The following is a 65,721-nucleotide window of genomic DNA, read 5'->3' on the forward strand; positions in this document are numbered from 1 at the left end:
CAGACAAGATATGAATGTTTTTTTGGGCTCAAATGAAAGAGCGGGTCGAGAAATGGCGTGCTAGGATCTCTAAAGATGGTTTTGAACCAGGGGAGACTCCTAGACCCCTGAAGTCTCAAAGCTTTTTCAGCGTAACAATATTCATCCTGATTCGACATACGAAATGCTCACTTGAATTATAATTTACTTGGAACAACGTGTGATCGTGTTGGATGAGATAACAACGTATTTAGTCATGAGAATAATTTTGATATTTGAGTAAACCAACGAATTTCTGGAGTTGGCGAACTTTTGGCTAAAAAGAAATCAAATACTCTCATTACTGCGACAAATAAAAGGAACTTCAATTCTAGAGAAGTTCGATTTCTCCCAATCAAATGTATCTCAAGAAGAGATAACTGGTATTCACTATGAAATCATGTTTAGTTGAAAATTAAAAACCGAATGATCGTTGGTTCAAATAAAATTCTCTCGATAAAATAATTTTTTTCTCTCAGTGTGGCTGATAAGTGCTAAAATCCTGTCGTAGTTTCCACTGTAACTGCGTGGACAAACATATGCACTGCGCATCTATATGCGTGACTAAATGGCTTTGAAAACAAGAGAGCAAGACGTCTCCCAATGCTGTTCCGCTATATTTTGTCTTCGTCACCATTTCAGAATTAGGGGAAAGCCCATTACGAATTAATTCATCTAAAAGCTTTTGAAAGATGCAGAGACAGTGCTGGCGGTGCTAAATGGTCTGTAGCTGTCGCGTGAAATTGTAATTGTTCAATCTCAGCTCATGCATTATTAACATTCTCCAATTATCTCGTGAGAATTCAGTGTAGTCTTCGCTTTTGAGGAGGGATGCTCCAGAAGGATATCGTTTATAATTGAATCAGCATAATTAAGGGGGGACTTCGGTGTAATTTGAAAATCTTCTGATATGTTGAAGTGGGAAAATGATGATCCCAATCGATTTTGCCCCATACATTAACTGAAAAGGGCGTATTCCACAGTTTTCATCCGATTGACATAATTTTTTTTAAATATTCGATAGAGTCTAAAACGGAAAATTAAGCATCCGTTTTACGATACGTCAAAGAGATCATGAAAAATTGAAAAAAATTGTCGATAATTTTTGTATTAAGCAGAAGATTTCTGTTTATTATTTCTCATTCTTCACGATTTTTTTCTCAATTTTAATATTCTTGACTTTAAACAGGTGATTTTATCATTAGACTCTAAAGGTCATTTTCTTAGGAGATTCTATTATCAATAATATTGAACTGTTGATTGAGCATAAATTTCACTTGAATGTTTTTATTCATAGTCACTATCCTGTTCAAAATTTTCGTCTGAATTTTCCGTGTCAATTTCCGGAAATTTTTATCGTGTTCAAGTTCCACTGAAATTTTAGGAAATCTTGTTATTGAAAAATCAAATATTCCATTGATTTTCTGTTTAAATGATCTTGAAATCAATACAATACTCGATTTTTCAATCAGGAAAATTCAATCAGGTTGTGAAATTTTCGTGAATGGTACTTAAAACTTGAAATTTCATAACCATTTTTCCCTAAATCCGATTCAATGTCGCTCTCATGAGATTTACCATATCTTCCATGAAATTTCAAAAAATTTCTAACAGTGTACCAATTAAAATTTATTTCAAATTCTATGCGCTCTGGAATCATGTATGAAAAATTTCAGTAGAAAAACCTAGCGAATTCACTAGACAATTAAAAACATCTATTGGATTTCTATTGAATTATTTAAAATATTCTACAGAAAAAGTCAACAGAATTCGATTTTTTGTACAACTTTCTCCATTGTGATAATTTCTCTAAAATTTCCTCGGTTCAAATTTTCCAAGTTTTTTCCTTGATTTTCTGGATCAAAAAAAAATAGAATGAAAAAACTTGGAAAATTTGGGCCGATGAAATTCTACCGGAAATATCGCAATAGAATAAGTTCAATAGAAATCCAATAGAATTGTCTAGCGAATTCGCCAAGTTTTTCTATTAAATTTTTCATCCGTAATTTCCCGCACGTGTACACGGAAAGAAAAATTCAATAAAAATTCCCAGAAAAAAAAAGAAAAATTACGAAACGTAATCCGCGAGCGATGTAAAATTCAATAAAAATTGTGAGTCGAAACTGAAAGTGTACGAATCGCCACGTAGATTCTACGATTTGTTCCGTAAAAATTAACCAACAAGTCGTTCTGTAATTTTTCCCCAACGATTGAGAAATTTTACGGAACGGAACGTAGAAATAACTCACGATCTTCATAAAAATTGTTGAACGTTCAAGAATTTTTGATTTTGGAGGAATAATAAGTCGGCAAGTTTCTGTAAGATTTTACTTCATTGAAAATTCACTGAACGTTTCAGATTTCTTCTCCTCCATTCCTATAAACATCGCCGGAAAACGATTCCTCATTGCAGATAACGTCAATTGTTCCGTAATTTTTACTGAATATTTTTCTTCGTGTAATCACATATTCCATGTAATATTTCATTCCAACAGGTTTCCGTCGAACTAACAATTGACATTCTCCACATCCGTGGACTTTACAATGCACAATACCTGTGGTCAGCGTCGGACGGTAATTTCACAGTGATCCTGAAGGACGTGGTCATCCAGGGCTTGGCAAAGCTACAAGTTGGAATTGACGGCAAACTATACGCTGAGGACATTGACATGGACCTGACGTTTGGAACTATTGACATGGACTTCACCAATCTCGATGGGATAGCATATCTCTTCCAAAGTTTCGTTAATTCTCTGGGCTCATTTTTGTTTGATAGCATCAAGCCCTTCATCCTCAAGGAGGTCAACACAAATGTGAAGTAAGCCTATTACAACCATTACCGATCACTCCCATCAGGCGAGTTCATTTGGTGGCTGATACATGTGCATCTATTTCAAGTTTCTATTGAGTTGTTTTGTAACCCAGAAGGGATCCATTAGAGACTTGCCCGAAGGGGTCATCCAACTTGTAACTGTTTGGATTAGAGTGAATCCGTTAGATTACCACCAGTAGTTTGGTCCGTGGGCGAACTTTCTGATGGTCATTATCTTTTGCAATGTAATCGATCAAGTTTGATGAACCGATGGTGTCAATTCATAGGTCATCAGTGTTACACGGAGAGAATATTAAATTAAAAGTTACTATGTGAACACGAACTGTTGAAAATTTTAGTCTAAATTTTGCGGTAATTTTTGGAAATTTTTATGGAATTTAAGAACCACGAAATTTCAAGGAATTTCGTCATTGAAAATTCAGAATTTTGTGGAATAATTAAAGGGAACTGTCAATTTCTGTTCCCCCGGTGGCCTGGCGTAGTGGTTAAGGCCGTTGCCTCACAACGGATAGGTTCCAGGTTCGATTCCTGGCCGGGTAGAATGGTGAGATCTAACCATTTTTAAAGTCTTGATCAATTGCCATATAGTCTCATCAGACTCGAAGCGATATGAAATAAGCATAAAAAAAAAAAAATAAAAAAAAAATTCTGTTCCATTTTTCCCTGAAAATGACACTGACTGCGATTTAGGGGAAAAAAATGATGAAATTTCAGATTTCACTGAAAATTCAATGTAATTTGGTACTGAATATTCATATTAGATTGGAAATTCAAATAAATTAAGGAATTCTCGTCTTTATGTTGCTCGAAATTCTGGAATTTTACTGAATTTTCAGTGAAACCTGAAGTTTCATGATTTTTTCCCCTAAGTGAAAATTCATTGTCACTTGTCCAGATTACGGCAATTCAACACAAACTTGGATATCACAAATTTCGTTCAATGTGATGTACGGAAAGCTCAATTTAAACATCGGCTTCATTCGAGAAAATAACCTTGAATTCATTCCTCAATGCAATCATCTCCTAGGTACGAATTTTTGATCAATTCATGAAAGTAGAAAATTTCTCGACTGGAGATTATATTAGGTTAAAAAAATTGAACTTTTCCATATTTGTGGTGAATACATGTGACTTGACACCAAGGACTGTTTGATTTGATTCAAGTAAATGTATCTCAAGAAGAAAGAATATGTATTCACACTAAGATCTTATTTATTTGAAATTGGTTCAAGCGTGTGATACTTGCTCCAAGAAAGGAACATCTCAATACAAATAATTTTTTCTATCAGTGGAGAAAATCGTGGCAAAGTTTACTGTACGAAACGTAATCGTAGAACGAAATGTAATTAAATGGAATGCAAAACCTGTTAACCCAGCAAATTTCGTAGCTTAATTTACAGACAGCCAAGTCTAATTGAGGGGAAATGAAAGAATTCTCTGCAAGTTCACTAATTTATTTAAATTTGTGAATCAATACGAAGGATTAACACTAATCCACATTAATCTCTGAAAATTTCCAGGGGAGAAGTAAACAAGCAAATATCCCAGTTACCTCAGTATTTTCCGAACTCAATTTCACCCTTCGATATGGCAGTTGCCGAAGCAAGGAAACAAGTATCCGATATGGGATACGATCCATACAGGATTAAGGATTATTCACAGAGCGGGGGAATTTTCACTGTCACGTCCACCCATACTTGGCTCACTGGACTTGCAAGTTTTTATCGCATGGGCAATATTACCCTCACAATGGAAAATGGCACGGTAAATGTTTTTTATCTCGAGAGGCGATTTTCTCGCTTGTTTTTTTTTTTTTCGTTTACAAGTCTTTTATTAACTCGGCATTTTTCCCCGAATCCTCTTATTTTCATGTCTTCCTACCAATTGAAAATTTATGACGAAATAAAAAATTGTGGGCGCATTAAGTTGATCTTAAGAACTTCAGAGGTGAATGGATTTGTAAATGCTAACCCTAAAAGAGGAGGATTATGGAGAATTTTATGTTTAACTGTAAGCGTGGAAAATTCATAGAATTTCAGCAATTTTTCTAGATTGTTTGCTCAATATGTTCTGAAGACAAGTAACAAAGTTCATGATACAAGAAACAGAACGTCGGATAAGCTACAATTTATTGGAAAAATCCGAGAAGCCAATTTAGTGGTACAGAATAATAGTCGTGAAATGAGTGGCTCAAATGATTTATTATTTTGAAAAATTGACATTTCTCTCAACCTCATCATCTGTCTTTACAGTAGTCCATTTCATAATGATTTGATTCTAGTAAATATAGTTTTTTCAGTTCCTGGATTTTTCTTTTTGAAGAAACGTTCTTTTTTCTTCTTTTACATAAAGAGAGAAAATTGGAAAATTATCTCTTTTTGAAAATTATATCTGAAAAAATGTCAGCGGCCTTTGCTGTCTGATAGGTAGTCGTGGAACGGGTCCATGTCTAAAAAACTTTCCGTTGAAAAAATTCGTCAATACAAGTTGGTAACAAAAAAAAATGGGAAAAAAAACAATTCGAACCTGAATACCATGTCAATGAAATAAATGAGGAATATCGATTATTCCTTTCCCAAGGAACTAAACAAAATGGACAACAACACTCTGAAATTCCATATACAAACCCAGATTTTACCTATATTCTTACCAAAAACAAGATAACCGAAAGGTTTTACTGACGGATGTTCAATTTGACAAAAGTTCAATTAACCAAAAGTTCACTTTCCCAAGTTGAATTTAACCAGGTTTTTTTGACAAAGTTTTCTAGACGTGTTCTGCGTAGGACAGTGAAATGTAATTCGATAAAAAACCCTTCAAGTGGAGCATATTGTCCGATTTGTTCAGTGAAAAAATGATACATGTGAAGCAAAAATTACAGTAACAACAAAATTCCTAGACGTGCAGTAATTTACTTTCACCGATGTAATTTTCGATGAAATTCCAGTTGAATTTTACCACTTCAGAATGAATTTCTTGACAATCTCTAAATTTTTTGGAACAAGCGATGAAAATTACTCGTTCGTCTCTCATTTTTTGTCTCCCCAATTACTTAATTTTCTGAATAATTTTTCCTCAACTTTTTTCCGTGCATTCATTCAAAGTAAAATAGTTTTATGGATGCACTGGGGGAATATACTATCGATTTTCATGGTATATCCACCTAGTTCGAAGTATGAAAATATTGTTATCCACTTTCCGAAATTATCGAATTAACTTCTCCCCGATATTCTCCGAACATTTTTGTTAATTTTTCCATTAACGATAACTGACGAGGTAACTCAATACTAATACAATTTTAATACCAAAAAATATGCAGGTTTACGCTGTAGTGGACGTTGGTACTCAAGAGATTGAGGGCAGGACCCACTGGGAAGTTAGTGTGATCGGTGGCTTTCTATCTAGAGCCGGAACCGTCTCGTTCACGGTTCAGTATTTTCGTGTTCAAGTGAAATTGAGTCAGCCGCTGGATACCAGGAAACGTGCTTCCCTCGAGGAGCTTAATCTTGAGCTTGGCAATATTCAAGCAAGGATACACGGTGCGGGAACGCTGGATTATCTTATGGAAGCCGGGATAAACGTACTACCAAATTTATTGAGGTAAACATTTTATGTATCCATTTTTTTGTCACATTATTCACAACATATTGAGTCACGTAAATCCGATTCTATTTTGGGGAATGTTTTGGGAGAGTTCCTCGGTGCAGTGTAGCGAACAAATTGGGGAATATTTAGGCCGAGGGGCCATTCATTTGGAAATCCGATGACACAGTGATTGCTGATTTCACATGATTTCATGGAGATTTCCATGATTTCATGCAATCTTTGATTTCATGCGATTGCCTGGGATTTTTTGTGATTTCGAGATTTCAGACGATTTCGAGTGATTTCAAATTTTCGATTTCATCTATTGCGCGGCGGAGGGGGAATGGAGTAGGAGGGAAGGGGGATTGAACCCGGAGGGAAGGAAATGCATCATATTAATTTAAGAAGGCTCAAGCATGAGAGTTACAAGGGGGGTAAAGGTAGGGATGAAACCATCAAGGTGATGCCATGAGAATCAAATGTATATTTTCATCACGCTGTGACGAAACGTGAACTTTTCGTCACAGAAAAGTCACACGTCACAGTGAATTAAATATCTATTTCTGCCACAGTCAAAACATCCAACATCGTATGGGAGATTCTCAGCAAATATCGATTGTTGATGTTGTATTTTTGTTTTGATTTTTTGTCTTCTCCCGCAGACAGTGTCTCTGTCGGTAGCACGATGTTTCGGTACTCTCTGAGGATTTTAGGAGGGTGTTCAAGAAAATACGTTTTTTTTTCACAGATTTGTTTTTTTTCTGTGTGAAAAATAATACACGTAATTGGGCATACGTAGTAGAATACACCACAAATAAGTCGAAAAAGTTTCTTTCTCTTTTATGTATTCGAAAGGGTCTCATGAGTTGCTAATTTCATGATTTCATGAGATTTCACCGATTGCAAGTGATTTCAATGGAAATCACCTGGAATTGATGAAATCCCAGGTTTTCACTGATTTCACTTGATTCCGACTGATTTCATACGATTTCAGTCCTGAGTGACACAATGATTTCCCCTGAAATGAATGGCCCCTCGATTTCGGCCAGGATTGATGTACTGAGTCGGGAATTTATGATTTTTTTTTTCAAATGCCGAAAGAACTCTATGTGTTATAAATTAGTGCTGACTAGTGCTGATATAAAAGGTAAATACTTGGCTGAAGGCCCCAGGCGATGGCCAGTTGCAAGTTCTTTGGAACTTGCAACAAATTTCCTTAAAAATAAATAAAAATATAATTCTGCACGAAGAGAATGCTCAGTAAAAGTTACGGTAAAAATTTGTAGGTAATTTTCTTCATTTTTATTTGAAGCATTCAAATCCTCCGGTTTATTCTCATAAAAATCAATAATCAAAAATAGAAATAGTCCAATTGAGTCAGACGTGCAACTGTCGGAAATCTGATTTGAGACAGGGTTTAATCTGGCTGATGTGAAGCTGACATAAGTTTCAACCTATTTTTACTCCATTTTTTTAAGGTATCAAATAATGGACGCCATTGAGGGGCCACTAAAGAAACGCCTTCAGGATGAGCTGGATAAAGTAGATGTAGAAAAGCTGATTCACGAAAAAATACCCGAGATCGAGGAGAAGGCGAGACATCTTCAAGGCATAGTACCACCCGAGGATATTATCCTTGAGGAATCCGTACCACCCCAAACCCTGGATCAAGAGCCGTTCTCCGAGAGCGAGGAGGAGCGCGGACCCTCATAAAATTCTTAAATTACATTCTCACATACACATTCCAACGTTCATGCCAAAATACTGTTAACAGCAGTGCACTCAGTTCTTTATCTCGAGACACTTGAGAATGTTCAATTTAGTTGTAGGAATAAATTCACTTAGGCTATATTTTTTCTATTATTTCGAAAAAATCACGGGGAAAGGAGAAAATTTTCTCCTGTTGTTCATTATGTAATAAGAAATGCCTGTATGCGGAATTTCAGAAATGTTGAATCAATTTTTAATTAAAATTGAATTGAAATTTTGTTGTCAATTTTCAGATTTTTTAGCTGTATAAACTGTTATGAAAATCGGAAATGTAGCTACTACATTTATTTTTTCTGCCCAACTGTAAAAAAGATTCCATCAAAATAAAAACCAAATTAAAGTAAATTGACCGCAAAATTCAGCTTCAGCCGTTGGAAACTCTCCCCTTCCCCTCTTCAAGCGTCATAACTTCAAGACCTCGTTCACCGAGTGAAGAAAAACGCTAATCCTCGTAAAACTCGGCAGCTTCCCCCTCATTTGCTAAACTATTGTATAAAAATACTACGCAAATATTCCCTAAAAAATGCGATAAATTTTCTGCTCACCTCCCTGGAAGTTTGAAGTTGACATTTTGAAGTTTGAAATCGTCCCGAGGAAAAACTCGTGAAATAATTCAACTTTTTGTCGCGCAAAAGTTTCCACCAATTAAATTACCCCCGCGAGAACATTCCGATTTTTTTTTCCAACTAAAAGTTGAAAGTAACAGAGAAAGAGGAGAAAAAAAGTAATTAAGGAATTTGTGTTTGTAGTGCCAAGAAGAAAAAAAAAGTATCCCAATTGGTACGCATTGAATTGGTTCATTTGAATTGCAGGTGGTGGAGGAGGAGACAAGGAGGGAAGGGGAAAAAAATTGAAATGGACGAGGGAAAGTAGCATTTAATTTCGTAGGCAACTGGAGTTGAGATAAAAGGAGGAAGAGAAACGAGTAGATTGGACGGACATATAATTATTTTCAAGCCGAATGAAACGAAGTGGTCTATTCAGTTTCTCAATTGAATTACCGTTGGGAAGAACTGCTGGCGACGCTGAAGCTTATTCGGATGCAAACGGAGTACCTATTGCGTTGGTTTGATTCGCTAGTTAGGTACAGTGGATTTGCAACGAAAAACTCGTCCACTGTTAAAAATATAGAGCGAATGAAATTTCCTTTCCTCCACATTTTTTCATCAAACTGATTGCCAATTTGTCCCGTTATTTATCTTTCATTTATTTTTTACTCCATCCTTTTTTGCCCGTCCAATTTAACTCATGGCAAGCATTTTACTCCTCGTCTTTCTTTACGATCTATTCTTTTTTTTTCACGATATATTCTGGATCAATCCGCATATATAAGGTTCAAGGAGATATCTTGGCGAATCCGATATTTTATTCAAATTAATGGCCGACGTTCTACCATCGATCCAATACCCGTTTCCATATCCCTGACGAATTCTAAAAAAGTTTTCGCTCAACCCTCGAAAAATCCCCCAATCGTATAAAACGTATAAAAGGATTTAGTGGAATGGTTTTTTTTTAGTTTTCTTCTATCTACATGGAATTTTCATTTTTTTTCGTGCTCTCTTGTTAGAGGTGAGCGAACTGTGAAGAGCTTCATTGTTGTTTCAGTCATTTATATTCCACGGATTCTCGGTATTTTTCGGAATGAATGATAAAAACAAAATTTTAATCTCGAGGTAAAACCTTGGGGTAGTCCAGGAGGAGTGAAACGTCCAATATTACTTTTAATTATAAAAATTGAATTTTTTATCGCGCTAATTGTTCTAACGGCATTTTCCTTAATTTTACCTTAACAGCACTAGAATTTTTCACAGCCGGTGGATAGTGATTTTTTCCAGTACTCGTACTAGAATTTTTCTAGAAAATTTCTCCCCGTGTACCAATTTTTATGAAATAACTGAACTAAAATTCACAGTTTCCACAGAATTTTTTCAAATTTTTAATTTTCAAAATTACAAAATTCCTTGGAATTTCAGGGGATCTACAATGAGACAAAAATTTCCAAGTATATCAACAAATTCTGCCAAAATTTTTTACCTGCAAATCTTGATTTCTCGCGAGGCTCACTACTAATATCGCATCGGACACAAAGCGGCGGCCTAATTCGGAAAATTGTGTAGTTTCTGTAATGTTCGTCTGCCATGCAGGTACACTTAGAAACTAATCCTAACACTCATTGCGGTGTCAGAGTGAATTTCATTCTGCAATATTGATTCACGATCTCATTAAATGCACTCATTCTCGCTATTGAATGTAATTCACTATCTCATTACCACTGAATATTCAGTACGTTTCTATGCATTATGTATACAATGACATAAACCTCCGATATTCTGAATAATCGTACGACCCCCACTAGCTGGAATATTCTATGCAATCCAGTGTATTCAGTATTGAAGTCTACAGACAGCAAATGTTTCCCCTAAATTCATCAATTATTGCCAACTGTTCCGAATTATAGAAATTTCACGAACGATTGTAATTTAGTAATAATTAATTCCATTTAATAATTAATTCGTAGACTACTATGACTTTTAAAAGTCGTGGGCGATTGGAGTGAGATTCCTCTTGCACTGAAGATCAATTATATATTAAATCGAAGAATTAGAGCAAAAAAATAATTGTTTATTGCTCGTTTGCCCCGCACGTGCTTAAAATATTAAAAATAGTCCAGGGCCTCCTATTTTTGAGCTACAGAAGTTTTTTTTCTTTCAAAATTTTTGAAAAATGTGTGCAATAACATTTACGAATTATTCTTTTGAAATTCGGCGACTACACCGCTAATTTCGTTTGGTTAATATAAAAATTGGGGCCATTCATGTGAAACAGGTAAAAAATCATCTTCAAAATATTTAAAATATATTCTCGATTCTTTTAGAAATATTTTTTGTGCTACTTTACATGAATGACGCAATTTTTTATTAAAAAAACAAAGTTAGCAGTGTGGGAGTCGAATTTCAAGTGGAACGTTTTGTGATCTTCTCTAATGATGAATATTTTCGCTTTGTGACGGTCGTCGCAGTTAACGGTCGAAATTCAATACGAAATGGAAATTTAAATAAGTCAGAAAAAGAAATAGAAATATTAAGCGACGGGCTATTCAGAACTCTGAAAAGTATATGAAAAAAGTGAAAACTGAAAAATTTTTTTTTTCAGATTTTCAAAGGGTCAGATTTTCCGTTTTTCCAGGGGAAAGTCGACTTTCGCCAAAATCGAATTTTTTAGCCGGGTGAACGTTAATTCCAACTATTTAAGCGACGGGATATTCAGAACTCTCAAAAGTATATGGAAAAAGTGAAAACTGAAAAAAATTTTTTTTTCAGATTTTCAAAGGGTCAGATTTTCCGTTTTTCCTGGGGGAAAGTCGACTTTCGCCAAAGTCGAATTTTTTAGCCGGGTGAACGTTGATTCCAACTATTTAAGCGACGGGCTATTCAGAACTGTCAAAATTATATGGAAAAAGTGAAAACTGAAAAAAAAATTTTTTTCAGATTTTCAAAAGGTCAGATTTTTTTCACCGATTTTTTTTTTCTATGTGAAAAATAATACACGTAAATGGGCATACGTAGTAGAATACACCACAAATAAGTCAAAAAAGTTTCTTTCTCTTTCATGTATTCGAAAGGGTCTCATGAGTTGCTGATTTCATGATTTCATGAGATTTCACCGATTCCAAGTGATTTCAATTGAAATTACCTGGAATTGATGAAATCCCAGGTTTTCACTGATTTCATTTGATTTCGACTGATTTCATACGATTTCAGTCCTGAGTCTTCAAAACTCCAAAAATCCTCAAATCATGTTTTTCGTGTTATTGAGTACCTGCCGTCTCCATGATTCATGCCCAACATCAGTAAAACACAATCATATTTCCGTTTTCCCATCTGGTTGTCATGTCACCGCTCAGAGTATCCGACCCGTGCACTGTAATCCCTCAACGTTTTTTTTTCCATTTTGTGTCCCTGGCAATGACGCAAAAGCTAAAAAAACGAGAAAAAAATTTAGTGATTTTGCTTTTATTTCCGCGAATGTTATGACAAACCACAGTACAGAATGAGAAAGAGAATCAAGAAGATTATATTTATATACGAGGTACAGAAGGACGAGGGTAATACGAAATAAACTGTTTTCTTGAGTATAAAAGGCGTGAGAGACGGTCCTCCAGCCGCAGGCGAATGTGTATAGCTGTCTTTAGTGTCTCCCATACAAACCCGAAGTCCTAGCTGGAGTTGTCTTTGAATTTTTTTTCTCCTCCCTTCCCTTCCTCCTTTCTTTAAAGCCCTCCCTACAGCCCTACCTCTTTTCCATCCCCAGCCAGACCCAATGTGTTTACCCATCATTGTATCTATGCACGCAAAGATAGGAGTGGAAATAACCCAAGAACCATTTCGCCGAGACTAAAGGGATCGAGGGGTAATTGAGTTTAGTCAGGATACATTTACGTAGTTTCTCTTTGTTTTGTTCCTTACCCCTCCCGTTGTAGTTGTTTTTCCTCTTTCCCTTGTGCAGTTCCATTAAATTATCCATTTTGTCTCTCCCAGTGCTGAGGTTGATGGAAATACATTCCCCCGGCTTATCTGGACAATCTGGCACAGCGAAAAATGTAAAGGAAAAAACAAAACGTAAAACTGACTCTAATGACGGAGAACAAACTCGCGTTTCCTTCCGCTGAAACGATGAGATTATTGCGCAATTTTTAGCTTCTCAATTTGCAGCAGAAGTTATTGCCACTAGTGTTCCAGCCTCGGAGTATTCAGCGTCTGACTTAAAATCCGGTGTTGCTACTTGCGGTGAGTTTACGGTCCGGGTTATTCTCCTTAGTCTTGTATTTCCAAGTGAACTTTCCGCGGTATTTTATTGCGCATTTTACCTCTTCCATGTTTCAACTATCAGACGATGCGCGGGGAGGGGAGAGGTCACGCGGGTGGCTCTTCACCAGGTCAGTCGCAAGAATTTTTTAATCGGTTGGAAGATGAAGCGCGAGTTCACTCTCTCGCCGGGGGTTCGTAATATTGAACAACCAATCGATTTATTCATTGGAGTTGTGCTAACGACCAAGGTCGTGGGAGTCACGTAGATTGAGAGTATTTGTGCTGCAAATAACGCGAAATGTTTTGGTTTGTAGATGTTTGGACATGATAATGTGGTGCCTTGTAGGGGGAGAATTTGAGACGGAAAATCAAGAGGGGAATGTGTAAAGTTTGGTGGTACACTCGGCGTGGAGCTCAGTCACGGGTGAATCAGATGTACAGAACCACCACAGGTTTATGGGTGACGCCGACTGAACAAGGGTCTCATCTATTCGTCAACACTGAAGAAGAATGTCATTGAAATATTGTGAGGAGATCATGACATGTAGCTGCACCGAGAGCTGCACACTGATAGACGGATTAATTTATTCCAAACGAGATTCGTTAACTATTAACAAATGGTAGAGTTGAATATGACCAAGTGAATATTCGTTGATAGTTCACGAATGGTTCACTTGAAGGTTTCCGGAAAAAATTTTCGCGAATAAAATTCCCCCACAAAATACCTCAAATACTAATCAATCTTTGTTGGGGGAAACATTTTCCGGGGAAATTTTTGTTCGGAAAATTTTTTTCGGGGAAAAAACTCCGGTCCCCACAAGTTGTGAATGTTTTTTTGGGCCCGAATGAAAGAGCGAGTTTCGAAATTGCGTGCCATAAACAATTAATTTTTTGCACTCATTATTCATTTTTAGACGTATAAAGTCGATCTTCAATGCATGAGAATTCCCACTTGAATAGCCCACGACTTTTAAAACTCATAAAGATATAGTCTCTCCTTAAATATATATTTTTCATCACACTGTGACGAAAAGTGAACTTTTCGGCACGCTCCGCGTGCCTAAAAGTCCAATTTCCGCCACATTGTGATGAAAAATATTGTTCGTAACTCGTGAAAAAATGTTTTTTGCACTCGTTACGAAATATACTATTTGACTTTTTAAAAAACATTCATAACTCAGAAACAGATTTATCAATTGAGCTCAGTCTAAGCTCATCACAAAGAGGAATCATTGTTCTTTCTATTGAAAAATAAAATTATTCCATCTCATGAACAATTCAACACGTCATGAACATTTCAAAAAAAGTCAAAATTGTCCATTTTACCCACCTTTTTACAATATGATTAGCAAAATTCTGTTACTCCTCAACATAAAATGAGATGGGAGGAATTCATAAAGCAAAAATCATAACAGATTTCAGTAGGGGAGGGTGGGGTAAAATGGACACTTTAGACTCTTAAAATTATTCATAACTCAGAAACAAATTGATCAATTGAGCTCAGTTTAGGCTCATCACAAAGGGAACGAATTGTTTTTTCTAATTGGAGAAAAAAATTATTAAATTTCATCAACATTTCAACCCCTCATTAACATTTAAAAAAAAGTCAAAAGTGTCCGTTTTACCCCAACTTCCCCTATAAATCCTTGTTAGAAATAATTTCAATTGGCGGAATTAAATTTTTGAACTTTGTGAACCCTCACGATTTGATGTTTTTCTCAGATTCCAATCGCCCCGCTGTGCTCTCCCACTTGTTGTGATAAAGTCGATCGTTCCCTCCCGACACAGAAAACTCAGGTGAAATAAAAGTTTAGCATAAAACTAATGGTTACTGGTCCCTGCAATCGCGCTCCACACCACTCCACACCGTCTCACTTTTTCCTGAACAATCCCCGTTCCATTGTTCCTACAAACCCGTTTTTTTTTCTCAAAATTCCCACATACACGCCGACGCAAAATTTTCCACCCTTTTGCTCGCACAGAGCCCCTCAATACCAAGTAAAAAGAGGCTTCGACAAACGCTCCAGTAATTCCCCGAGAGAAATTCAATTTATCCCCTCAAAAAACTTGTTTTTCAGAAATAAGTTTCAAGTGTTGTTTACCCTATCAGCATTAATGTATACGTCGTTCATAAAGCAAAAATCATAACAGATTTCAGTATAAATCCTTGTCTCTCTATATAAATAAAAAAATAAGGAAAAAAATTCAGGGGACACTCAAGTTCAGGGGACGCTTAAATTCAGGGGACGCTCAAATTCAGGGGACGCTGGGTGCCTATATGAGGAGGTGCGTGTATTTATAAGGGATGTCTATATGAGGGGGTGGTCATAAAGGAGATATCGATATTTATGGAGGATTACTATATTAGGAGGTGTTCATATGGAAGATGGTTATGGGTATGGTCACACTGCTGCGGTCACACGGACGGGGGGGGAACGAGCGAAGCGAGTGGGGGGGGCAAAGCCCCCCCCCGGGTTGGCGAGCGGAGCGAGCAGGGGGCGAAGCCCCCTAGTTAGAAATGAATTCAATTGGCGGAATTAAATTTTTTCTTAGTGAACCCTCACGATTTGATGTTTTTCTCAGATTCCAATCGCCCCGCTGTGCTCCCCCACTTGTTGTGATAAAGTCGATCGTTCCCTCCCGACACAGAAAACCCAGGTGAAATAAAAGTTTAGCATAAAACTAATGGTTACTGGTCCCTGCAATCGCGCTCCACACCACTCCACGCCGTCTCACTTTTTCCTGAACAATCCCCGTTCCATTGTTCCTACAAACCCGTTTTTTTTTCTCAAAATTCCCACATACACGCCGACGCAAAATTTTCCACCCTTTTGCTCGCACAGAGCCCCTCAATACCAAGTAAAAAGAGGCTTCGACAAACGCTCCAGTAATTCCCCGAGAGAAATTCAATTTATCCCCTCAAAAAACTTGTTTTTCAGAAATAAGTTTCAAGTGTTGTTTACCCTATCAGCATTACTGTATACGTCACCCGTGGAGAGGGAAAAAATAAACACGAGAAAAATAAGAGCCATAAGTCTTTTGAAAGTCAGTGACGAAGAAAATTGCCGGTGAGAATCCGTCGAATGTCTGCGTTGAAAAGTGTCGAAGGGCGCCGACGCGCCCCGAGGAGGAATGCACATATTCAACACACGGCTTCGAATGCCTAGTGGCGTCTCACGCGCTTCGCTCCGCTCAGTGCGCGTTCACCCTCCGTACCGACTAGTGCAAACGGAGCTCCCGGATCGTGAGTGATTTTCCGAGATTCTTTTCGCTCCGTAAACCGTCAAAAATGCCCTCCGAGTTAGTAGAAAAAAAAATGAAAACAATGACGCAAAACATCTGGAATAGTTGATTGAATTTCCATCACTTGTGTTTGGATTTTTTTTCTGTTGTTTAACCTAATTCTGTGCATTTTGTGGATGTATGGCGCAGTGTAATAGCGACACACGTGGATAGAACTTGCTGATAAATCTATCCTGTGGTAAATCTGCATATCGTGAACGTAGTGGTTATCGACCGATTCAGACTCCACGGAAACTCGGTGATTATCGTACGTCACAAGCTCGCGAATTTCTCTAGGGCAATTGGACGCAAACATGTTAAAATGAATAGATTCGACTCTACTCATGCGTAATTGGCGTTGCTTTCTTCATCGGTCTACCGTAAAGTGAAAGCGAAAACAAAAAACTCGACTTTTTGGTGTTCTCATTTTGATATTTTTGCAAGTAAAAAGGGCACGTGCGTGAGGGTGTGATTTCGTTGAAGCAAATGCGTCCACGCGATCCTGGGGAAACTGATAACATCGTTGGTGAAGTGAGACTGAAACCCGGGTGGTGTTGAAGGGCCACACTTTTTTCACCCGTTTTTCTTTTGTTCGGCGTTCTCAAATATGCGGGCATCGTTGATTTTAATCAGTGGCATTATCGTACTGTCACTGGCAGTTGCTAGGGCTCTCTCTTGTGTGTGTTCGCCGTTAGAATGTGATGTTTTGACCGAGGAGGATTGCCCTGGCGGTCTCACCTGGGATCCATGCAGGTAAAAATGGTTTTTGTTATGAATAATCAGTAAGTTGGGGGAATAAAATCCAGTGGAGACGTTGAGGAGAACGATGAAGAATAAATTCAGTAGTGCAGTGGGACACGGAGATGAGTCGACTCATCTCCCAGTTGAGTTTTTGAGGAATATTTCGAAATCTGAGGGAGATAGCGAAATTTTCGTTATTACATTTGTTGTAGCACTCAATCGGCTCCACAAAAAAGGTTATGACAACAATTTTGCTATCTCCTTTAGATTCCGAGATATTGATTGAAAACTGGTCAATGGTCAAACGGACACTTTTGACTTCTTTTGATTGAAATATTCATGACGTGTTGAATTGTTTATGAAATGGAATAATTTTATTTTTCAATTGAAATATAATGATTCCTCTTTGTGATGAGCTTAGACTGAGCTCAATTGATAAATCTGTTTCTGAGTTATGAATATTTTTATAAAAGTCAAAAGTGTCCACTTTACCCTACCCTCCCCTACTGAATTCAAAAGGACCAAAAAAGTATTCGTCGTTGATGATTTTTTGTCGTGAATTCTAACGGTGATAAGCGCCGACTGGATATTCGTTGGGGAGGTTGGGGTAACATGGACACTTTTGACTTTTTAAAAAATTTTAATGACGGGTTTAAATGTTGATAAAATGTTATAATTTTTTTGTCATTGCAAAGAACAATTCTTTCCCTTTGGGATGAGCCTAAACTGAGCTGAATTGATAAATTTGTTTCTGAGTAATGAGTAATTAAAACAAAAGTCTAAAGTATCCATTTTACCCCACTCTCCCCTATTCGGGAAAATTGTTTACTAGTCTACTATCTCCATATCACTTATCAATTGATTCGATGTGTCTAGTTTATTGTCTAGATTTAATTTGAGAAGTAAAAGTTGAGGGTCCACGATCTCCCATATATCCACGGTAGAAATTACCTTGAATCCGCGGGAAAACGTCCTGCATATCCACGGTCAAAGTTACCGTGGAGCGCTTGTTTATAAATGAATAATTGAAGTTGTTTAAACTTTGGAAAATCGAATTTTTTTAGGCATAAAAATTGCAATTTCTTAATTATTTCACCAATCTTCCTCCAAAAGTACTTTCAAATTTTTATAGATTTAAAAAATGTTTTATAACGGTTCAATATCGAGATTCTAATTCAGACCTGCAAAGTTTAAATAATAAAATAATAGTAAAATGTCCGAGAACTGACAAAAGTAGAGAATCATTTACTGGAGAAAAAATTGCCAAAATCCTCGGATATCCTTAAGTTATAAAATATGTTCATACTAATTTAATCTACTTGATTTTTTCCCCCTAAAACTTTCTGATTTCGTGAATAGACACTGTTAATTATATTTTACACAGAATTTTTATTTTTTTAACGTTCGTTGTTTATAAATGAATAATTGAAGTTGTTTAAACTTTCGAAAATCTAATTTTTTTAGGCATAAAAATTGCAATTTCTTAATTATTTCACCAATCTTCCTCCAAAAGTACTTTCAAGTTTTTTTAGATTTAAAAAATGTTTTATAACGGTTCAATATCGAGATTCTAATTCAGACCTGCAGAGTTTAAATAATCAAATAATAGTAGAATGTCCGAGAACTGACAAAAGTAGAAAATCATTTACTGGAGAAAAAATAGCCAAAATCCTCGGATATCCTTAAGTTATAAAATATGTTCATACCAATTTAATCTACTTGATTTTTTCCCCCTAAAACTTTCTGATTTTGCCACCATATTTTATACGGAACAATTCCCGTTATAATTTTAATTTTCAACTTTCAACTTTTTCTCTCACAATTTTTCCCCACCTTCAAGCTCTTTCTTTCAAGAATCTCCTTGATATTAATGGAAGATAAATGGAACAAAGTGCATTCGTTGATTCTTCCTCTTTCCATTTTCTTTTGACAACAGTTACTCTGAAGATTCTTCGCCACCATCTCGACAACAAAATCAAGTGAAAAAGAATAGAAGTGACAGAGCGAAAGAATAGGAGTGAAATAAAATGAAACAACATTTATTTCATTCTCATCGATATTGTTGTTCCGAGCCAGTCAAGTGGATCGTATACATTTGTCTGAAAATTCTCGTGATATTATTTTTCAAGGGTCTATATCCTCGCCCCCTCACTCTACTTTTTGTCCCTCTCGTCTCTCTGTATTCCGATTCTCTCATGAAAAAGTTTTATACCTAGCAACGTGGAAAATCCCCGACTTGCTTTGAGAAAAAAAAATAGTAACGTAAGAGATAAAAATTGAGCAAAATGTTCCCTCTATTGCTTTTTTATCTCTCATATCCAACCATGTTCCATTATTATTATTACTTCACGGTATCATTACAAGGGAGAAGAGAGGAGTGGCAAGAGGAGGAGGGGGAGAGGCGTTCGGCAGATGTGCAAAGATCAGTGGCAATAAAATTTTATTCTCTCTTAAATTATCTTGTGCTTCTTTGTCATTATTAGATGCTGCAAAGTTTGTGCGCGTGTCGAGGGTGAGCCCTGCGGCGGATTGTTTGGATTTTCTGGTAGTTGCGCGGTCGGCCTCCAGTGTGTCATTAAGAATCTTCGCCCACCGGAGGAATTGGACGAGGGAACATGCTCAAGTAAGATGAAATGAAACTCCCTTCTTTCTTTCCCTCCCTCATTACATTCCTCCTTGTAATAGTTTTTTTTTCGTCGCTGATGGAGAGGAGAAAAGAATGTGAATAACAATGGTCTGGTGCATCATTGTGAGCGGATCATTTTGAGAGGTAGATTAAAGTAGCTCTACCCTTCGGCGGAGCTACGCTGTAGTTTTGGATATTTTCAGTTTTTAAATTTTTCAACTAAATTGCATGGAAAAAATTTGAAAAAATTCATACCGAGTCAGTATTGTCTGTTTATTAAATTTCGGAAAATATTGATATTTTTTCAAAAGTTTCCCTCGTATAATTAAATAATAAAACTTGTTTGTAAAATGGGGGATTTTTTTTATGAGGTTTCAAAAAAATTCTTGATTTCTTCACATCTAATGAAAAAAAATCAGATTTTAATCTTTGATTACAATGGAAATGTTGATTTTCACATAAGACACTGGGTTAAATCCTGATTTTTAAATATTTCTTCTTTGAAAAACCAAAACGATAATTAAATTGAGAAAAAAATTAGAATTCCGAATCTAATCGAGTTTTCTGCAATTTTTTGCAATTTTCAATAATCTTTGAATTTACTGTAAGGGTAGAGCTACTTTAACAATGACGAGAGGTTTCAGTCTGGGAACAAATGTAAATGTCAATTACTTGTTTTGCTTAGGAACGCCGGGAGAAAAAAGTTGGGGAAATATTATCTAGAAAAACTCGGCAAATCTTGCTGTACTATTTACTACTTTTACTATACTAATCGCGAAAGTGAAAGGTTTTAGGTCCCATCTATAATTTTTAGGAATCTATTTTCTTGTGATCACTCTCAAAAAAATTATTTTTTGTTATGATAATCCGATCAAATTTTTTATTCTCCAATTCTCAATTTCTGTCATTAATTCCATTTATTCTATCAAAAGACAAGGATAGAAATCGAATTTATGGGTATTCTTCCATTATTGGAAAAATTATATCGATTTTAAAACTTTCCGGAAACATTGAAAAATTAATTTTTTTAGTTTTTCTCGCCTACGTTTTTTTACATTTTTTTTCATTTCCTCTCGTTAAAATTAGATCATAAAGTTCCAAAATAAGTAATTCTATCAAAGGGCACGGGTAGAAATCGAATTTATGAGTATTCTTTCATTATTGGAAAAAAAATCGATTTTAAAACTTTCCGGAGTCATTGAAAAATAATTTTTTTAGTTCTTCTCGCCCACGTTTCTTTGCATTTTTTGAATTTCTTGTCGCTGAAATGTTGATATCCCTCTAGTACTTGGAGAAAAAACTGATTCGAAGTTTCCGCCGACATAAAAGAAGAAAAAAATCCAATTCCTGGCCGATTTGCCCTTTCTGATTCTTTTTTCATTTTCTTTTCATAATAATAATTGGAATCCCACCATAGGAATGAGGAGTACCAATATCCTTTTACCATGAGGGGAAAAATAGATTTAAAAAATTTTCAAGAATACGCGGAGAGAGTTTTCTATTACCTGAATGAGATTTCGAATGACTTTGGTGTTGTGTATTTATTTTCCTCACAAAAAAACACGTTTTATTGATCTTCAACATAATTCTTCTTTATTCAATACTGTAACTTGTGAATTAAAGGAAAAAAATATAATACGAGTAACAATGCTTAAATTAAATTAATCTAATTATGAAGAGGAAAATGGAAATAAAAAAAATTAAATAAAAAAAGTATAGAGTAATCGCGCTAGTTATTCTTTATAGGAGAAACTTGAAGAAATTCCCAAGCCGATAAATATGGTTTTGAAAAGGAAATTAGATTTGTGAGTGGCTGCTTTCATTCGGTAATTAATGGAGGGAAGGCTATTAGAGGAGGAGATATCTGGCTGAATGGCGAATTAAATTAAGACGTGAGAGAAACTCGAGAAGTCGCGATTTTGCCCTCATCAAGATGCCAATTCCCCCCAGCGTTCAATCGGTGAAAATTGTGCATTTCACGAGCTTTTGAAGAATTAGATTACGAGTTTCCTGTATAATGAAAATGTGTGAGATATTCATCTGACGCTCGAAATAATTTGATTGAGGGATGGGAGAAAGTTAGTTCACAGAAGAAATTAAAATCAAATTGTTTGTTGCTACAAGTCCTTATAACTACATGAGGATTTTCATTGCCGATACTTATCATTATTGGCTCAACTCCTTTTTGATATTAAATTAATAGTGTTCTCATCATGATGCGAACAGCAGCCTTACAATTCTGCATATTCTTTTCGATGCTTCCTCCCCTCGAGGAGAGCATTGTGCTCACTGCTTTAATAAAGGAATGAATGAATAAACACTTTGTGAACTCGAAAAACTTGGCAGACAAACTGTAATTTCCACAGGGACAAAGACATACTTTCAAGTGAATAATTACAAAACTGGACAAGTTAATCAGTCCGACTGGAAATGTGAAAATTTTGTCATCAGGAAATCACTTCCTGTGAGTTTCATTCAGCTCATTTTCTTGCAATTTTCGTGGACAAATGAATGACCTATTCCGAAGTAATCGATGTGAAAAATTGTACCGGTCAATCGAAGGGACTCCATTTCACTCAGGAACTTTCAATTTGGTCTCTTATATATTCTACTCATAACTATTGGATTTCTATGTTGAAAAAGGTGAACCAATACGTTGATTTTTTCAATTTTATGTATTTCTGTTCGCAGCCGTTATCGGCGCACCAACTCCTAGGATTTTCAGCTCCAAATCCCGATTTTTTTCTTATTGTTAGTGTGCACAAACTATTACTTCTGCAGGTTACGATGGCGTGCACAGTTTCGGTGATCTACTTCAGTGGCGGGATTTTCGTAACACGTGAACCGTGGCGTGTTTTACTGTAATGTAACTAAAAGTTGAACTGTGAGTTTTCGTATTTCTGCGGTCACGTTATTTAATCAAATTGAATAATCCAGAAATAATTGAAAAACGCAGAATGATTTTACGGACATACAACTTTATTCATATGTCCAAAATTATGAGAATTCTTTCGACGAAATATTGATGAACTCGTGATGACTTAATTATCCAACGCAAATCATGTGAGATTCGATTATAAAGAATTTTCACTTAGTGCTGATATTAAATTTCTCAGCATTTCTAGGTAGTCCTCTTTCATGGTCATAATTTTTCTGGATGGCAGTTGCAGAAAGTACACATGATGTTTATTCTTGAATCATGAGATGTGAGAACCTCTCAGATAATCCATAATTTGGATATTTTCTTCATTCAGATTTTTTCAACCGACTTGTTCAAAGCATAAACGAACTTCTGACTTGAAATTATTGACTTTTTCCTTTCGTGTAAAAACAATTCGGCATTCATTTGGTCCGGTGGGTATCTAGGAAGCTATTAGCAACGGGAGAAAAAATTGATCGGTGCTTTTTGAAATGACGGCGATTGCCTCTGATAGAATAGATCAGTCATAATTTCGCTAGAAGTTGGATACGAACCCAAGCCACTCCAGGCTCCGTGAATTCAGCAACTTACTCCCCGGTTTCAGCACCTACTCAGGGTCAATCATCCTATTAGACTATACACCAACAAGATTATTTCTCCAAAAATCAGATGGAAACAGTCTTCAGCAATTTTATATGAGTAGAATTCAGTAGCGAATTGGCAACAGGAGATAAGTCAATTTTGACTCTTGACCAGTTTTCAATCAGTATCTCAGAATCTAAGGGAGATAGCGAAATGTTTGTTATAACCTTTTTTGTGGAGCTGATTGAGTGCTACAACAAATGTAATTACGAAAATTTCGCTATCTCCCTTATATTTGGAAATATTCCTCAAAAACTCAACTGGGAGATAAGTCGACTTATCTTCGTTTACCATTTTACTTCTCAAATGAAGTTGAAGAATTCTTTGCGATAGTCAAACGTTACGTCTTCCAGGGAAGACCTCATCAGGGGCTTCTTTATTATTCCGATGTTAAATTGATAATTCTTTAACAGTCTTCATGTTATTAATTGATTAATTCGTTTTTATTTTCACGTTAAATTGATAATAAAGAAGCCCCTGATGAGGTCTTCCCTGGAAGACGAAATGTTGGGCCATCGCAAAGAATTCTTCAACTTCATTTCTACTTATATAAAATTACTACTGAAGACCCCTTAGGCCAGCCTGTTATCATCTGATTTTTTACCTAATTCCAACGGTCAAAAAAACCTGTTCAACAAAAGATTTTTTTTTTGTCGTAAGGAATTCAAAGGCAGAAAGTTCCTGGCACTACCGAAATGCATACTCATGGTTGCAAATTGTCGCAATAAAACGTCAGATTTTCATGAAAACTTCGTAGAAGACTGAATTTACTAGAATAAAATTTTCATTCCTGCTTTTTTAGGGGGGTTGGCCTCTAGAACCGGGAAAACTTCCTGGATTACCCACATCAAACTCAAGTTGTGAGCTCACCAAAAAGCGAAAACTAAAGTTGTTCATGACACTATCAGAATTTCGTGAAATTCAACTGGTCCTTACCCGCGCTGTGGGCGTTGCGTCACACCCGTTAAATGTTAAACCGCGCTTTAGGTACCCGTTGAATTATAGTCAATAGACAAGTGAGTCATTGATTTTTGGTTAATTTCCGACGGAGAGAAAAATATTGGAATTTTTTAAGTGAAATTCTCAGATAATGTCTGGTGTTTCCCCCAATCGAGGCCCCCAATCGAGAAAAAAAAACTAAATGATTTGCCAATAGCAGTCGTATGGAAATGCCATCTCTGTTAGTCGTTTGTTAAAATTGGATATTCTTTGCTGAAAATTTGGAGAGTAATTTTTTAACAGTGCAGGCTTTATTGATCACTTTTTTACTCCAGTCGGATTTGAGTTTCCACTCAGGATGTTCAATCTGCAGAGTTCTTATCTCCCTTGTTGCAACATAGACAAAACATTGGGAGATGTCCATCAATTTTAAAGCACTCAGGAGATTACCGTCAACTATTTTTTTGTATCTGGACTGTAGACGGGCGAAGTGCAGGGTTTCAAGTATTATATTCGCCTCATGTTTCAATCAATTTCGGGAAATTGTTTCGACGAAATGGTTGGTGGTGCTTATGTTGCACCCTAAAATAGAGATTATGGCGATACGAATCAGCAAATACAAGTCGTCTTCGTAATGGGAACCAAAAAGGGTTTTTTAACACTCCGCTGGTCGTGCCATAATGATAAATTTGAAAGATCTAGGGAAAATCTGAAACAATCAAGAGTGATCTAGATCGTACACTTGAAGAAATCCCGTGAGATTTCTTATGTTCAATGTTACCCTCAATTACATTGATATGCCCTCATGATTTGTTGTTAACTTTTTAAATTACTTATTGATTAATTTATTGTAAATTTAATTTTTTCGAGGCTGGATTTTTTTCCCCGAAACTTACACCTGTTTTAAATAAAAAGGTTCTCTTGCACTTCTTTGATAAAATTCATATTTATCGAGTTACTATTTTTTTTTTAAATAACTCACCGGGCCCAACCTAAAATTTTGATTTCGCATACCTCGAAAAAATTTTTTTTATAACTATCCAAGGCGTGCATGGAATAAACCGACAATATATTGAGTTTTCCTTGAAGTTTAAAAAAACGGCTTTCGATTTGATCGAAGTAGTATGGGACGCCCCATATTCAAGCTCAAAGTTGCCATGTTTTTATGAAAATTCGCCTTATACACGGTACACAGCCCGGAGTTTCGGAGTAAAAATTCAAAAATCCAACTACTTATGATATTTCTGGCGGATCTTGTCATTGAAGGGGCTTCTAGACACTTCAAAATGAGATGCCAAATTTTTTCAAATTTTTCTGAGGCTTTACTGCAGTGTAATTTAAAAAATTGGAAAAAGCGCGGCGCTCATAGCGCGACCAACGGAGTTAATCTCTATAGTATAGAGTCTATTGGGATGTCTCATTACTGAACGTACATACTGTGAGCGTTGCTCGGGGATGAAAACTCGGATAAAATTTTTGTCTCCGACGCTTTAGTAATCACACTGATAGAAGGATAGAAGGATTTAGTTGCATTTTAACTATTACACAGAAAAAATCTTTACTTTGAGATTTCAAAGATCTTAAATTGAGATTTTCGGAAGTCATAATTGAGACTTGTTGAACTTCAGGCGTTTGAAAGTTTTAACTTGAGACTCTCGAAAGTTTCAACTTGAGATATTCAAAATTCTCAATTTCAGACCTTCGAAAATGTCAAGTTGAGGCCTTCGTAAATTTCAAGTTGAGAGTTTCAGAGCTCAATTTAAGATTTTGAAAAGTTTCAATTTGAGATTGTAATTCTCAAATTGAAATTTGTTTTTTTTTTGTGTACCACAAACAATCTTATCAAATAATGTGAAATGCGAGATTGTAGAACATTTATTCTTGTTTCGAATGAAACATTCGAGTTTGGCAGTTTGCGCCTCGTTTCTGATGTCGAGCACTAGAATTTTTCCCCGACTTTTATCTCTGTAGTTCTGGCGTGGGTATAAAATTACTGGAATACTTCTTCAATCCTATAAATCAATATTGATGAGAAGTTTTGACGCTTCAATATCCATGTCACTGGAATTTTTAATATCAGTTCGCATCACGTGTTGCTATAAAACTGACGTAGAAACTTTTAAAACTTTTCAACTCCAAGAAGCTCAACTTCAACTGAAATACGATATTTTGAATTTCTTCTGATGCGTCTTTAATCCTCACTTCCGAAGCGCGAGATTAAGTAGTAGTATCTTTGATAAAATCTTGTTAGTCGGAGAAACTAGGTGATGCTACGTTGGATAAGCAGAGGGATAGGTAACCACTTAGCGTAATAATTGGTGACATGGGAGAGGAGACATAAATGTAGTGCCGGGTCAGACACTAAGTGTGAGAATGTAAGGGTCAAAAAGTGGAGGTTAAAAAATGAGAGTCGGAATATTAGAGTCAAAAACTGAGGGCCTGAATGTAAAGGTGAAGGAATGAGGGTCAGAATGTTACGGTTAAAAAAAGAGAGTCAGAATATTAGGATAAAAAAATTAGGGCCGGAATATAAAAGTAAAAAAAGTGGGTGTCAGGCAATGAGGGTCATATAAGGGCTAAAAACGGTGATCAAGCATAATATATGACTTATATTTAGGCCCTCATTGCCAGACACCCACTTTTTTTACTTTTATATTCTGACCCTAATATTCTGACCCTCATTTTTTAACCCTTTTTGACCCTTATATTCTGACACTTAGTGCCTGACCCTTATATTACACTTAAAGTAACTCTACCCTTTGGCCGGGCTACGCTGTACTTTTGGATATTTCCAGTTTTTAAATTTTTCAACTAAATTGCATGGAAAAAATTTGAAAAAATTCTTACCCAGTCAGTATTATCTAAATTAAATTTTGAAAAATATTGATATTTTTTCAAACAGTTGCCTCTTATAAATAAATAATGAAACTTGTTCGCAAAACGGTGGATTATTTTTTATGAGGTGTCAAAAAAATTCTTGATTTTTTCACATCTGATGAAAAAAAATTCAGATTTTCAGATCTTTGATTACAATAGAAATGTTGATTTTCACATAAGACACTGGGTTAAATCCTGATTTATAAAAATTTCTCCTTTGAAAAACCAAAACGATAATTAAATTGAGAAAAAAATTAGAATTCAGTTTTCAATAATCTTTGAATTTACCGTAAGGGTGGAGCTACTTTAAGAGGGTTTGCTACAACCCGGGCTGACACAAAAGAATCATCTTCGAATTGAAATCCCCACCCCCCAGTTGAGTACAAAATATACTTGATTTAATTAGCTTTCGAAATCGTGTCAATTCCAGAAGAGACAGTTAAATGGCCCGAACGTGACAGGCGTGAATTTTTCATTACACGTCACACTGGAGAAATGAAAGTCTTATCTTATGAAAATTCTACAGATATTCACCACATGACAATTTAAATATATGGAAGTATCCGGTGACTGAACTAATTCCTTCACCTTAAGAAAATTCGCATGCTCCCCCTACTTCTCCTCTACAACTACCATTTCTGTCATCCCTCGTAGGTGAAGCCATAATATTCTATGAATACAGAGTAGTTGGATGCGCACTGGTGGCGTTATACACATGCACACGTCGCCTATTAATTCTGTATAAATTTAACGATACGGTATTGACGTTCCCTATTTCGACCCGGTTGTAACTGTTTTTGAATGAATTATTGCCTTCTTCTCGTCGTTTACGACCTTTTCCCATTGACGAATTTCAATTGCTCTTTACGCGAAATGGAAATCTAAAAGGGGATGACCTGAATGGAAAATCATATTAGGCTATAATAAGAGACTGCTCATTAGTAAAAATTGATTTTGACCAGTTTTGGATCAGAAATGTAACGTTTGTTTGGTTCAGGCAAACTGCACAGCAAAAACGAATGACTGAATTTCATACACCTTTTGTAAACATTTTTCAGACACTGAAAAACGTCTGAATAAAATGAAAATTTTTCTGATTTTATTGTTCAAATATCATTCATGTGTGCGCAGTTTTTACAGCTGAAATTGTCGCCTTGGTGATGGAGTATATCGACCACAACGAACGGAAGTGAACTATTTTATTAAAATCGTGCGAAATTCATTTTTGAGGGGGGAATGCCTCACTTTCTCTCAAAATAATATTCACCAACGGATGTTTTCCTTTAAAAATTCAGAGATTTCCACATCTGCTGTGAATTTTTCATAGGGATATCCGGTCCCCCGAGTGAAAATCATTAACAATGCTATAGAAATAGAATTACTTGCAGTTTGTAGAATTAATCTCTGTTTAATGCCACAAGAAGAGGCGTGTATTGGGAGACTTATTCATAAAGCTCTATCTCGGAATTCAAATTCAACAAGATTTAACGCAATTTTGTGGTTCAGAAACGCCTGATTCAATTTCACTCACTATCTCTCTATATTATAAAAATCCAAATCGACTTTTGATGATGAAAATTTGACCCTCGAAATTAAGACTCCAAAAATAAAGGTCACAAGGATTAAAATAAGGGTGTCGAGGGTCAAAATAAGGGTCACGAGGATCAGAATAAGGTCAAGAGGGTCAAATAAGGGTCATGAGGATTAGAATAAGGTCGAGAGGGTCAAATAAGGGTCATGAGGGTCAGAATAAGGATCACCGGGGCAGAGTAAGGGTCACGAGGGTCACATTAAGGGTCATGAGGGTCAGAATAAGGGCCGTGAATCAGATTAAGGATCAGAATAAGGGTCAAATGGGTCAGATTAAGTCATATGGAGCTGATCAAGGGTCACAAGTTTCGGGCTCACAAGGGTCAGAGTAAGGCTCCAAATAAGGGTCACGGGGCTTAAAACCAAGGGTTTCGAGTTTGCGAAAATGCAAAACAATGCAGCATCTAAGAAAACATTGAAGTGTTTACTTTCAAGAGTCGAGAGTGGAAGGAATAAGAGAAGCGCTCGAGCGAGGAAAAATCGTAATAAGGGGAAACGCGACAATAACAAGAGCGACTGTATCAAGAGTCTACTGTGCTGCACAGATTTTGAGAAATCATTGAAAATGTATCACCGAATCATGAATTTTCGTTGAAATAGTGGACCAGTCGTTGGAATAAGCGAGGTTGATCGATTGTGGGTGAAGGTAATCTTGACGATAGTATGAGGATAAAAAAATCCATTGGGAATAGCGCGCGCGTCCTTACGACAAACAGTTGAGAATTGAGGAGGGCTCTGGAAGAGAAAAAAAGGTAATGACTTGATCGAATGGTTGAGACGTTGGACTGTCCATAATAGGGTTTGCCCGGTGGATTCAAAGACTTCCGTATCCCCAAGGTACTTTATCGCTGCTGCGTCGTCCAATTCCGATAACGATCACTTATCGGCCAGTAGTTCTTTTTATTGACGGAAATTAATAAAGAGTGGAAATCTGAATAGAGAGAATTTTAATTAAGTTGAATAATTCTCTTCTCAATCTGCCTCGTTTCCTTCCAATTATTTGAGATCTGAATTTCCATAATTAATATTCTTTATTCTTCAAACTGGAATTTGAACGGTAATTCCTTCTGCTTTATGGAACGTTTACCGATTAATAAATCAGTGAATACTTGAAGTTCTGGGGTAGTTCCTAAAGTTCGAAGGAAATTTGAAGAAAAATCAGTTCTCAGGGGACAGTTAATAGTAAAGCTAATCTTATAGGAATAGACTGGGGTGGAGAATCGTGTGGATTATTTTCAGTTATCGTCGATAAAGGATCAGTCACATGCACACATACCTACATACATGCATATGGACATGGTCTAAAAATAAAAATTCCATATTCGAACTCGTGAGGCCAAAATTACCTGGGGTAGCTGGTGCCTGTACCGCCCACCCGTATTTCTCAGGATTGGCTGAGAATTTTTTTATTATTATGCAAATATTTGATATCAACAAGTAATTTCAACAGAAATTTCCAATTTTCTCCCGTGGAAACATCGTTAAAAAAATCTAAATAATTTCTTATCGAATTGTTAAAATTTTTCGACCCCAGAATTTGAGATTTTTCACATTTTGAGTTGGTCCGTAATTGAATGGAGTGCGAAATATATGTTCGTTATACATTTCCACATCCATTGCGACCTTTTCGATAGCAGAAAAATATCTTCATCAGTTATTATTGGCTATTTTATCAGCCTCCGCGTTTGTGGGTAATTCCGCCCAGGGTTTCTATAGGGCTGCTAGATTCTGCAGCTAGAGGGCGGTCGAGTGACAGCTCGATTGTTTGGGGTAGTCGGTGGCCACTGGAACATCGGGTAAATTCAGGATAATTTATTATTATTCACGTGAAATCTTTCTCAAACTGGAGCCAAAGAATGGAAGCGAAGGATGAAAATAGGAAAAATTATAACAGTTGGTCTGCATTGCTCAAAAAAGTCATCAAAACAAGGTGGGCGGTATGGGACGCATGCCGGGCGGTATTACCCTCAAAGTTCGATTCCATCGCTCACTGGCCGATGGCAATTGAATTACATAATTAAATATGTTTAATGTTAATAAAAAATCTGTCGTCTTCACATCTTCGAGTAAACACCTTGAAGAACCTATTTGGTGCATTTCCCTCAGGTGGGCGGTACATGCACCAGTCACCCTATCCTGATACAGAAAATTCGAGATTTTGAATTTGAGGAATACAATGCCTCCATTCGGAAGCAATTGCACTCATGTAAATGTCTGATGTAACGAAATGAGAATTAGCTTTCGAATGTCTTAAATGTTGTTGTATATTGTCATGCAAGACTATAGGGGAGAATCTAGAATGGTCCATTTTATTCCTCTCAAATGCTGAGATGACGACTCATCTTGTTGGGTTGTGTCTGTTGGAGTTTCTGTGTGTATGTGAATAATTGAACGTGCTCTTCAATAATTACAAGTGCTTTTTTTCCGCTCGCTGGAGAAGAGCCAGAATTGTTGACCTAGTAATTGATATCGCAATGCCAGAGCTGAAATAAAGTACGAGAAATTCAATATCTGTGAATAAGGAATGGACCCGCATTCCAAACGGAGACCGCATTGTTAATCAAGTTATTTATTTTTAGAGTTTCTTAATATGGATCCCCCCCTCCTTAATTATCTGTGATTAAACAATTAAGTATTATCGTTACCGTAATAGTCACGAATGAGCAATTATTTTATTTTAGATATTTTCAGGTTGTGTACTACGATTGTTCTGGGGGACAACATTACAACTCTAGTTTAATTCAATTGTCATTGGAATTGTAAACTTTACTTTTTAATATATTCAATTAGGACATCGGTACACTGACAGAAATATCGTCATAATATCACAAAACTAATTTATTTCGCCAAATATCTCATGTCTCTTGTGGATTAATTTCTTGGGATAAGAACTTCGGATAATGTGTCAAACACTGTCAGATTTCGGTGAAGTATTCACGGCTTGAACATGAACATTTCATGATAAAGTGAGAATTTCTTGCCGCAAGAAATTTTTTTTTTCGTGTCAGAAGATGAGAAAATGACTAAAAATATTATAAGCTTCGATTCAGTAAATCATGAATCAGAGACTTTCATATTGAATGAATAGAGTTTATGCAGAGGAAAACCGCCAGATATTAAAAAAATATAACCGCCACTTACGCTCAATCGCTTTGAGTTCGAAGGGAAGCAATCGCTTCTTTTCCTTCTGTCAAACTATTCTTGTATTTTAAGGAATATGACCTCATTTCGAAAAAAGACATCACCTTTTCATTCAGTAACTTCCTCCTTAGCCCGAAGAGCACCGATTTCTTATCTGAAACCTGCCATAAATTGATCAAATATCTACGTGATGTTTTTCGCTCAAGAAATAATTTTTGTGATATTATGTCGATAATGAGTAATGAGTGTTCTGTGGCGAAAAATCCGGAGCATTTTCCGGATCTTTCTCATGAGACTGGAAAATTCACATCAGTACTATCAAATTAGAAAAAAAAACGTAAGAAAATATTCTCTCACGGGAAATACGAGGCCCCAGACAGAGCAGTGCTGCCACCTGCAATTGTTCCCACGTGCACGTGGCTCTGCCTGCCCCAGCGGTGGGAAGACACAATTCTTCTTCTTCTTCTTCTATTCCTTATGACTGGACTCCCTGAGGTAGTAGTATGTGCCAAAGACGCAACTCTTGTCAGAAGGTTACATTCATTGTAGTGACGGTACATTTTTTTTACTGCAGATATTTATTGACCCCTCGACTGCCCCTTGATGGAATGGCAATGATATTCCGAATGTATTCAATTTCTCTTATTATTGAATTCTATGAGGATTCAGTCCCCTCAGGACTTCAATCGAATGCTCCCTCGATTGTAAGACTTCAAAATCACAACTCACCAAGAAAATTACTTCAAGCTAAGCATAGGGGAGACCCGGGAAAAATGAAACTGGGAAATACGCGTTCAACGGAGTTTCATTCTGCTCCGATCTCTCCTATTAAACCAGGGAGATTGGAGGGGAATCTGAAAAATTAAGCATGTTTTACCCATCAAGTCCTCCTTAATTGAGATTAAAAAAAGCTTTTAAAAACGTCTCAAATTTGCAGATTTGAATTTCAAGACATTGTGAGAATACCTCGTCTACTATTTTGTTTTTAGACGGAAAAAACGTCTTATTTTAAAACGTCGGACATGTCAGTTATCCCAAAGTTAACCGATAAGATACATCTTTGTGTCTTACATCTAAACGTAAGACATGTTCGAGACACTAGTTTTTACGGCGATAGCCACTGATTAAATTCAAACTTCAGTTCCCAGAATTCAGTCATGTGTAAAATTCTGAAATTGAATCACTACAATTCACGTTAAAAGTTAGAATATTGAATTCGCGTTACACTAAAGCTTCTTAGTTATCATATGCTTGAATGCAAGAAATAGAATACGAAATTCATTATATACTACCGAGTTTGTTCCCAACTTCAAGGCCGTCTCCTGAAGATTTGTCGGCAGACACTGTAAAAAGCGAGGCTTATGTCTCCCTTACTCCTCCCGTAACTCTCTCTCCCCCTCGTGGATTTTTCTCTTGCCATTCTATAAGCTATTCATCCCCTACCCCGCCTCAAGATCTAAGATGTGAAATCGTTTTTCTTAGATTGTCTCAATTCCCATTCCTCTTTCTCAACTCTTCTTACCCCGCAAATCCCTTCATTTCGCCGACGCTTTGCAACATCAATCACCACTTTAAGGAGCTCGGGTATTAATTTTCTGTTGCCCATGAACGAGAATTCTCGTTACAATCGGTTTTTAAAGACTGATTGAAACTGCGATATCCACCACACAATCAGCAACTTACAATGGTTATGAACATTCAAATCCATTTTTCATTCCGAGTTCTGCTTCGTCTACCTGTCAACCAATCTTAAGGATGCTTAGCCAAAACCCATATTAATCATCATAATTTTGATATTGTCTCATATGCCAGACACGTTAGCAATAATCTTAATTCTTCCATCGGGGCATTCTAGTGAGAAATTATTTTCTGAAAATCACTTTTTGTAACATTACGCTTAGGGAAGAAGCGTGACCGTGTGAACTTTGATCGAGATGTTGCATGGGTTAAACACTCAAGATATTGAAAAAAAAACCACAAGCCATTTACTTTAGACTATGAAGAATCTATCGCCGGCGAAAACAAGTGGGGGACCGGGTCATATAGGCGTGATATCTTCGATTGATTTTCGAATTCCTCTAAAAAAAATTTGACCGCCATTACGAGTCGAGCGACGCGACAACACCGCACAACAGCTGATCGAGGTCGGTAAAATCGGTGACGATAATTCAGTGCTGGAAGCATATGGAAACGTATAACATACAGAAACATTCATCTCACTGTTACAACACCACTACTAGCCGAAGCGTGCGATGTTGCAATCAAAATTCGACTGTTACCACCGCAGTCACAGGTCCTCCATTATTTACGAACATTTTCTGTAATTATTGCTTTTGAGAACGGAAAAGTACGCCATAACACATAATTTGATGAGACAAATTATTTGCAACATGAATTTTTTTTTTTTTATGCTTATTTTATATCGCTTCGAGTCTGATGAGACTATATGGCGATTGATCAAGACTTTAAAAATGGTTAGATCTCACCATTCTACCCGGCCAGGAATCGAACCTGGAACCTATCCGTTGTGAGGCAACGGCCTTAACCACTACGCCAGGCCACCAGGCTGCAACATGAATGATTTATTTAGTCAATTTTATTTATTTTTCCAACTGAGTTGTCCACTTGATAGGATAAACATCCTCAATCACAAACTGTGACTAAATTAATAACAAAAAAACCACGTGGCAGTCTACACAAAACCATAAACTGATTTGTAAAAAAAATAACACATTGCAACATAAATTCGCCTAATATTAGACGATTATTCTTTTTCCACCCATTGATGCATTTTATTGGAACAAAGAAAATTTCCGATCCCTCAACCAATGAACAATTATCTATCACCGTAATTGACGTTCATCATGAAAATTGATGAACTCCATCCATGAAAATTCAAACACTAAAATCAAATTGAAATGCATAAAGTGGAGGTTTACAACTCAATTTTTTTCATCAAAAAAGACATTGAAAATCCGAACATCGGCTTTGGGTAGGTAATCATACATTTCCATTTTTATCGGTTGATTACGAGTGGACACTGTTGGTGAACGGTAGCCAAACCTTCGTTTGCATAACGGTTACCCGAATTGAATTTCGTATGACAAGCGTTGGCGAGGTTTTAAATGCACTTTAAATCCTTCCACTGTTGTTCGGTGTGTACCTACGGGTATTTATAACCCTCTAACATTTCGGGATAAATTAAAAATTCCATTCTCTTGTCCTTGCATGTGGTACGAACGAAAAAAATATATGAGGATGAAAAACTTTGGATGCGGAATGGTTTAAAGTTTTCGTGGAAAAAATTAGGAATTGTTGAAATTAAGTTTTACAGTGAGGCTTTGCATTCTAAAAATGGAATTTAATACTGCATTTTTTTTCAAATTATGAACTTAGGGAATTTAACTTTTATTGAGTCAATTAGCGGAAATGTTGAAGAACAATTTGTGAATTCTATATGTATATTTGAACAGAAGTTTTTCTCATTTTCCGTTCTACATAATTCAAATGCAATGGAAATAAAATGAGAGGTACATGTGAACCCATCCATACGCAAACATCGCATTCTAACTTCGCTAGAATTGATGGTTGATCATTGGGGGNGGGGGGGGGGGGGGGGGGGTGAAGTGGAAGGTTTTGTGATCTCCTCTAAATCCCCACATCTTAATTCATAAACAAATATATGGGTAACAAGAGAAGACACAAAACGTTATAGTTTGTTTCAGGGAAATTTCATTATTTTCTTCAAAATAAGCAAGTAATCGTTTTTATATCCTGTAAATTTTTTCATTTTCAATCAATTTGGCTCATTTATTTTTCACACGCTAGATCACATTTCCAATTAACAATCGAAGCAAAACAAATGGTTCTACTTCACAGGCATTATTTTCACCGGCTTTTAATTATTTATTCAAGATTTTCCGACTTCATTTGCTTCTTCGAGACGGCGAGAAATATTCAGTAAAAATTATGGAGGAATTCACGTAATCCGCAATGGGGAATCGTTTTCCGGAAATTTTTGTAGGAATTGAAGAGAAGAAATCTGAAACGTTCAGTGAATTTTCAGGTTCATCACCGACTAAAGTACGAAGTTGTCACGTCATTTTTCCCGAAGAAGTAAAATCTTACAAAAATTCGCCGACTTATTATGCCTCCAAAATCAAAAATTCTTGAACGTTTAACAATTTTTATGAAGCTGGTAAGTTATTTCTACGTTCCGTTCCGTAAAATTTCTCAATCGTTGGGGAAAAATTACGGAACGACTTGTCCCCACAGCGGTGAGTCATCATACGGGTTGTTAATTTTTACGGAACAAATCGTAGAATTTACGTGGCGATTCGTAAAATTTCAGTTCCGACTCATACTTTTTATCGAATTTTACTTCGCTTGCGGATTACGTTTCGAAATGTAATTTTTACATTTTTTTTCTGATAATTTTTATTGAATTTTTTTCTCCGTTGAGAATTCATTTATGCAGAGAATTAAATTAAAAAATGTCTGTGCAATTAATCATTCAATTTATTATCAATTTATCATTCAAAATACTTCCATCCGTGTACGATTCGACTTTCGATTTGACCTTTTTTTAATGGGTTTCGTTCAATCCTTTCCGTTATTCCTTAAACTTACCGAAAACCTGGCTCAACTAGCCAATATTTTGACCCTAAGTCAACCTCATTTTATACCTGAGAAACGCGAAAATGGCTACCTCCATTTATCGATTTATTTACACAGAACGTCGCGTGATAGCAACTCGGAAAAAAATTAACAGCAAATATATGAGCTTTTTTTCGCAGCACGTGTCCTGTAATGGCTCTCGCCTAGCCTCAATCTCGTGCTCTATTTACACTGCAACCGTAAGGAGGAAAAAGAGTACCCGCTTCCGTCTGCATTTTTCGTATTTCTGAAAAATTTAATAAGATGCATAACTCGGTCTTTTCAAATTTTTTAGTTTCTTCCAAAGATAAATGAGATTTCTCTGTGTAAAAATGTACTATTTATCGAATAGAAACACTTTTCTCCGTGAATTTTCCAACAAATTACAACATTATTATCTGTTTTTCATGTTAGCAATGTCTGGGAAAAATTTATTTCGACTTTTGTCGCGCCTTCGGGGGTTTCATTAGCATCAGAATTGTTAGAAAATACAGAATCAACTTTCACTTGGCGAAAAAATTTAATTTTGGCGAAAATCGACTTTCACCCTTGACCCACGTGAAAATGAAAAATTTTTTTCCCCTTTTCTGTCACCTCCGAGGGTTTCATTGGCATCAGGGGGTCAATAAATACAGAATCAACGTTCACTATTTTTTATTTAAACACCCCCTGCAAACGGGGAGATGAGGGTGGCTAAAATATATTCTGCAACCCTGTCTCCTCGTTGGCTACAAATTTCAACCCTCCGCATACATGCCTTCCCCTTCACCCGCTCGTAAAATCACGCGTTCTCGGTAGCATCGAAGAGGACTTCTCAGGACCGAAAAGAACTGAGGATTCGAATGGTCTCTGGAAAAGTACGTCGCAGAACTGATTAGGACTTACCAGGTCCATCTAGGTCTGGAGAGATCTTGAAAGACCTGTGTACGTCCAATCAGAACCAAATCCTCGACTCGGGAAGACACAGTTCTTAAACTTTCCTCGTTGATGGACACTCACAACTGATTCTTGTGTAACTTCAGTTAATAATCGTGTTTAATTTTGGTCAGTTTTATATGACTGCAAGTTATTGAACTAATACTCAACTCGGAAACGGTCCGACTGAGTAGGTTCAGCAGAATTATATCCTCTAATGGCGGAAATGACCCCCGGATCTACCGCTGTGAAAACCTGCTTCAACGGAGACTGCACGACGATTATCCTCTACCTCATCAATGTAGAGTAATACTCTAGCGAAATGCTCTCGCTGAATTGATCTTCCCTCAAGTCTGCTGTAACAAAACTCCGTCGCTGAATGGATCGTGGATCTCTGAAGCGATCATCCTCAAAATCATCCTCCTATGTGCATCTCTATGCCTGCATCAACGATACTTATTATCCCTCGAATAAAAGCACTTTTCATCAGTGGAAAAAGTACTTGTACCCTGTACCAAAGAGTTTCTGGGGAAAAGGCAAATTTTGTACTTCCTCAAAGTCACGAAAGAACTGCCCTAGTGGAAAAACCTAAGGCAGAGGCGAAACACGCCTGATCAGAATTTCGGATCGGACTTGATCAGTTTCTGATCAAGACCTGAACAGAATTTCCACTCGGGTACTTGGGACAAGTATTTTACGAACTTTTCACAAGTGAAGTGCATTTTTCTTTTTGTGTCTGTAAACGAAAAGGGATTTTTCCACGCACATGTTTCAAAACTATATTTTCCTCGTAATCCTTCTACATTGACGTATAAAAATTGTGTAAAACGAATATGTTTTCCACATTGATGTTTTGTCCACGGTAGAATCTGGGTACTTCAGCTACGTAAGCGTGTACATACCCACTTAAATTACATTATTATTATCCGTGTAGAGTGAGAGCATTTTCAAATTGTGGGGTTAAAAAGGGAGCCGTAAATATCATTATTGGCAACGTAAAATTACCGAGCACGTCCACATAATTAACGATGGAAAATCGATAATGAAAAAATCATGCTGTACGGAAAAAAAGTTGGAAAAAAAACAGTTTTGAAACCCGCCCTCAATAGGGTCGAACTCTAAACGAGCGTAACGTTAACGAGGGCTATAAGAAAATGTACGAGAGAGTGGGTTGCAATCACTGGGCTCGATTGCCAGCTAGTGGAACCTATAGCATCCAATATGACTATCGATTTGCGATAATAACGAAAAATATGGTCTAATATTTTTGAAGACTCTTTCAGTGCCCATATTCGTGCACTTACAGTTCAGAAAATTGTTATTGATATGAAGTTTATGGTGGCAGTCAGTATTCTGCGTGAAAAATTTACTAGTGTCATGAAGAGAGAGAAATGGGTAAAAGCTTATTTATAAATTATGGATAAGGCCTATTTTTAATAATTAATGAAGATTCAAGTGGTTTTTTCACTGTATAGAGCAATTAGAGAGAAACTATACAAAATATTCATTATTCTGTGTCTGATCGTTCCCGACTTCACTTTCGCGTTTTACTTTCCTGGCTTTTTAAAGTATTAAAGTAATTGTTAAAGTATTGATACACTATTAGAATTTTTCATCCGAATTTTCTGTGTCAATTGCCGGAAATTTTTATCGTGTCTAATTTTCACTGGAATTTCAGGAAATCTTGTAATTGAAAAATGAAATATTTTATTGATTTTCTGTTCGAATGATCTGAAGATCATTAAAATATTTGATTTTTCAGTTCAATTATTCTGTGAAAATGCGGAGAAATCAGAAAAATTCAGGGAAAAATTGAAAATTCATATCATTTGTTTCTGAATATTCATGTTCGCTATTGAAAATTCAATCAAGTTGTGAAATTTTGAAAAATTTCGAACAGCATACCTCAACATTATTGATATTGCTTAAAGTAGCTCTGCCCTTTGGATATTTTAATTTTTCAACTAAATTGCATGGAAAAAATTTGAAAAAATTCATACCCAGTCAGTATTATCTAAATTAAATTTCGCAAAATATTGATATTTTTCAAACATTTCTCTCTTATAAATAAATAATAAAACTCATTTGCAAAACGGTGGATTATTTTTTATGAGGTGTCCAACAAATTCTTGATTTTTTCACATCTCATGAAAAAAAATTCAGATTTTAATCTTTGATTACAATGGAAATGTTGATTTTCACATAAGACACTGGGTTAAATCCTGATTTTTAAACATTCCTTCTTTGAACAACCAAAACGATAATTAAATTGAGAAAAAAATTAGAATTCCGAATCTAATCGAGTTTTCTGCAATTTTTTTGCAGTCTTCAATAATTTTTCAATTTACCGTAAGGGTAGAGCTACTTTGATGGCAATTCCTCTTAACTTGACCCAAAAAAAGTGAATCGTCCTTTAATCCATGCGTCCTGGGAAAGTATGAAATGTTAATGCAGAAGGACTCGACATGCTGTAAGATGGCACTTATACCGAGTGATGTGGGAATGCAAAAAATCATTCTGGTTCCCTTTCCACGTTAATCTTCAATGCATGCTAAAGCCAGATTTTCCGCCGTATTCACTCGGCAACGAAATCCGTTTCCGCATTAAGTTTCACGCAGAAGAGCTACCCCCCCCCCTTCCCTCGCCCTAGTACCAGTGGCTCGTTGAAATCGGATCATTTTATACGCTCGTGGAAAGTGGAACATGGAAGTACATATCAGGAGTATATTTCCTCTCAATAATGCATTTTATATTATTTTTTACCTGCTGCATATGCTGTTCTAGTTTTGAGGATTAAATGTCACAAACAGTGAGGCTCAATGTCACATTCAATGTTTTCTGGTGGATTTTTGCAGAGATACCCGGCAGATGGCGACGACACTGTCCACATGGGCCGAAAATGTCAGGAGCCGGGTGCAATTTAATTGGCGAGGGAACGTCCAGTGAAAGTGGAAAGAGGGAGAACAATGGAAGATGTCTGTGCGGCCCTTCAGTACCATGGTGTCCTGACGAAGCGCATCCTTATACATTTACAACGAGGCACGAGTGCAAGCTCAATCTTGCGGCCAAGACTGCATACGGTATGTAATGATTATAATGATTATATCGAGGGGCCGTTCATTTGGAAATCCGATGACACAGTGATTGCTGATTTCACACACGGAGAGAAATATTCAATAATAATTACCAGAAAAAAGACGTAAAAATTACCTCTCGAAACGTAATCTGGGAGCGAAGTAAAATTCAATAAAAAGTGTCAATCGTCACGTAAATTCTACGATCTGTTCCGTAAAAATTACTCATCCGTCCGACGCCTCACGGCTAGCCATGAGTCACCGTCTTGAAGTTTCTGTTAGATTTTACAACTTCCAGAAAAATTACGTGACTTTTTCGTATTTTTTCGGTGACAGACCCGAAAATTTACTGAACGTTTCAGATTTATTCTCTTATATTCCTATAGAAATTCACTGAAAACGATTCTCGCTTACGGATTACGTGAAATGTTCCGTAATTGTTCTTGAATATTTCTCTCCGTGCATGATTTCATGGAGATTTCCATGATTTCATGCGATTGCCTGGGATTTGTTTTGTGATTACGCGATTTCAGGCGATTTCAAGTGATTTCAAATTTTCGATTTCATCTATTTCGTGGCGGAGGGGGAATGGGGATAGAACCCGGAGGGAAGGAAATGCATCACATTAATACAAGAAGGCTCAAGCATGAGAGTTACAAGGCAGGGGTAAAAGTAGGGATGAAACCATCAAGGTGATGCCATGAGAATCACATGTATATTTTTTTCATTCATTCGATTAAATATCTATCTCTACCGCAGTCAAAACATCCAACGTCGTATGGGAGATTCTCGGAAAATATCGATTGTTGATGTATTTTTGTTTTGTTTTTTTTTTTGAACCACGCGTTACCCCATCCCCGAACGATTATGAATTCCAAGAAACGTGCCTTCTCGCATCACATAAATATGCATACATATGCAAAGGTCTATGCGTTCCCCTTATGTGTGTTCGTGTGTGCGGTACGTGAACCACTGGTTGTAAAGGCGTTCTCGTGTTCAGGGTTTAACAAGGTTATCCCACCGGCGCAACAACGCAACAAGAGTAGTTTATCCCATTTGCGGAAAAGTTAAATTCGATTCACCTGGAAAAGTTTAATCGACCAAGAATCCTGTACCGTGTAGACAGCTTACGCCCTCTTTCAACATTCCACCTCTACACAGATTTCAGAGCTCTGTGGAATATTACACATACAATTGTATTTTCACTTATTCATGCTGATTCGAAAACTCAAAGTTCGTACTTCTGATTCAGAATATAGGACGTGCCCCTCCGCTTTCGTATCATGATGTTTTGCTTCATTGGCGCATGGAGATAGTTCCGCCATATTGTGAAGGAAAAATTGAATGTTCGCAGCCATTAAGTCGGAATGCGTTGGGTTTCAACATTTTTCTTTCTTCATTTTCATTTTTTCTTTGCTTGAGGATGTCTAATCTATCAAGTGGGAAATCCAGTTGAAAACAAAAAAAAATGAGCAAATAAATCATTCATGTTACAAATTATTCGTTGCATTAAATTAGAAGTGTTTTCTGGTCTCAAAAACAATAATTAAAGAAAATGTCCACCAATTTTTAATTTCATAAAGAATTTGATTAAAATCCTCATTCGATTTGTAATTATTTTCCTGATGGAAATGTGATTGTGCACTATATGCTCGTTCATTCGACATTGCTGACTTGGCTTTCTTTTTCATTTCTTAGTATTTTTCAAAAATTTCTCCTTCGCAGTAAGAACCAAACAAAACTTACTCTTCGTGCATAAAATTATCTCCATCAGAACCTGAGACTGACCGCGTAGTAGAGAATCCCGTCCTCGAACAACTTCCAGCTTCCAGTAGAAATCTACCGCGATAGTGCGCCAGGCGTCGGGTCTACGATGCATAAAACGAATCGATTCTTCGTGAACTCCACTGACAATTATTATACAGTCAATTATCATTTGTAAAAGTAATAACAAGAAGTGGAGACACGATCAGACCTGAAAACGGTTTGTACGTTAACCGTTTTCGGGAGTCATCCTCAACAATCCAGTGAAATGTTTGAAACACATGGCAACATCTATGGCAGTATCTATGCACGCCGCTCACGTTTCAAATCCAATCATTTTTTACTTTTACGTCACCACGGGACAGGAAACCTATTTCAGCATTTTTGATACGTCGATGTTCGGAGCTTGTGTGCGTGGTGCATCTTATATCTTTCGGCGGTGAGCTCTCGCTCCATACTTTCCACTATACTTTATTCTTTGCTACTGTGGTTACTTGAACCTCTGTTCACAGGGTTTTGCTATAATCTTAGTCTGATGCTGGTTGAGGTAACTGAGTTTTTTCCGAGCGGCTATTCACAGGCGAATTGGGTGACACCGCGATTACAAAATGTAATCGATTACCCAGGATTACGGGACTGATTACACTGATTACCATTGCCTATGTGATAACCGTGATTAGCAAGAGCACAGAATGTGATTACATGATTACAAATAATGTCGTCGATTACATTCTGTGATTACCAAACATCGGTAATCATTGAAATCACAAAAATGGCCTCTTATTAAATATGAATTGATGGAATAATTAATTATTAGAACCTGCAAAGAAATGAGGAAGGAGGGGCGGGGATTAGAACAGAGGAATGCAGTCTCCATCACTGTATCCAAAAATTCGGGCATTTATAAGTTCTATCAGCAAAATAAATTTACTGAATATCTACCATTGATGGAGAATGGAACTTACCAGCAGATAATTCAGAGATAATTCAGTCGTTGGTTCTCCAGAATAACAAGAAATTTTAACTCTGTTGAATCAATTTTCTGCGGACAAATGCTCGGTGCAAAACGCATTGGCTATGCAAGGTTCTGAACCATAAAGATCTGGGATTCCCAGAAAAATTGATCCAGGGATCTCTGAGACTTAATGTTGGTAGAAATGACGCGCTCGAAAATTCAAAAACAAAATTCACGGTCTCACTAGGAGCAACTGCGAAAGATTACACTGATTACAAATGATTACAGTGATTACAAATGATTACCACTTGATTACAAATATGGTAATCATGTGATTACAATGATTACATTGATTTTTCTGGGATTACAATTGACTACATCAGCGAGTGACACCCCGATTACGCCTGTAAATAGCCCCTCGCGGGTAATAGTTACAAAATTATCCGTAAATAAATAATCCTGTTCTTACGAATATTTGTGAAGACATTTCACACTGAAAAGTGGCGATAATTAATCGCATGGGCTATGAAACTATTGAATATATTCAATAGTTTCATAGTCCAGAATTTCTGTCTTGGAAAATGTCCTGGAAGAGCATCATCCAGATGCAGAAGAATGAGGGAAACAACTGAAAGTAGAAAAAATCTCAGTTTGACGATACTTCATTAGTAATACCAGATTTTGTTTTTGTTTTCCAGATAACCTCGTCAGTGCGTCCGACTCATACTCCGCGGACGGTAAGTTTTTAACAGTTTCTGATCTGTTCATCAACAACTTATAATTACAGTGTTTAATTAAATGAGTCTTCATGAATTTTTTGGATGACCAACTTCGTGAATTGTTTAATTGAATTGAATTTCAACAGAAGTACTGAAAGACAGAGTACAGAGATAGGTGTTGAAAATCTTTCGCTAGCTATCTAATTTTACCTCGTTTTTTTAAAAATTATTTTCCATAGCTTGTCAACGCGAAAATAGTATTGAAATGCCGTCGTTTAATCAGATGAGTGAAGAGCCGAGTGATGTCAACGCTTTGCAATGTTAAACACTTCAATGCCATTAAACCCCAAAATAATTGACATGATTCCAGAGATGTCATGGCTTCTTCGATTTTCAGAGAAAAACTTGAACGTAAATTACGTTATAAAAGTCGGCTTTTACACTTTCTGAAGCATATTTTACACTTGAAGTTGAATGGTGAATTACACTGAAAATCGTTGTGAATTACGATTACATAAACGTAATTTACAATTTTGCAATCGTGGAATCACCTGGAATTAATGAAATCCCAGGTTTTCACTGATTTTGACTCATTTCATACGATTTCAGTCCTGAATGACATAATGATTTCACTAATGAATGGCCCCTCATTCTTTTTAAGATAGAATAATAAGTCATCACTCCATGAAAGATATTTTCATTCTGAAATGTCACGGTTTCCGTTCAGCTGATGAGATTGTTCTCAACTTTTTTCTCAAATCACGCGTAAAAAATCGTAAAATACGTTCATTACGATCGTAATTTATGATTTGTTAAACACAAATTCCGTTTTGATAAACGTAAAAGACGCTTTGTTTAGGCGTAAATTGCATTTATCAGAATGTCATTTACGCTCAAGTTTTTCTGTATGTTCCATACTTGTAGACAACTCTCTTATTCTATCAAATGGAGTTCATTATCCGTTTCCTTTGTAATACAATGCTTATATTTTTTGTATCGGGGTTTCACTTTTGCTTTGTGCAAACTTACGGAAGAATTTAACGAACGGAAGTCGATACAAAGCGGAATTAACAAGACTGCCTAATGTCTCAAACGTTGAAAATAGAAGCGGCATTTATTGCCCGATCGATTATTACAGAGACAAATTTCATAGAATCTATTATGCATGAACACTGGTCCGACGTCTGATAAGCTTTCGAGACACTCGCAATATATTCGATATTCACCTCGATATTTGTGTGACACAATTTTCGACAAACGACGCCATTACGTTCATACATTCTACTCAGTGGAATGTGATGTGTTTTTATTTCATATGCTAGTTGCAGGCCATCGTTATTATTTCCCACACAATATTAATTTTTTTTATCTTCCGTAGCCATGTCATGCTATGTTTTTACTTTATCGCATAAGATTTGGGAGGAAATGAGAACAAAGATCGATTTTTGATCGAGTCTGATTGAGTCTTTTTTTTTTTAAGTAGCTCTACCCTTCGGCCCTTTTTCAGTTTTTACATTTTTCAACTAAACTGCATGGAAAAAATTTGAAAAAATTCATACCCAGTCAGTATTATCTAAATTAAATTTCGCAAAATATTGATATTTTTTCAACCATTTCCCTCTTATGAATGAATAATAAAACTTGTTTGCATAACGGTGGATTATTTTTTATGAGGTGTCAAAAAAATTCTTGATTTTTTCACCTCTAATGAAAAAAAATTCAGATTTTAATCTTTGACTACAATGGAAATGTTGATTTTCACATAAGACACTGGGTTAAATCCTGATTTTTCAACATTTCTTCTTTGAAAAACCAAAACGATAATTGAGAAAAAAATTAGAATTCCGAATCTAATCGAGTTTTCTGCAATTTTTTTGCAGTTTTCAATAATCTTTGAATTTACCGTAAGGGTAGAGTTACTTTAATGCATTCAAATCTTGACGGCTTATTCTGCAGCAAAAATACAATTATATTGTATGAAATTGTATATAAGATGATTACTTATGAACATCAAGTTTTCCTTACGATTTAATTACAAAGTCTGATTGAATCTTGAATTAAACTTGTTAATTTTCTATTGTTTTTTCCAATACCCCGAAAGAAATGTTTTCTTACATTATTTCTTTTGGAATAAATTCTTTTAAACTGCATTGATAGCTGATATAGTCGGCAGGAGTCCAAGGGAAGAAAATAAAACACAGTTGAACTCATTAAGAAGCGGAAAAAAGGATTCACAATCTAGAAGTTATTTGCTGGAACCGTAATGAGTCGCACTCGTTTCAACCATCCCCTGACAAACACACTCTAAGCCGCAGCCAGCAACTAATAACTTGTCCATTGATTCAGGAATCGGGTCAACGTGAAACTAATTCTTTGCGTTGGTTTTCATACAATTTTCCCATCATTAATCTTTCTCACTTCTTATAAATTAAGGATCGAATTCACTGTTGGAAACATCAGCTATTATTTTTTCTTATCATCATGACGGGGAAATGATCCAGTTCTGCATCATTTTTTTCACTCCATACGATAGAGGTCGAAAGAATATCCACTGTGAGAACCATGAGTTGACTGAGACTTTGTTTTGTGTTGGGTGAACATGAATCTCAAGAAGAAATAATTGATATTCACCGTAAATTCTTATTTATTTGAAATTGGTTGAAGTCATAACACTTGTTCCAAGAAAGAAACATCTCAGTAGAAATAATTTTTTCCATCAGTGTATTATATTACGTTGAAAAATTTTAACCGACTCTTTCGGATTTTATCCTTTAAATATCAAACAAGTGACAGTTTCACTGAAATTTTAGGAGGAGTTTTCCCAATGACCCTGACATGACATTTCTTGTGGAAAATTTTTAGAAAATTTCGAACAAAAATTGTCAAATTCTGTCAGTTTATGTACAAATTTGTAATATTTGTCATTTTTGGACATTTTTTAAAATGTTATGTGATTGTTTAACCGAATCTGTCCACCCGGTTTCCACGAGTTTTTTAGGTTGTCCTTTTATTTCGAGCTCTAGGCGTTCATCCTTTGAGGCGAGAGCCGGAAAAGTATTTCTTTAGGACATACATTCAATTCAGAAGAAAACCCAACTACCCTGATGCATGCACGATGAAAGTCTGGTGGTATAACTGAGAGTGGATAAAAAAAAAGATGTTGATTAATGACAGAATCCACAGCGGGTGGAATAGAAGGCATTAAAAAAGCCTGTGTGAGGAAAAAACTACCCGACACACATTGAAAAAAAAACGCAAGAGATCCTGCACGTCTTTCACTCCGGCCTCGTTTGCCTTCCTCCAATGCATTTATATATTTTACCCTTTCGGGGTATTCCTCTTTCAACGCGACTACGAAAAAGGAGATTCACATTTCATATTGGAGTGGTTGAATGCATCCGTCATTTTTTCCTTTCTCCGTTTTTCGTTACTGCGTTTTGGAACGGTTTTTTTCCGTTCTCATTCCCTTCTACCTATTTACATTTAGTAAAAAATGCTCTCTCTCTCTCTCTCTTGTTCATTGCTTTCTCTTGGAACTATTCAATGTATTATACCGAAGAAAAGTCGAAACTGCACTCGTCGGAATAGAACATTTTGCGGTTGTGTATCATGGTTTCCTCCAATTGAAGTTTTCTTTCCGTGGAAAACTCTACCCTCTCAGAAAATTTCCGTGAAGAATTTCACGAAGAAAAAACTTGATTGAAGTATCTTTTACTATTCAGTTCCTTCCATTTTCGCAGTTCTCTGCATTTTCAGAAAATGACCCGTGAAATTTGAAATGAAAAATCTAGAAGTTTTTGGAAACAACTAATTGAATGGGTCCAAAGGGTGTCAAAGTGTCAGATCTTGGATACTGAAGTCAATTTTACAATTTTACTTAGTCAATTTTATTTCTCATTTCAGCTGAGTTGTCCACTTGATAGGATAAACATCCTTGAATGTGACGAGGGTAAAAGCCTCGTCAACTTAATAAAATATACTATTCTATCAGTGTCAAGTTTACACATAGTTTCCTGAAAATTTCAACATTCTTGCTCTGCGCTCCAAGTTCGATTGGTAACTCTGCGCCGTTACGTCACTCAACTACTCATAATTAATCCGTCTACCTTCAAAGAGATATTTAGTAGCAGCCCTATAAATGTCCCTTTGAATGCAGGATCTTCTAACCAGGGCGAACCGTGGCCAATTTCGGAATCAAACTCTCTCTGCCCATTGCTCTGCGAGATCAATCATTGGAAAGTCATTAGCGAATGTAGTTGAACTGGAATAAGAGCCAGTACACATCGTGCGGAAATTTCATACCTCATTCCATCTGACTCATTCACTGATTCCGATGAGATATTGATCCGTATTATAATTATTAATCGATGTAAATCGAAACTGATTGGATACTCGTATTTCTATTCAATAATTCAGCAATATTTAATTATTATAAAATCGGCCGTGCGGATCAATTATGACGCTATCAACTCTGCGGGGAAAATTTGTTCCTCTGCGTGAGCCGAAATTCTGTTCTCTCGCATCAGTTAAACGAAATATTTTCAGAAAATTAAATTATTTCAGCAATAATAGATTATTGGTCTCATCTTCGTAAAACGATCTCACACGAATCTTCCAGACCTCAAATTAAAGGAGTGCTCAGGATAATTGAATCTCGTCATTGAAGAATTAATTATGCCGTGGGGATTACAGGCGATAATTCACCAGTAGGGATTAATTGTAACGGATTATATTATGTTATTAAATTTTCTTTAGGTAACGGTTTTCGCTCTCTCGCAAACAACGTGGAGAGAAAAATTCAATAAACATTACCAGAAAAAAAAAGTAAAAATTACGTTTTGTACGAATCGCCACGTAAATTCTACGATTTGTTCCGTAAAAATTAACCACTCGTCTGATGACTCACCGCTGTGGGGACAACAAGTCGTTCCGTAATTTTTCCCCAACGATTGAGAAATTTTACGGAACTGAACGTAGAAATAATTCACCAGCTTCATAAAAATTGTTGAACGTTCAAGAATTTTTTATTTTGGGGCATCATAAGTCGGCAAGTTTCTGTAAGATTTTAATTCTTCGGGAAAAATTACGCAACAATTTCGCACTTTGTTGGGTGATGAACCTGAAAATTGACTGAACGTTTCAGATTTCTTCTCTTCCATTCCCATAAAAATTGCCGGAAAACGATTCCCCGTTGCGGATTACGAGAATTGTTCCGTAATTTTTACTGAATATTTCTCTCCGCGAACTCCAAGATAAATTACTTGGTCCAAATGAATCCTTTTTCTACTGATGAGAAGTAATTTTTTTGGGTTGGAATCTCGCTAGTTTCATTCTGTCAAATTCATTCTATCATTCTCGTTTTGTAACTACTCTTAATCGGCTCAACTAACCAACATTGAGCCATTTTGAGGGAAGTAATTATTCGAGCCGCGTCTTGGGAAATGTAATATAAATCTTCAAGGTCTAACATTGCTGATGGGTAATCGATAATTTCGTTGTTAATAATACAGTGGAGCTCACCCCCTCATTCGCTTCAAGGAGCTCTTCGTAATCCGACTCATTACCCACTATTGACGATGGAAGAAAACTTATCTACCAAGTTTCTGAAGAATATTCGGCACGATCAGCTCCAGAACGGATGAGTTTATTTCTCTCGTCCTTTTTTTCGCTTCTAATTTCACCAATACTATTATCTGCTTGTGAAATCTATGATGAAAAGTTTTGGAGTACCCTCAGTGAGTGGCGCTACTTTTATAACGAGTTTCTGGTTTTAATGATGAATAGCTGTTTTACGATGCGAAGTGCAACAATTGGACAATTTATGAAGTTATGGATTAATCGAGGGACTAACACAGGTCAGGCAACCATGACTAACAATAACAATACGTGGGTATCGAACGATTCAAATACTTCGTCATGTGCTCGATATTACATTACCTTTGATGTATTATAATTTTTCAATACGTACTGCACGGAGAGAAATATTCAGTAAAAATTGCGGAACTCACAATTCACTTACAGAATTCAATGACAGAATCGACTCAGAAAATTTAAGTGATGTTATCGTCATTTTTCACAGGAGATTCAGATAAATATTACGGAACGCTCTGGAAAAATTGCGTGACAGTTCCGTGAAATTTCCTACAACCACATTTCGCTCCGGAATTACGGAAAAGATACGTAATTTTTGTTGAATATTTCTCTCCGTGTGTGAATTCACAAGACGGTACGGTAGGAAAGGTCTACACGGAGAGAAATTCTTTAGATTATTTTTCCCAATCGGATTTCGACCAATCAGAGCGCAGTATTTGAGGCTACCCGACAGTTTTATTTCGGATATTTCCTCCTAGCTTTTGAATATTAGTAAAACATGTCAAATAGCGTTATCGCGTTAAATCACACTCCCCTATCATTGCTGAAGATTTCTATGTGACCTGGAAGAAAAAATAATACTGCACTGAGAGAAAAATATAATTCTTCTGACTATATTCCATCACCATCGAATTATAGTCAAAAAGTCCTCAACAATTTTTCATGGGTTACGGTAACTATGGCCGGAGAAGTAATTACTACAATGGAATGTAGTCATTGCAACTATTTTATAGTTCTCCTCACGATAGATTTGTCGTGGTTACTTTTGAACTTTGGTTAGTTTAACTGCANATAATGTTATGTGCCGCATACAAAAAAAAATTCGTATCGTTCACCAAAATGCCTCAACTATTTTCTTATTGTAAATCGCGAACTTCAGATTTTTCTCTCAGTGTACATGGAGAGAAATTCTTTAGATTATTTTTCCCAACCAGATTTCGACCAATCAGAGGCTACCCGACAGTTTTATTTCGTATATTTCCTCCTAGCTTTTGAATACTATTAAAACATCAAATAGCGGTTATCGCGTTAAATCACACTCCCCTATCATTGCTGAAGATTTCTATGTGACCTGGAAGAAAAAATAATACTGCGGTTCATGCTGAGAGCGCAAGCGAAAAAAAAAACAATGAAGAAAATATTCATGTGCCATTGCATTTTTACTGAGGTGACGCACAAACGCTCACGGTGTGCGCGTTACACTCATTATACAGAGGGAAAAAAGGAAAAAATAATGAAATTAGTGGAGAAAAAAAAATTCCCTCTGCAGTTGAAATTTTCAGATTTTTTCATGACGTAGTTTTTAATGTTGTTTGCAGTTTTTGATTTTTTTTTGCTCTTTTCTCTTCAATGTACGGGGAAAGGTAGTAAATTTGCTCTCTGGTCTTAGCGTCTTAAATTCTTCGAAACGCTGCAATTCATGGGTGGAATGCTGAGCTCCAGTGAGCAGAAGCATCGTAGTCGCATGTACATACTCTGTGTATTGTCTCCGTCAGTGGTATAACGACTTGACATGGGAAAATCAGACCGAGTTTCAAAGACCTCAGCTCTCGGGCTCTCATTCTTTAACGATGTGCGCGCAAATGGAGGAGACGGCGACGGGTTTTTTTTTATGTGCGCATATGTTTGTCATTTATTTTTCGTCATTTCACGGTGATAGTGGGAGGTCAGAATTCCAATAACATATGGGATTTGTTCTCGCATGTTTTATGAAGCGGAGGATATTTTTTTTTTCTACGGGCGAGGAGAAATATGGCAGAGATTGCGGAAAAATGGACAATATCTATTGAACTGCTGGAAAATATTTATGGATCTACAATACTTGGTAGGACACTGTAATATGTTTTTGGCTGGAATTTTCACTGCGAAGTTTTATTGCATTGTAGTTCCACTGAAGTTTCAAGGAATTTCGCCATTGAAAATTCAAAATTTAGTGACAAATTCAATGGAAACTGTGAGTTTCAGATCGATTATTCCGTGAAGACTAATAAGAATTAGGAAAATTCGATAGCGAAGTGGTAAAACTATTTAAATTGACTTTAGCCATTAGCTGAGTTTTCGAGGGATATCTCCAAATCTAAGGGAGATAGCGGAATTTTCGTAATTTGATTTTTTGTAGATCTTAATTGGCTCTACAGAAAAGGTTATAGCAAAAATTTTTCTATCTGCCTTAGATCTGGAGATATTGAGTGAAAACTGACAAATTGTCAAAATCGATTTCAACCGTTTCAATTGAAGGGAATAGATTCTTAAATTCTGAATTCATTGAAAATTCAATATTTAATGGCAAAATCAATGGAAACTGTGAGTTCCAGATCGATTATTCCGTGAAGACTAATAGAAATTAGGAAAATTCGATAGCGAAGTGGTAAAACGATTCAAGTTGACTTTAGCCATTAGCTGAGTTTTCGAGGGATATCTCCAAATCTAAGGGAGATAGCGGAATTTTCGTAATTTGATTTTTTGTAGATCTTAATTTGCTCTACAGAAAAGATTATAGCAGAAATTTTTCTATCTGCCTTAGATCCGGAGATATTGAGTGAAAACTGACAAATAGTCAAGATCGACTCGAACCGTTTCAATTGAAGGGAATAGATTCTCAAATTCTGAATTCATTGAAAATTCAAAATTTAATGGCAAAATCAATGGAAACTGTGAGTTCCAGATCGATTATTCCGTGAAGACTAATAGAAATTAGGAAAATTCGATAGCGAAGTGGTAAAACGATTCAAGTTGACTTTTGCTATTAGCTGAGTTTTCGAGGGATATCTCCAAATCTAAGGGAGATAGCGGAATTTTCGTAATTTGATTTTTTGTAGATCTTAATTTGCTCTACAGAAAAGATTATAGCAGAAATTTTTCTATCTGCCTTAGATCCGGAGATATTGAGTGAAAACTGACAAATAGTCAAGATCGACTCGAACCGTTTCAATTGAAGGGAATAGATTCTCAAATTCTTAATTCATTGAAAATTCGGGGTAATTTGACACTGAATATTCATGTTTTGATTAGAAATTCCACTAAGGTACGGAATTTTCGTAATTTACTCAATTGGAGGTCTCAGTTTTTATTTTTCTCCCCTTGAATCAGTCAAGTTACAACTTCTTCTGCCATTTTCCGTCGTGTTGACGCTTGGTGTGGATAACATTAACACTTTACGGCTGTACCTGCTGGGCGCCCGTTCTACGAATACATTGATGTGGTTTATCGCCTTACCCCCTTGCGACATTCACTTGCCATTAGAAACACAACGGCGAAGGGTTACATCTTTTTGATATCCTCTCCTGGTGGATTATACCCGTAGATTATATCCTCTCTCAGCGGATTATACTGAAGGATTGGAATTTGGAATTTGATTCAATGCAACCAAGAATTTATGCACACTTAAGAAAACGTAAAAATTCCGAAATAAATCTATTTTTAACTGATTGAGCAGCGCAAGTCACGAAACGTCGATGTGAGAAGAATAGGGAAACCTCCACTTTTTGATTCTTATATTCTGACACTTAAACGGAGAGCAAAAATTATTTTTGCCAAATACCCATTTACTTGAGAGAAGTATTGGTTTTTTCAATACTGTATTTCTTCAGTCGAGTCAGTCCTAAAAATCATGAAATTTCAGATTTCACTGAAAACTCAATATAATTTAGCACTGAAAATTGATATTAAATTGGAAAATTAAATAAATTAAGAAATTCTCGTCTTTATGCTGCTTAAAGTAGCTCTACCCTTCGGCCGGATTACACTTTTGAATATTTTCAGTTTTTAAATTTTGCTAAATTGCATGGAAAAAATTTGAAAAAATTTATACCCAGTCACTATTATCTAAAATAAATTTTGCAAAATACTGATATTTTTTCAAACATTTCCCTCCTATAAATAAATAATAAAACTTGTTTGCAAAACGGTGGATTATTTTTTATGAGGTGTCAAAAAAATTCTTGATTTTTTCACATCTAATGAAAAAAAAAACAGATTTTAATCTTTGATTACAATGGAAATGTTTAGTTTAAATTAAGAAAAAAATTAGAATTCCGAATCTAATCGAGTTTTTTGCAATTTTTTTGCAGTTTTCAATAATCTTTCAATTTCCGTAAGTGTAGCACCACTTTAAAGTTCTGGAATTTGACTGAACTCTCAGTGAAACCTGAAATTTCATGGTTTTTCTTGAAGGATTCGAACATGCGTGTTCTCATCGTCAGTCTTGTTAATTCTTATCCAGTCATAAGAATTCTGTACCGGCGAAAAATTCTCAAAGAATCATTGAAACCCGAAAAAATTGCTTGATAACTCATCCTCAGTGAATTGACCTATAAAAGACTCCTGAAACAAATTCCCCCACCCGGAAACTTCTGTAATATTGCTTCTCAATTTCTCCACAAATTTCATTAAAATTTTTGCTGAATGGGGGCGAAGTCATCGAGAAGTTTTCGTTTCGTAATTATATTTTAAGGATTTCAAACTATTGAACTACTCAGCCAAGTGAAACACCTGAAGACATCCAACGATCTCAAGTGCAGGAAAGATCAAACACACGGCTATATGAAAGAAGAAGTAACGACTAAGGGTAAAACGCTGACCCATCTCAGAAGAGGCAGCACGCTGTCTGTACATCGTAGTTGCAAAAGAGGATACTAAAACGGAAGCAAAGCTGAGTGGAGGGATGAGAGGGTCCTGGCAAGTAGTGTATGAGTGGCCCTACACCCGCAGTGGCACCAGACCGCGCGCCCGCGGTACAAGGCGAAACCGTAGAACTTTCCCTGCGCCTTGGCCGTCTCTCACTCTCAGCAAAACTTGCACAATTTCGAAGTAATGAGGCAACCCCGGCCGTCTTCAATTAATAACACGCTGAGGCTCCTCTGCGTCGCGTGACTTACTGCCTTCTCGCCCAGTTTACCCGCATGCAGCATCTGCTACCATTCAAGATTGGTGTGGGTACACACTTGAGCTGAAAAAAAGGGGGAAAAAACACGACTCGCTCAAGAGATATCAGACAGGAGGAGGAAAAAATCGTGAGAAGTTTGTGATGAACTATTGATGGTGCCTTTATGTACTGAGAGAGTTGCCAACACTTCCGAAAATCTCTAAATTAATTTCTCCCTCATAAATTTCAATATATAAAATTTTATAAAAAACTTACTAGTCGCAAATTATCCTGAGTGATCTTAATTGTTAGCTCAGAGCATCGCTGAGTCGATACAGTGAGTGAAGCCTTCAGAATAGCCTTCAGCACACAGTGATTTCAATCAAGATAGCTGAGTTCAATCGTTGTTCACAGCTCACGTTTAAGAATGAAGATAAAGCCCCGAAAAGATAGGGAAGAGGATGGGTTTCATTACTTGATAAAATTCCAAAAACGCTCCTGATGTGGAAGGGCAATTTTCCAGGTACACAACCCTCCATTACTGAAAATATTCCCCTGAGACTTGCAGAGTTTACGGTGTTAGGCCAGAGGGGAGATGAAAAAAAGAGAAACATCTTCGGCAAATTTACTGCGGGACTTATTCGACTGATCGAAACTGCTGGAAATAGTCACATAAAACAGACAGACATGAGCGTTTCCTTTTCGACTCTCGAGGATCTTTTTCATTTAAAAAATTTTTTTTCCTTTTATAACCAAGAGGTGCACGAGGGTGACGTGAGATTTTCACGAGACTGCTCGAAGAGAGACACGTGAAAATTATCGCCAGTTGTATGGAGGTAAACCGAGGGCGACGCTTTTCATGGAGACGGTGGAGACGACCTCGAGAATACCAATGACTCAGAGACGTCGACCTTTTTCATTTTCGCAAGCTTCCGCATTATGAAAATTGAATTTCCAAATTTCCATTATTTATTGTTGAGTCTGGAGAATAGCCAAAGTTTTCTTGACGGAAATTGGAAGTGCTACGGTATAGAATGAAAACTGGGAGAATACGGTATCAGTTTTTATGAGATTTTTCAAAGACTCAACTTAACGTCAACATTTGAGTAATTTTATTTCTCAAGTGATTTTCAAACTCATATAAATATTATACTGTAAATTAAGGATGTTTAGCCAAAACCCACATTGTTCACCATATTTTGATATTGTCTCATAAGGCAGGTTCGTGGAGCCACACATCAGTAAAAATATTGATCCTTCCATCGGGGCATCCTAGGGAGAAATTAATTTCTGAAAATCACTTCTTGTAACATTACGCTTAGAAGAAACGTGAGCGTGTGAAGTTTGATTGAGATGTTGCATGTGTTAGACACTCAAGATATTGAAAAAAAACCACAAGCTATTTACTGTAGACTATGCACTGAGAGAAAAATATAATTCTTCTGACTATATTCCATCGCCATCGAATTATAGTCAAAAAGTCTTCAACAATTTTTCATGGGTTACGGTAACTATGGCCGGAGAAGTAATTACTACAATGGAATGCAGTCATTGCAACTATTTTATAGTTCTCCTCACGATAGATTTGTCGTGGTTACTTTTGAACTTTGGTTTGTTTAACTGCATTTTGATTTGCAAAAATTACGCTTGTGAAGTTACTATAACGTTATGTGCCTCAACTATTTTCTTATTGTAAATCGAACTTCAGATTTTTCTCTCAGTGTGGAAAATCTATCGCCGGCGAGAACAACTAATAATTAAAACAATTGGTGCATTTCACGTTGAGGCTTGAGATGTAAAATTGGCATTACTCCTCAGGTGAGCGGCACAGGCACACCCTCCCCTACTAGATGTTACAATCACTGTGTGTGTAGGTGTGTACGTGAAAGAGAAGAAAGTATATAGAGGAATGGGGTTGAAATTCAGAAAGTATATGCGTAGAGATAGAGAAGAGAGAATGGCCCCTGGTTCGCCTACGCAGTGGAAAATTAAATATGAGCGCGATTTTAGTCGAGCAATTTATATGTTAATTCTCGTGGGTATGGTAAATCTTCCATTCTCAGGTTAAAATGCCATATATCTATTTCTCTCTTCTTCATTCGTATCCCCTCCGGCTGTGCTTCTGCCCGAATATTTAACGATCCTCCTATTGTTTCCATTTCGATGTTCCTGGGAGTCACCTCACCATAAGTAGAATTTCCCGAATACATTTGCCGGGATGAGTATATATGTGCAGACCGTCTTTTCAAAGGGGAAATTCCACTTCTGGTGAATTACAAATGGGGGTAAAATGTTGAGCTCGGAGGGTGATTGCGTTTTCTCTATTCATTGTGAATTCGGGGTATTAAGTTCTTTTAATATGAGGCGTTCATTATTTTTAGAGGGGGAAATGCCGGCGTTAAGGATTCATTGGGGCCTTTTCGCAAAAATTCACGTTTTTTCCATTTTTCTGACAAATTGTTGATCGGATTGACGTGAAAAAATGTACCATTTCTGCGTTTTATCAGTACTTAATGACTCACGAAATTTCATGATCGTGCAATCATTTTCCTGCGTTTTTTCTAACAAGATCTATGCGCGCGTTAATCTATTCATTTGTTGAAATGAAGAAATGGAATTCATTAAATTTAATTTTCTCATGAATACCTTATAAATATTGATAATGAATCAAAGAGAATTCGACTAATGATTGAAGTGAATAGCGAAGTAGAGTAAAAGAATCAATAAAGAATTTTTCATTTTCAATTAATTATCTTCAATTTTTTTAAATAATCGGTGTCCATAAAAGGACAGAATTTATTAATTTCACCGATGATATATATACATGTGAAATATATATATTATTATATTATATTAAAAAAAAATTTACCACTGAAGAATTTGAAATTATGTCACTGAAGAATTTGAAAATGCCGCGTGGTTTTTTGTGAATAACTGCGTGTCACATGTTAACCAATCAGAATTAAGGATTAGCGGTCAGGCAGTTTCGAGATATTTCGATATAAAACAACTGCACGTTTCTTTCATCTTTAGTAAATAGGAGGAAACTTTTCGGAAATTCATAAAACTTTAGAAAAAATGTAGGAAAATGATTGCACTATCATGAGAAATCTCACTCCAATAGCCCGCGACTTTGAAAACTCACAGTAGTCCCCTTAAAAGCGGATCAAAATAATTCTTTCTGACAGTGCACTTCTACGATATTTTAACATTTAATTCTGACTTTTCTGCTGACACCAGACTCTACTGATATAAGAGCATACTACGTCAATCCGCCACTGGTGTCTTCATCTGTTTGGTTTATTTTTCCCCTTCCTTTGCTTTATTTTCCTCTGCTTTTCCTCCCCAGTTAACTATTTCAGTGTTCCACGAAGGCCACCCAAAAAGAGCTTGCGAGTAAAGCAGCTCACAGTAAATCCCTCCGTAATTAAATTGTCCTTTGTATTCAGAGGTCTTGAAAAGGAATTAAATTTTCATTTTTTTCACTCGCCAACATAATATAAATGATCAATCCCGTCATTTCCATATTTTTCGTTGTTTCTGTGTGCCTACCATTGCGCTGTTACATGCAGGAAACGTTAAAAATAATTTGGTCTGTTTGCAAACGAAAATCGTCAATATTGGTTTTATTTTTCATATGAAAATTGTTTTTAGAGCCCGAACGTGATATTTCATACTTCAATATGTTTCAATTCGTGAGGTTCAATGTTTACTTCTGTTCCGCGGAAGCCTGTTCCGACAAATATGCACTCCGCGTCGATCTCTCGCCAAACCGCCTCGAAAAAGGGGACATGAATAATAGAGAATTATAGACATGAGCACATTGTGTAACATCCCGTATCGTCGAGAACATGCACTGATAGAAAGGATTAGTTATTGTTAACGAATGGATTTGATATTCATTCGTTGATAATTAACAAATGCACATTTGTTAGCTATGAACCATTCGTTAACTATTAACGAATATTCATTTGGAAATTCAATAAAAATTACCAGAAAAAAACGTAAAAATTACGTCGCAACGTAATCCGCGAGCGAAGTAAAATTCAATAAAAAGCGGAAGTCGGAACTGAAATTGTATGAATCGCCACATGAATTCTACGATTTGTTCCGTAAAAATTAACCACTCGTCTGATGACTCACCGCTGTGGGGACAACAATTTGTTCCGTAATTTTTCCCCAATAAAATTGTTGAACGTTCAAGAATTTTTGATTTTGGAGGCATATCAAGTCGGCAAGTTTCTGTAAGATTTTACTTCTTCGGGAAAAATTGCGTGACAATTTCGTACTTTGTTCGGTGATGAACCTGAGAATTCACTGAACGTTTCAGATTTCTTCTCTTCCATTCCTATAAAAATTGCCGGAAAACGATTCCCCATTGCGGATTACGTGAATTGTTCCGCAAATTTTTACTGAATATTTCTCTCCGTGTATCCTCTAGCTATTATAGCTAGAATTCTTTCCCATGAATGTAATTAGCTGATGAAATAATTTTCCCTACATTATATGAAAATGAAACTGCACATTTCTTCGGATCCCCCGCGGATTATTTTGTCGAGTCAACCGCAGCAATACAGCAGTAATACCCTGTGGTACGATATACCTAGAATTTAATTAAGAAACCGTCAGGAATTGTGAAATGTTCAATTTTAATTTCTGTCAAACACTGGAACTGTCCTTCCACGTAAATTCTCGGAAAAGCACAGGTCCAGAATGACGTGTGGTTGAGTGCCTCTTGACGTTACCCACCACAGAAAGTGCAACAAAGAGGAACTGACAAGCAGTGTCGGCATAACAACATCATGCAGCTATTGTGTAGGCGTGCTATTAGTTTGGGGGAAAATCGTGTGTATCTTGGGAAGTTCCTGACTGCAGTGTCAAACTATAAACACCTACTTCACTATCATTTTTCCTCCATGGTTTTTCGTTCCTTCGGACAACAATCGTATCCTGAAATTGCAGGATTGGTCACGTAGTGCTTCGAAAAATCAATTTCATACAACGTTTGTTTTGCCGAGACCGAGAGGGGCCATTTATTTGGAAATCCGATGACACAGTGATTGCTGATCTCACATGATTTCATGCAATCTTTGATTTCATGCGATTGAAAGAATTATATTTTTCAAAAGAATTATTAGAAATTCTTATTGTCAAAAGAATTATTAGAAATTCTTATTGTCAAAAGAATTATTAAAAATTTTTATTGTCAAAAGAATTATTAGAAATTTTTATTGTCAATAGAATTATTAGAAATTTTTATTGTCAAAAGAATTATATTTTTCTCTCAGTGCATTATCGAAACATAAGCGAAGACCGGAAATTGTCCATTTTAGTTATCGAATGTTGACTTCCGTCCATGCTGTTGTTGGTGGCATTGTTTATTATGATAATACTAACTTATCTTTATCGAGTAATGTGAAGTTGAGTTAGTGAACTTGTTCAAAAGATGATAAAAATTATGGACGCGAGTTTGCAAACAGGGGAAAATAATTTTAATAGCCGAGGAGGTTTCAAGGATCTACTTTTTTCTCGGCTTGAGTTTGAGAAGAACTTGTTGGTATCTTCGGTGAGGGGTGGAGTTTTATTATCGAGATCTTCGTGTATTGGGAAAAGTAATCCATAATACAAAGAAGTTTCTTCCTTCTACTGGATATAAATATTTATCAACAAATTAAGAAGTAATTTTCTGGGACGGGACTTGAGTAATATGAAGTATCGTGTTTGTTTTACATTCAGTCAATGTTTGCACTCAATTTTAATCAGTATTTATGATGCACTAATTTAATTTCCACTGAAATTTCGGGGATTGAAATTTCTGCAATGAATTTGAAAATTCTAGATGTCCTTGCAATATCAGTGGCAGTCTAACATGGAAAACCCAATTATTCTGAATTTCCAACCCGAATGAGAGATTCCATGAACGATTTGATTTTAAATTGAATTCAAATTCACAACATTGAGAATTCAAGCACAACTATTCCTTGATTTTCAAAAAACTTCAAACAGTCTGGGGAGTGGGAGGAACTGCATCAAGAGACTTCATTCTCTCGATTCTAACGATTTTTCGTGAGGTAGCGAATTAATATCAGCTTTGCAGTAAATTCCCGAGCGCGCAGCGCTTAATCTGCAAGACTATGCAACAAAACATTCGGAAAATATCCGATAATTTTGAAGGTCTTGGGGTATTATAGCTGATTATTCCAGTGGATAGCAACGAGAGGGATAATTTTCACTGTTCGTGTGATGAAAAAAATATACATCAAGAATAAGAATGAATCTAATTACCTTAATCTAATCCTGAAGACGGAAAAGGGGAAAAAATAAAATAAAGTAATATAGTGTAAACTAATCTAGTTCGTTCGCTAGTGATAAAAATGGTAAAAAATCATAATGATAAAAATCATGAGCTACAACAATCTGTTTGTCGGGGCGTGAATGGATCCTTCTGTCCCCAGTAATAAAAACAAATCCACAATTCAATATTTCTCTCGAATATACCGATAAAAGGCCACTTGAGGCCGTTCTTTTATTCTACGAAACGGCAACATCAAAGTAGTTCCGAATGCCCTTGATCGTATTGATCTAATTCCACAAGGAGCGTTGTCTGTAAGTGCGAATTTCCGAGGGTGGGGTAAGATTCTATCGAGTAAGAAGGTGGGACTGGAGGCGGGAGAAGATAGACTGGACGACTGGAGTTAGAGAGTGAGAGAGAGATCATGGGAACTGGGAAGCGTTTGGATCCTCATATCATTACCAGAGCAGTTCTATTACCCCCTCGCTCGTTACCAGCAATTACTATCGACAAAGTCTAGGGTCTAGACTATTCCGTGGAAGATTCCGAGTTACGCCGGAGCAGACGATGGTTATTATTCACCCCCAAATGGTCTAGTATCGATCTATGACCTGATTATATTATTTTTAGGTGTCACCTGATTGTATTATTTTCCATAATCCGTTCTGCCGGATTATATCGACACTGAAATGACGAGGGGAGGTGGGAGATTTTTGTGTATTTTTTACACTGTTAAAAATTTTCCTCTAAACTTTCTGTGCCAAATTCTACAAATTTTTATCGTGCTCCACTGAAATTCTAGGAAATCTTGGCATGGAAAAATCAAATGGAATAATTTTTTATGGGATACAGGGTAAATTTTACAATTTCCCTGGAATTTTCCCTGGCCAAAGGACTAAAACTCACTATTAATCTCGCACTTTTTCTCCTATTTAAAATAGCTCTACCCTTACGGTAAATTCAATGATTATTGAACACTGCAAAAAAATAGCAGAAAATTCGATTAGATTCGGAAGGTGTTCTAGCAGTGAGTAATGTTCTAACAGTGTATTGGCTGAAATTAGGATCGGAAAAATTCTCAATGAAATCTGAAAATTTATGATTTTCCCGCCCAAATTGAATTCCACGTTCCTCTGCTCAAAAGAACAATTCAACTGTCCCTGAAAGTTCAATTTTTGGATAACAGTGTAGCAGGAACTATCGAGAATCAGTTCGAGAATCACTTCATTATTGGAAGAAATTTTCAAATAACATCTTTGCAATACGATGGATTCATCATCTGAAGTTTAATCAAGCCGTCGATGTGGAATACGAGACTGCTTGAACGGCTGACTTGCACGGAATACCGCCTCTCCACCCAAGGACATCGAAACAAATTCACGAAGTTGAGGAGAATCAACTCGAATTACCTCCGCCGTGACTCTCAACTCGAATCAACAAACCATAATTCTAATTGACTCCAGAAACTCTTATGGAAGAACAGAAATACCAAGAGGGTTTAAATCCAGTACATTACAAATTCAAATCAATAAATCCCACTCAATATCCGAAACCAATGACGCCGGTTATCAATTCAATTGTTACGTCACTCTATTATTGCACAATTGATAAACACGGTAATTAAATAATCTCTCAGCTATCCTCGATAAAAGAATCAGAGGAATTCAATGGGCCATTCAATTGAAATCTATCGCTCCATGGAGGAAAAAAAAAATTGAGAATAAAAATAAACAATTAAAAAATATTCAGAATGCATTGCGTTCATGGTTATCTCTCGGCTCCGGCAAATATCGAATAAATCATCTGAACTGTGGAATTCCAAACACGCTCGAGAGCACATACTCGTTGATCTCGCGTGCCATCAGATAATTATCACGAATAGCAGCGGCTTTGATAAGGATTGGAATGAAATAAAAACAGTAGAGGGAAAAAATAGAATGAACAATTTAAATACATTAAGGGGAGGCTACTGTGAGTTTTAAAATTCGAAGATCGATTATATGTGTCTAAAAACGAATAATCATGAATTATCATGTTTACATTGAAAATTCATGGAAATTTCGGAATCTTTAGGGTTCTTCCACTGAAAAATCAGGAATTTCATTGAATTTTCAGGGAAACTTGAAGTTTCATAGACTTTCTTCCGTTAAAGCGAACTCAGTACCGACGTCGGTGGCCGAAGCGGCTAGGTGCGAGCCTAGTGTGCGAAAGGTTGTGAGTTCGATTCCCCGTGGAACCGAGTTTTTCAACCGGAGGCTCCGGCGAGCGGGAGGTCGCTAATATAGTGAACGCCTGTACCGGCATGGGATTTCTGTGGTTTCCCATGCTACTCCTATGTTCTATAGGAGTGCGAATGCGGTGCAGTGTAGAATCCACAGCCGCATGCATAGGGTTGGATAGGGCCGATTAGCCAATCAGAGGGCAGAAAGGGCCGGAATAAAAAAAAAATCGAACTCAGTGTCATTTTCTGGAAAATTCATTTGAATTTTTTCAACAGTGCATACGGGTTTGAAAAAATCAAGGGATGTATTTAAAAAATCATCAATTTCTTGACTTTTTTCGAACCCCCTGACCACGTCATAAATACCTTTAACAGTGCCGATGAGTGGAAAGAAATAGGTGTCAATGCCTTCGGTGACTCCCCAGCATGAGAAAAATGGCACATTGGGTTGAGCAAAAAAAAGGAAAGACACATGGGGGTATACGTATTGAGCGCTGGACTGTCTTTTTCATCCTCGCCGCTATCTCGAAACACCATCGGGCATTTGGCGTAGCACTTCTGACAGCCGGGGAATAGTGACCAGGGGACATCCGGGATCGACCCTCTCTGGGCTCTAATACACCGGGTCACTCCATATATCGGAAAATAACTCATTTCTCACATCCATTCTCGACGTTTTTTTTATCCTCTCAAAAGGAGTGAGAAAAATTGGGGGAAAAAGGTGGAGCTTTTTTTGTCGCATATCTCCTGAGATTTCCATTCAAAATATCACTTCATTGAGTTCCCTCTCCCTCCACTCAACCAATTGCATTTTTAATGTACGAAAAAAGTACATTTTTATTTCACATTCCAAAGTTGAAATGATTCCTTTAAAATTTCGCAATACTCATTTTGCTGATTCCAAGAACTTTTTATTTGCGTACATAAAAGGCTCATAAACATCTCATGTTTTTTCCTTTCAAGCCTCTCAAATATTGTTCATTAAAGAATTTTGTTGGAATGTTTTTTATTTGCGGACAACTGCATTTGCGTAGACAGAGAGGAGAAAAGAATCGCAAAGCGGTTTTTTTATCTTCATGTGTTGTTTTAAGAAATTCCACGGGCCAAAGTTTGGCGAGAAAAAAAATTGAAGGGAGAAGGAAAAAAATAAAACCGTCAACTTACTGATATCGACAAAAATGACTCACAGGAGCGAGAGAGATAGAGAGAGAGAAATTCACATGCGGTAAGGCGCCAGGTATGAAGGCGCGTTTATTCAGTCGTTTCGTAGTGTTGTTTTGCTTTGGTGAATACGGGGCTCAGTGCCGGCAACACCGAGACACTAGAGAGAGATGGAGGGAGACCGGTCGTTCATATAAAACCAACCGATGACTCGCGCCTCGAACCAGTTGCTCTTTGCTAGTGCCAAGTGTTAGTATCGTTTCACGCCTTTAATTTTTTTGCGTGATATTCAAGTTTTTTTTTTAAATTCACGCCATCTCTTTTCGCTGGAGAGATCATTATCGCTGATGGTACATTAGGTATAAAAATTTGATAAGTGTCAGTGTGATTCAGTGATGTTGAGAGAAACAGTATTTTTTTGCACGCTTCAGTGTCACTTTTTGACAGCGTAATGGATGTATGTGAGTGACAGTGGATTATTTGGAGACGGCGAGAAAGAGAAATTGGATTTTTTTTATTCACGGGAAAACAAAAAGGTAAAAATATGATTGAAAATATTGGGGCAGAGGGAGAGTAACAAACGTACTGCAGTTTTGTGCAATTGGAGATGAAAAAAATTGTGTAAAAAAGCCGGTGGAAGCAATTGTGAGAGTGCGAAAAATTAATGGGATTGATTTGATTAATTAAACACGATTGAACTGCGCCCGGAAAATCTTTTGAAATTGCCACTACCGCAATGAGAAGTGTTATCGCGGAGTGATTGAATATTTTCTATACTTTTTCAATCCCCGATAAGCGAAACAAAAACATTAAGTCTGGCGTCTATCGATTGAATTTCGAGCGTGTCGATTCAACTCGCTATCTCACGTGCAGCGAATGCGTCAAATTTTCATTGACCTTTTTTTTTGTTTGGGTTACTGAGAGGGTCGTGCAAGTGATAATGTCGGGGTATTGATGAGAAAATAATTGTTGGGAGCGATAACACGTTTGTTTTCGCTAGTTCTGGCGGTTTTCAGCTCCAGATCGTGATTCGCGGGAGAAAAATTCTCAATGTCGTCTGTAACGCTGAACGATGCCTCCACAAAAATCCCACTCGATTAAGGGTGCCAAGTGAATTTGGCGATGACCTTGAAAATTGACATTCACCAACAAAGTTATAATTTTTTTAATTAATAGTATTAGACAGATGGTGAACATCGGTGACAATTTTCAAATTTTAGAACTTATGGATATCGAGAAATTAAATAAACAAAATCAGTCTTATACACGGCCTCTTATGGAGTTTTGATTAAATTGAACGTTTCAACCCCCTGGGAACTCAAGAAAAATTTGAAAAAATTTGAAGATATGGGGAATGATGTGTTCAATGTGGTGGCGATAAAAAACAAAGGGGTACCGGGATGAATAAGAGAGATATTTCAACCCGCCGTACCCATTTGATCCCATGCTTTCTCGAG

The 65,721-nt window shown here is 36.6% G+C and overlaps 3 protein-coding genes across 3 annotated transcripts in view; all 3 read left to right on the plus strand.

The window, feature by feature from the left end:
• The window catches only part of LOC107037713, a 10,560-nt gene extending 2,009 nt beyond the window's left edge, over positions 1-8,551 (plus strand). The window contains exons 3-6 of the mRNA XM_015256406.1: positions 2,514-2,836; positions 4,372-4,615; positions 6,171-6,451; positions 7,915-8,551. Of these exons, the coding sequence (XP_015111892.1) occupies positions 2,514-2,836; positions 4,372-4,615; positions 6,171-6,451; positions 7,915-8,149 (1,083 nt within the window). The 3' untranslated portion in view covers positions 8,150-8,551. The remainder of the gene's footprint in view (positions 1-2,513; positions 2,837-4,371; positions 4,616-6,170; positions 6,452-7,914) is intronic.
• A 7,677-nt stretch (positions 8,552-16,228) lies between these two features.
• LOC107037628 (insulin-like growth factor-binding protein 7) lies at positions 16,229-54,364 on the plus strand. The gene is made up of 5 exons (XM_015256273.1): positions 16,229-17,049; positions 19,521-19,660; positions 40,199-40,423; positions 43,835-43,873; positions 54,180-54,364. Exons 1-5 carry the CDS (start codon positions 16,904-16,906, stop codon positions 54,362-54,364), a joined length of 735 nt encoding a protein of 244 aa, XP_015111759.1. The 5' UTR covers positions 16,229-16,903.
• A 10,138-nt stretch (positions 54,365-64,502) lies between these two features.
• The window catches only part of LOC107037759 (cysteine-rich motor neuron 1 protein), a 128,208-nt gene continuing 126,989 nt past the window's right edge, over positions 64,503-65,721 (plus strand). The window contains exon 1 of the mRNA XM_015256490.1: positions 64,503-64,800. The gene's annotated coding sequence lies outside the window, so the exon portion shown is untranslated. The remainder of the gene's footprint in view (positions 64,801-65,721) is intronic.

This window comes from Diachasma alloeum, unplaced genomic scaffold, assembly GCF_001412515.2.
Source record: "Diachasma alloeum isolate Michigan unplaced genomic scaffold, Dall2.0 Dall_scaffold_00269, whole genome shotgun sequence".
In the NCBI taxonomy this organism is placed as follows: domain Eukaryota; kingdom Metazoa; phylum Arthropoda; class Insecta; order Hymenoptera; family Braconidae; genus Diachasma; species Diachasma alloeum.

Excerpts from the sequence above, each read along its gene's own strand:
- LOC107037628 (XM_015256273.1), top strand. The coding sequence starts at position 16,904 with ATGCGGGCATCGTTGATTTTAATCAGTGGCATTATCGTACTGTCACTG. Across the intron at positions 17,050-19,520 it reads CTCACCTGGGATCCATGCAG|ATGCTGCAAAGTTTGTGCGC; the intron begins GTAAAAATGGTT and ends TGTCATTATTAG. Across the intron at positions 19,661-40,198 it reads GGACGAGGGAACATGCTCAA|AGATACCCGGCAGATGGCGA; the intron begins GTAAGATGAAAT and ends GGATTTTTGCAG.